General features: G+C 34.5%; 6 protein-coding genes across 7 annotated transcripts; 3 read left to right on the forward strand and 3 right to left on the reverse strand.

The window, feature by feature from the left end:
- Positions 1 to 1589: 1589 nt before the first annotated feature.
- LOC131600324 (MLP-like protein 34) lies at positions 1590 to 2576 on the reverse strand. Its single transcript, XM_058872505.1, has 2 exons — positions 2393 to 2576; positions 1590 to 2063 (listed from the first exon to the last, which is right to left on the reverse strand). The coding sequence occupies exons 1-2, from the start codon at positions 2574 to 2576 to the stop codon at positions 1789 to 1791; spliced, it is 459 nt and encodes a 152-aa protein (XP_058728488.1). The 3' UTR covers positions 1590 to 1788.
- A 30031-nt stretch (positions 2577 to 32607) lies between these two features.
- On the forward strand, positions 32608 to 33024 carry LOC131598332 (uncharacterized). The gene has a single exon (XM_058870945.1). It carries the CDS (start codon positions 32608 to 32610, stop codon positions 33022 to 33024), a length of 417 nt encoding a protein of 138 aa, XP_058726928.1.
- Positions 33025 to 33161: 137 nt separating this feature from the next.
- Positions 33162 to 33641, forward strand: LOC131598333 (secreted RxLR effector protein 78-like). The gene has a single exon (XM_058870948.1). The coding sequence runs from the start codon at positions 33162 to 33164 to the stop codon at positions 33639 to 33641; it is 480 nt and encodes a 159-aa protein (XP_058726931.1).
- Positions 33642 to 35687: 2046 nt separating this feature from the next.
- Positions 35688 to 36453, reverse strand: LOC131600325 (MLP-like protein 43). Of its 2 annotated transcripts, none has more exons than XM_058872507.1 (2): positions 36267 to 36453; positions 35688 to 36117 (listed from the first exon to the last, which is right to left on the reverse strand). In XM_058872507.1, the coding sequence occupies exons 1-2, from the start codon at positions 36400 to 36402 to the stop codon at positions 35831 to 35833; spliced, it is 423 nt and encodes a 140-aa protein (XP_058728490.1). In that variant the 5' UTR covers positions 36403 to 36453; the 3' UTR covers positions 35688 to 35830. The 2 variants fall into 2 exon arrangements, with proteins under 2 accessions (XP_058728490.1, XP_058728489.1); XM_058872506.1 differs by having other exon boundaries at positions 35692 to 36117; positions 36219 to 36453.
- A 2310-nt stretch (positions 36454 to 38763) lies between these two features.
- On the reverse strand, positions 38764 to 39658 carry LOC131600326 (MLP-like protein 28). The gene is made up of 2 exons (XM_058872508.1): positions 39427 to 39658; positions 38764 to 39340 (listed from the first exon to the last, which is right to left on the reverse strand). Exons 1-2 carry the CDS (start codon positions 39611 to 39613, stop codon positions 39063 to 39065), a joined length of 465 nt encoding a protein of 154 aa, XP_058728491.1. The 5' UTR covers positions 39614 to 39658; the 3' UTR covers positions 38764 to 39062.
- A 3896-nt stretch (positions 39659 to 43554) lies between these two features.
- LOC131595977 (uncharacterized) lies at positions 43555 to 44918 on the forward strand. The gene has a single exon (XM_058868517.1). The coding sequence runs from the start codon at positions 43672 to 43674 to the stop codon at positions 44785 to 44787; it is 1116 nt and encodes a 371-aa protein (XP_058724500.1). The 5' UTR covers positions 43555 to 43671; the 3' UTR covers positions 44788 to 44918.
- Positions 44919 to 72089: the final 27171 nt, after the last annotated feature.

The raw sequence follows: 72089 nt of genomic DNA on the forward strand, positions 1-72089 counted from the left end.
AAAGCAGTAATAGAAGGATATGTCGACTCTGATTATGCAGGTTGTATGGATTCTAGAAAGTCTATTTCTGGATATGTTTTCACTATGTTTGGCACAGCAATTAGTTGGAAAGCAACTCTTCAGAAGGTTGTTGCTCTATCAACCACTGAAGCAGAATATATTGCTCTCACTGAAGCTGTGAAAGAAGCATTGTGGCTTGAAGGTTTTGCAAAGGAGCTGAAACTTCAAGGTCGAAGTATCACTGTTAAATGTGATAGTCAGAGTGCAATACACCTGTCGAAGAATTCAGCCTATCATGAGCGAACTAAGCACATTGATGTGAGGCTGCATTTCATCAGAGGAGTAATCGAGCGTGGAGAAGTCCAAGTGCTGAAGGTTTCGACTGAAGACAATGCTGCTGATATGATCACCAAGACATTGCCGAGTTGCAAGTTTTTCCACTGTATGCAGTTGATAAAGCTGCATGAAGAAAGCTAGTGTGTTCCCTTGATGTTGTAGAGTTAGATCCAAGGTGGAGATTTGTGAGATATTGGATCGAACTCTAGTATGGCCGAAGGGTAGCTTCTTGGTTCGACAGGGTTAAGCATGATGTCGAAGGTTGTTCACATGCTTGTGTCGAAGATGCTAGGGTTGTTAGCATGTTAAATTAGGTTTTAGTGTTTAAACCCTAATTTGTTAAGTTAGCTTGTTTATTAAGTTGGCTTGTGTAATGGGCCTTGTGGAAAAAGCCCATTAGTTAGTATGTTAGGTTTTATTATAAATAACATACTAGTCTCTCATCATTGTAAGCTGCAAATCCTAATTTAGGGTGAGAGAGGTTATTTGTTATTCTTGTAAACTTGTAATCTTGTTTTAAGAGAAAGTGAAAGAATAGCAGTTATAACCAATTATTGTGTTCTTCTTCTTCCTTGTCCTTTATTCTTCCTTGTTTTATACTTTGTTTTTGGTATCGTTTTTCACAACAGAAACAATAATATTCTATAGTCAGAGATATACACAACTATTCGAACTCTATTATCAAACATTATATGCTATTTGTTTGGGTTTATCGTTTTTTATTCTCTTGAACAAATTGCTTTTTTTTTTATTTGTCTATAACTGAACTAATATCAACCATAACACATAGAATTACAAGTACATGAATTTTAACTGTAATGATGACATTTAACTTATCAGTATAAAATTATTAGTGTGGGATTGGTTTTTTTCGGGCTTTAAAATCCCGCTTCCACTTTCTTGGACGAAGTGGTGTATCATTCCAAGAAAGGCTTTGAAATGATATTCTATGTGGTTGTTTCTTGCTTGTTGTTTCGGCTGGGTTTCTTTTTCTTCCGAATTTTGCGTTATCTTATAACCACGGATTAAACACCCTTTGTGCTCTTTAATTTAATCCCTTTACTTATTTTAAAAAAAAAAAAGAATTCTCTCAATTGAAATAGGATATGCGAATTCAAATTGATAACACATAATTTATTTAGTCTCATCTAAAAATCTGCCTATAAAATAGTATATTGAGAAGTGTGTATAAGAGAATACATTAATCATTTATTGATATGAAATATTTTACAAGCATTTGCCAACCATTTCACACATCAAATAACAATATAACAAATCAACAAACCTATAATCCATCACAAACAAGAATTGGTTACATTTTTTGTCAAAAGAAACAAACATGTGTGACTGAAAAACATAAATCATCACAAGACTAATCACATTCATCACAAAAAATTTATTTTACATGCAACATCACCCTAGCCAAACACACTTTATCTTCATTTTAATTTGTTATTCCTTGACAAGATGAGCATCAATATCTTTTGTGATCTTTGCAAACAAGACCAAATATGAATCAGGAGATGCAGCTGTAATATCCTCCTTCAGTTTCTCATACTCGATACTCCATTTTACAACCCCACCATGTTCCTTATCAATCACTGGTAATGTTACCTTAAAACTCTTGTAACTGTCTGCCACATCCCCGTCATAGACGCTATATATGATTACCTTATTCTCATCATCTAAAGATTCAATTTTTTCCTTTGTAGTATGTTTTCTTCCTTCTGCAGGGTTTCACAAGTATTTAAAATCAAAGTTGATTGATTAGAAATAAATAAATAAATAGGATAGAGACAAATATATTTAGTTTGGTGTATATTATAAGTGTTAAAATTAAATGTCAAAATTAATTTCCAATCTAATTTTCAATTTTTTTTTAGTGTATATATTTTTTCCATTCTTGAATATAAGTTAAAAAGAATTAATGTGATGGCGGAAAAATATAAACAAGTTTTAAATATATATATTTTTTCATTTTTAATGATGTTAAAATAAAATAATATATATTTGAGCAATAAAAGAATATTCTGAAATATTCAAAAACTTAGATTACCTATTGTATATTCCCAGTGTTTAACAGAACCAATATTTTCCCAGTCACCTTCATGCACACTATTTTCATGTACTTCTGGGGAAATACTAGGAACATCTCCTAGTTGCTTTCTAAAAATATTATAGAACTTAGCAGCAGTTGCTTCAATTTCTGTTTCACTCACTACTTTCCCACTTAAGGACATGTTTATGCTTTCTAATGATGTTTCTTCTCATAACTTGGAAATACATTACCTTAAATAGAAGATTAATTTGAGTATAAAATTAATAGTTCAATCCACTAGCAAAAAGTTTCAGATTATGAGACTTGTTCAGATGTTAGACAAAATCAAATAAATAAATGATTGGGATTAATTTATAAATTAATTTATCTATAATAGGACATCATGACTAAACATATGTATATTTAAGTTGACATTTGTATATTGGTTTAGTAATATAAGAAAATGATACTGAATCAAATATTCGCATAGTATTCATGAACGAATAATGTTTATGGTGGTTCATCCATCCTAGTTGCTATAGCATATAGATAGAATATTCAAAAGATATTCGCATAATTGTACCAAAGGATTGAATAATAATGTTCTTAATAATGTTCTTGTTTTCTCTAAAGTATATCACTTATTTTTACCAGAATATTCTAAAAATATGCATCAATTTTAACACTTTTATATTGAATATTTTAACATTTCTCTTTCATTCATTTTTTTATAAGTTTTTTTTTTTAAATATTATTAAAAAATATAAGAGAGATATGCGCTAGATATTAAGTTGCTTCTTTTATCATAGATGGTACAGTTAATTTGTCTTTGATATGTGTCTCCTTGGTAAAAAGAAGTGGCTCTTTTTGACGTTAAAGCTGAGGACTCTCCGGACTAACTATGGATAGCCTCTGTAAGAAAATTAGATTTGGTCTTTTCACTTCTTTTTAGAAAGATCTTTGGGTTGGAAACACTCCTCTCACTACGCCAAAATTGGCTTTTAGCAGCACACCTACGAAAGCGCTTTTAGGCAAAAGCGCTTTCATAGGTTTCGCTAAAAGAAAAAGGAAAAAAAACGCAAAAAAAAACGCTTTGGTAGGGTGGGGTACGAGAGCGCTTTTGAAAAGCGCTTTGGTAGGGTAGGGTATGAGAGCGCTTTTGAAAAGCGCTTTAGTAGGGTGGGGTATGAGAGCGCTTTTGAAAAGCGCTTTAGTAGGGTGGCCAACTGTTTTAAAAAGCGCTTTTAACAAAAACACGTGTTTTGTTTCAGAAAACAAAAACACGCTCTCTTCTCTCTCTCTCTCGTAACCCTATTTCTCTTCATCAATCTCTGAAGAACCGCTCTCTCTGATCTCCGACTCTCTTCCCTTCAATCACATCCATATCTCTTACATTCCACCACCTCCGGCCTCTTTCGTCCTATAACTGCATGATTCCATCGTCTTTCACAAAACCCAAAACACATACTCAATCATCTCTTCTAGATCTACAAAAACCGTACTCCATGTGATGCGAAAAAAGGGGATGAGAAGAAATCAATCGTACAAGAGATTGTATATTGAATCCCAAATCCCATGGGAATGATTGTATATTGATTGGTTTTCTGCTCCATTATGATTTCTTTTGATTTAGGGTTTCAGATTTGGGGTTCTGATTTGGGATTTTTTATATTAGGTGCTTATTTGAGATTGATGGTACATAAAATTTCTTCAATAACTTGTAGAGATTTTGAGTTGATATGTGTTGTTGGTTGAATTGCAGGACAAGGTGTTCCTGATTGATTTGGTTGTGTTATGCATCCTCCTTTGACATTGAACAAACACCTTATGTGCGTCGAAGTGAGTGTTTTTTTTATATATTTTATAGTTTTTAATGTTTAGTTATTTGTTATTAGAATTATTTATGCTTTCATTGTTAATCATAATGTGATTGTTGGGCTATCTACTGTTATTCTTAACTTGTAGTGTTTTTGGAGGTTTTCTATTGTCATAACCTATGTTGTGTTTGAAAGCCATAGCATGATTAATTTCAAAACTCCCGAACATTGCATATTTAGCTGTTGAAGGAGATCTCTTAGTGAAGTTGTGTATGTCATTTACTTATTTTGTGTTGAACCCAATCTTGAGAAATTTAAAATTAATTAGTTGGACTGCTATTAGCCCTTATCAAACTTTTTACATGCAGCTTTCTTCTTGTGGCTCAACAGAAGGATGATCTATGCCTTTGGTTTTAAGGAACACGCCGATCCTCTTCTATGTGGAGATTATAAGGAGGTTAGTTAATTTTATACATGATTTGTCTTTTTATTAGGAATAAGATGCAACTTCTATGTTAAGCAATGATGAAAAAGCTGTGTAGAACCAACTTGCATAGTCAGGGTAAGCTTGTACCCATGTTGACATCTGGTGGAGCCTTTCCAAGTTAACTTTTAACAAGGAGTTCAAATACTAGTTATGATCCACAAAAGGTGCATAGGCTGCCAATATTGTTTACTTTGATTCATCATATTTTTAGTAAGTTTTCTTTTACCAATATATTTTCATATTTCTCAATATTTATTTATTTAAAACTTTACCTTAAATATTTAATCATATACTTAAACTTTGACGGAGACAAATACCCTAAATATTCTTAACGGTATTATTAAATCAAGTAGTAATACTTTATTGGTACGTTAAAATTGTATGGTATATTTTTTTTATAAATGATTATACTCTAGAGTGTTATATATTACTTACATTCTTATTAATTTTGATAGTTCTTAATTTTCTATATGAGACATGTCTTAATTTTCTGTATATAATCATACACTCATTCCTCCTCTGCACGCAACTATGAGATTTTTTTTAAGTTTTAGCAGAGTCAATTATTAAACATTACTACAAATATACAAATTAATTGAGGTAGTATTTGTAATTTTTAAAATATTTAACATTATAGTTTTGTTTAATCTAAATAGTCAAGTCCACCTACATGGCTAAGACTTATTACTGTTTTTGGTTTTTGTATTTAAGCTTATAATTGAAGTTTACATTTTTATTTAAGGGAATTTTTATTTGGTTGAAGTATGTTCCTTCTAAAATCTTTAGAACGGATAATGAACCTTTTAAGATTGAATTTTCTTAGATTTCATGATAATCTGCTTTCCTCGTGATGACTCTAATATGTTTTTGATTTTAAACAGCAATGCAGGGTTTTGCACAAAAGGATGCCTAAACAATGAAGAGTGAAAAGTTGTTTCAATCTCAAGGAAGTCCTAAACAATGCAGGGTTTTGCACCATTTTTAGTGTGTATAATATATGAGGTGTGGCTCCAACCATTTGTAACTATTTAATGCTAAAGTTGTACATCTACTGCTTAGTCTATCGATTTAGTTGCTTAGATCTGATTTACTTATTGTTATGATGTAATATGAATTGGTTTAGTTGTTTTGGTTTAGAAATATGTATATATGTATTTTGATTTACATTAATGGTATATAATATAATGATTTTTTTTGTATATAATCGATATCGATTATAATGGTATATATATAATGTGATGGTGTAAGAATCAGGTTTAGAAATGATAAATTATAGTTTCATGAAAAAATACTGCCAAAAAATGGTAAATTACAGGTTCTGAAATATTGCTGCCAAAAGTGCAGGTTTAGAAATAATAAAAAAATTATAAAAATAATAGACACCTACGAAAGCGCTTTTCCAGAAAAGCGCTTTCGTAGGGCTACTTTAAAAAGAAAAAAAGCATTCTAAAGTAGGCCTACCAAAGCGCTTTTTCAGCAAAAGCACTCTTATAGGGGGGTCTACCAGAGCGCTTTTTCCAGAAAAGCGCTCTTATAGGGGGGGTCTACCAGAGCGCTTTCAGAAGTGCTTTTGTTACCTACGCCAGCGCTGGTTTTCACAGCGCTTTTAAGCGCTTTTAAATCCCAAAAAAAGCGCTTTTAAAGCCCACGCGTGTTGTAGTGTCTAAGAGTTAGGTTTCCAATGCATTTCACTATATCCAATTAGGTTAACCAGTCAGTGGAGGTGGGAAGGTGGGAAGGTGAGGTATGGATCTAGAATCTTAAATGGACAAGAACTCTCCTCTTTGATCTTGAGCTAGACCTGATTGCTAATCTCCTCTCGATTATTTGAGATTTTATCCCTTCCTTAGAGCGTGATAGGATGTGGTGGCGTCATTTTAAATATGGCTCTTATATTGTACATTCTGTTTAATCGAGGCTTCTCGTCCGTGAGTTTGCCAGTGAGCATCAGGTCACTTATGTGGATTTGGTTCTCCCTATATCTAGAGTAGATGGACGCCCTCTAAATTCATTGTGTTTTCTAGATAGCTTCTTCTGGATAAGATACCCACTAGAGAAAACTTTCTTGAGAAGGGGTTTCATGGTCTCGCCGGGGGCGTGGGGAGGGGGCACTTGTCATTTATGTTTGGGATCCCTCGAATCATCCTCTAATCATTTTGTGACATGCGAGGTAGTAGCATATGTTTAGTATGTGATATTTAGTTGTTGGGTTAATGTGTAGTTTTACCTCAAGATCTATCGTCTCTCTTTTAGATGTTTTATCTGTTTGGCGGAGTTCCTAACACTACGTGGGGATGTTTTATGCTATGGCATGCAATGGTTTGGTCGATATGAAAATCTTCTAATGATATATTGTTTTCAGATAAGTCGGTGATAGTAAAGAACGTGGAAGACATGAGTATCCTCTTGGCTTATAAATGGTATATTAGTAGGGTTGTGGGTAACTATTGTGCTTTCTCGACTTGACTTAAAAACCTAATTTCTTATCTTAGACAATAGTAGCTCGAGTGTCATCGGCCTCCCGGTGGAGTGTTCTTGTTGATTTCTGTTGTGATTGGTGGTTGCGGATGTTGGTTTTCCTCCTATCTACTATGTTGGAGGCTAATGTTTCTGTGAGATATTGGATCGAACTCTAGTACGGTCGAAGGGTAGCTTCTTGGTTCGACAGGATTAAGCATGAAGTCGAAGGTTGTTCACATGCTTGTGTCGAAGATGCTAGGGTTGTTAGCATGTTAAATTAGGTTTTAGTGTTTAAACCCTAATTTGTTAAGTTAGCTTGTTTATTAAGTTGGCTTGTGTAATGGACCTTGTGGAAAAAGCCCATTAGTTAGTATGTTAGGTTTTATTATAAATAGCATACTAGTCTCTCATCATTGCAAAGCTGCAAATCCTAATTTAGGGTGAGAGAGGTTATTTGTTATTCTTGTAAACTTGTAATCTTGTTTTAAGAGAAAGTGAAAGAATAGCAGTTCTAGCCAATTCTTGTGTTCTTCTTCTTCCTTGTCCTTTATTCTTCCCTTGCATTATACTTTGTTCTTGGCATTGAATTCACAACAAATTGGTGCGGTGAGCATGGAGAAGATGCCTTCAACAAAGTATGAGATTGAAAAGTTCACCGGAGTGAGTGATTTCGGTCTGTGGCGCTTGAAGATGAAAGCCCTACTGGTTCAGCAGGGTTGTTTGGAAGCGTTGAAGGGAGAGGCAGCCATGAATGCAGAATTGACGGCAGCGGAGAAGACGAATATGATCGAGAAAGCACACAGCGCAATTTTGTTGAGCCTTGGTGATAAGGTTCTCCGGCAGGTATCAAAGGAGACGACGGCATCAGGGTTATGGGTGAAACTTGAAAGTTTGTATATGACCAAATCGCTGGTAAATCGACTCTACTTGAAGCAAGCTTTGTATTCATTCAAGATGATTGAAGAAAAAGTATTGGCTGAGCAGTTGGATATGTTCAACAAGATGATTCTTGATATTGAAAATATTGATGTGAAGATCGATGATGAAGATCAAGCGCTGTTACTATTGTGTTCTTTGCCTCGATCACATGCTCACTTCAAAGAAACTCTCTTGTATGGATGGGAGTCCCTGACGTTTGAAGAAGTTCAATCAGCCTTGTACTCTAAGGACTTGAATGAACGAAAGGAGCATAAACCTTCGACTGTTGGCGAAGGTTTGGCCGTTAAAGGAAAACTCTTACGAAAGGATGGTAAGTTCGACACGAAGAAAGGCAAAAGCCAGTCGAAGTCTTACAGTGGCGAAGCATCTGGCATTCGATGCTACCATTGTAAGAAGGAGGGTCACACAAGAAAGGTGTGCCCTGAACGCCTGAAATATCATGGAGGTAAGGATAATGACAACGCTGCCATTGTTCAAGATGATTTCGAATCATCTGATGTTCTTGTGGTTTCAAGCAGTGACTCTAAGAAGGAGTGGATTATGGATTCAGGTTGCACTTGGCACATGACTCCAAACAAAGACTTGTTTGAGGAATTATGTGATCAAGATGGTGGATCAGTGATAAGTGCCAAAATGTTGTTATTTTGAGTATATAATTATGGCACTTATCGATTCTATTCATTCTGATTTTGTAATAAAATCCCCACTTTTGTGTATATATTCACATTATTTAGTTTTTATATGTTTTATATACCGTTTAATAGTTTTTCCTTTGTTTTTATAGGTATTCATGCTTATTGGAACCTCGAGGAATAAAGTGTCGAAGGCACGGCTCCGATTGCGCGATTTTGGATCAAATAAGCAAGTTTTGTGCAGAGAGCGCCGCTGAGCGGCGTATAAGCGCGCTTTCCAGGGGCGAACCAAATTTTCCTGGCCGCTAAGCGGCAGCTCTGGCCGCTAAGCGGAGGCCTGTTTACTGTTCTTGATATTTTTGTAATACGTGTAGTCCGCTAAGCGAGATTTGGCCGCTAAGCGGCCGTAGCAGAAAATGTGTTTATATTTCTTCATTTGTAACATTTCTAGGGTATGGTTTTGGAGAGTTTTTGGTTCCAACTCCATCATTTTCATTCTTAGAGTAGGATTAGCTTAGAAAACAACACCGGGTCATGCACTTGGAAGATCAGAGGTGGATTTCTCATCAACTGGAGCTGACAACCCGCGAGATGTTTGGTTTATCTCTTCTCTTCTTTGTGTATTTCTTTGTGTTGGGTTTGTTTGTATAGTTACTCGAATCTTATGTATATTTACCGATTATAATGTTATGTTTAACTTGCTTTACAAATCTGTGTTGATGTTATCCTGGATTTTTGCTCTATGCTGGGGATTTGGGGTGCTTTAGAGATAAACTTCTTGAATCCTTATCTAGGATGATTATCTGTTAGTTTCTGAACTCTAGAGATAGATTTAGAGCTAGCATTCACTTTGGGTATCTGTACTTAATGCTTTCGTGTTTGAGCGGCGTGCGAGAGATCGCCGACGCGAGAATACGGATGTTCTCGCGACTTCGCGTTAGAGATAACCTTAGTTGTGAGATGATCTCGTTTGTGCTCCAGAGATGGACGCTTATGTGAGATATACGTGATGACATAGATGAGTATCGTAGGTTGAGTATAACGGGTTGGTAAGTGTATGTTTGTGAAGAGTGAATATATTTACATTCCTGATAAGTTATTTCTCTTCTAAGAATGTGTTTATTCTTTTCCTGTCTATATCTTTGTTTACTTTTTGCTCATTCAAACCCAAGCTCAAAACTGTAGAAACTGTTGAATGGCATCTCTCCATCTCTGAGGACGATAATTCCCGGATCAATATTTCCAAATCTTTCTTTTGTTGCTTGCCCTATACTGCATTCAACAAAATGGCGCCGTTGCCGGGGATGGTTTTGATTGCATCGCAATAGTTTCCGTGGTCTTGATCTTTGTATGTATCGTATATATTGTATAGTTTCACTTGTATATATATTTACTTGTACATGTTTACTTGTTTATGTTCACCATATAAGTTTACTTGTATATGTTATATATAGGTATACTTTTATTGGTAAATGTTGGTGAAACATGTTGATCTCGGATGAGCTCTTTAATAACAAATCTTCACTTTTCAATTTGTGAATCTAACATTCACCAATTTTCTCTTTTTGTATCATAATAGTTGTTTGTGTTCCATACTTGTGCATATGTGTTGGTTTGTGTACATAATTATATACTTGCGTTTTCTTTTATGTTCGTTTAATCATTGTATATATTTGTACCCGTAACGTTTGTTGAGTGTTTGGTTAGGACACTTGCTTGTGATTTGCACGGTAAGACGTTACCATGATATCGTGAGGAAGCTACTTTCCAAACACCGAAACAATAAAGGCGTCGAGCTAACGACGTAAAACAAGCGCTTGTTGGGAGGCACCCCAACGGTTGTAAATTTTTGTTTATATTCAAGTATAAGAGGTATTTAGGTGAAGTGGAGAGAGCTGGAACACCAGATTCTGTTATGATTTTTCTGATTTTTTCTGTGTCCGCTAAGCGGAGCAGAGCTCGCTAAGCGAGCATATCAGAATTTTGTTTTCTTGCTTTGTACTAGTGGGGTTCCTGTTCCACTTGGTTCACTCCTTTTTCCCACTTTCACCAAGGCTAATTAGTAGTATATAATAGTTTTGTTTTTCTAATTCTTTTGTTGGTTGTTTGTACTCAAATTTTGTTCGGTAATTCAAAGATTTTTGAGGTGATTTTCCGAAGATTGAGTGTTTCAACTTGCGGATGTATGGTAGGATATTGTTTTTGAAGTTGTATCATTCAAGGTACTCATTTATCGCTTTCTACAGCATAACATGTTTAGGAAACTTTTCATTTGTACAATTACTATACCATTCATTCTTTTGCATTACTTGCTTGTTGATTGAATCACTTTATTTCCCAAACCATAAATGTGAGGAAGCTTTCCATTGTTCATATATGCTGGAGGCCACAATCTTTGTTTTAACTGGATTTTATTATGCTTAATCTTTTGTTTATGTTGATTTTATGAAAGCATGAAAAGGATCAAGGCATTTTGTTTCATTTTGAGCACAACTACCAAAACCAAATAGTCAATTCACCTTGTGAGTGTGTGATCATTTGTTAACCCTTTTGAGCCTTTTTGTCAATGTCCATGTTATTTTTGCTAAATGCTTATCTTTGAGTGTTTAGTTCTCATTTTTGCATGGATGATTGATTCTTTGTTTTCTTGAACCCTCAACCATGATTTTTGTTATGAATTTGTACCTTGCCTTAGAAAGTAGGGAGTATTCATATGATGGTGTGTTTGAATTCAAGTTGGGGAGAGAAATGGTTGCTACTTATTTGGTTGTTTCTATGAGGTTGAAAAGAAAGAGAAAAAAAAAAGAAAAGAAAAAAAAAGTGAAAAGAAAAGAAAAAAAAAGAGAAAAAGTTTTGAAAAAGAAAAAGAAAAGAGAAGTGAATAATTGTGCTAATAAGTATTGTGATTGGTTTGAGAAACTTGTGGTTAAGGAAGAAGTTTGATCGAGATTTTGTTGTTTGAATCTTTGGTGGATTGATCACTCCCTTAGGTTTAGGCAAGTTTTTGTTTCGATTAGCCTTAGGACATATCCCTTGTTTGTTAACCAAGCCACATTACAACCTTGAAAAGTCCTTGTGATTCTTGCTTTTGTATCTTCAATGTGATTTTTAGATGAATGCATAATTTAATCTTTTGTTTGCAAGATTGTTGGATGAGTGTTAAAAGTCCTTCACCTTTGTGTGTTCTTCATCCATTGATGAATTTTTGCTAGGTGTGATTCATGAAGTGAGCATGTATTGTGTTAGAATGTTTTGTATGCTTTTTGTGCTTAGGATTAGTTTCGTTTACATGTTGTCGTTGTATGATAGTGGTAAGTATTTACTTTGTTTATACGTTTTTGTATTAAACCATACATTTGTTTTTGGTTTTCAAAACTTGTTGATTCACAATTCTTTGGTTTATTACTTTTGATTCTTTGATTTATTTGACATTGTTTGAGGACAAACAAAGTTTTAAGTTGGGGAGAGTTTGATAAGTGCCAAAATGTTGTTATTTTGAGTATATAATTATGGCACTTATCGATTCTATTCATTCTGATTTTGTAATAAAATCTCCACTTTTGTGTATATATTCACATTATTTAGTTTTTATATGTTTTATATACCGTTTAATAGTTTTTCCTTTGTTTTTATAGGTATTCATGCTTATTGGAACCTCGAGGAATAAAGTGTCGAAGGCACGGCTCCGATTGCGCGATTTTGGATCAAATAAGCAAGTTTTGTGCAGAGAGCGCCGCTGAGCGGCGTATAAGCGCGCTTTCCAGGGGCGAACCAAATTTTCCTGGCCGCTAAGCGGCAGCTCTGGCCGCTAAGCGGAGGCCTGTTTACTGTTCTTGATATTTTTGTAATACGTGTAGTCCGCTAAGCGAGATTTGGCCGCTAAGCGGCCGTAGCAGAAAATGTGTTTATATTTCTTCATTTGTAACATTTCTAGGGTATGGTTTTGGAGAGTTTTTGGTTCCAACTCCATCATTTTCATTCTTAGAGTAGGATTAGCTTAGAAAACAACACCGGGTCATGCACTTGGAAGATCAGAGGTGGATTTCTCATCAACTGGAGCTGACAACCCGCGAGATGTTTGGTTTATCTCTTCTCTTCTTTGTGTATTTCTTTGTGTTGGGTTTGTTTGTATAGTTACTCGAATCTTATGTATATTTACCGATTATAATGTTATGTTTAACTTGCTTTACAAATCTGTGTTGATGTTATCCTGGATTTTTGCTCTATGCTGGGGATTTGGGGTGCTTTAGAGATAAACTTCTTGAATCCTTATCTAGGATGATTATCTGTTAGTTTCTGAACTCTAGAGATAGATTTAGAGCTAGCATTCACTTTGGGTATCTGTACTTAATGCTTTCGTGTTTGAGCGGCGTGCGAGAGATCGCCGACGCGAGAATACGGATGTTCTCGCGACTTCGCGTTAGAGATAACCTTAGTTGTGAGATGATCTCGTTTGTGCTCCAGAGATGGACGCTTATGTGAGATATACGTGATGACATAGATGAGTATCGTAGGTTGAGTATAACGGGTTGGTAAGTGTATGTTTGTGAAGAGTGAATATATTTACATTCCTGATAAGTTATTTCTCTTCTAAGAATGTGTTTATTCTTTTCCTGTCTATATCTTTGTTTACTTTTTGCTCATTCAAACCCAAGCTCAAAACTGTAGAAACTGTTGAATGGCATCTCTCCATCTCTGAGGACGATAATTCCCGGATCAATATTTCCAAATCTTTCTTTTGTTGCTTGCCCTATACTGCATTCAACAATCAGTATTGCTGGGAAACAACAAGGTTTGCAAGATTGCAGGTGTTGGATCTGTGAGATTTAAGCTCCATGATGAGTCAATAAGGTTGTTGACTGAAGTCAGGTATGTTCCTGATTTGAAGAGAAATCTGCTTTCTGTTGGTGAATTCGACAAGAAAGGATATGTTTTCCAAGGAGAGAAAATTATCTTAAGAGTCATGAAGGGTTCGAAGGAAGTCTTGAGAGGCGTGAAGAAATAAGGCTTGTATACCCTTGAGGCTGAAGTTGTAAGTGGTTCGACAAATTTTGCATCCACGAAACCTTTGTCGAAAACAGAAATCTGGCACATGAGATTGGGCCATGTCAGTGAAAGGGGTCTGGTCGAATTAGGGAAACAAAATCTGCTTGGTGGAGACAAAGTCGAAAAGCTGAAGTTTTGTGAACCCTGTGTACTTGGAAAATCTTGCAGAGTTGTCATACCCCAAAATTTGCCCACAATATTCAAATATTCAAATTATTTTAAAATTGGATTTTTTTTATAAAATTTTGAGGTCATTCACATTGACGTCTTGAATTTTATAAATATTCAATTTAAAGTCTATTTTAAAATATAATAATTTACTCTTAAATTATTTATATTTTAATAAATAGAAAAATGCTTTCTCATGCTTCATACACTTCCAATTGACTTTTATTTCAAACAAATAATATAACATAGTTGGTAAGGAGGTAAGGCTTGCAAGTACAAAGTCTCGGGTTCAAATCCCACTTCTAACACTTTTTTTTCTTTTTTTTCTAACTATAGTTTTAATTTTATTTTTATTAAAAAAATCACAAAAAATCATTTTTTTTATCATTTTATTTTTAATTTTCGCACTATTTAAATATGCATTTTTTAAAATAGTCAAATTTTCACTTTTATGTATTTTCTAGTCAAAAATCATCAAAAATCATAAAATATTCAAAAAAATCCAAAAAAAAAGTTTTTAATCTTATTTGTCCTATTTTTAGCACTTTTTATAACTTAGAGAACAAGTCAATCTTATTAAATTAGTTTGATTTAATTTTTTATTAAAATTAAAACAAATTGATTTTTGGGCTTTGATTTGGTCCATAGTTTTACTATAATTATTTTTTCTAACCTAATTCATGATATATAAATAAAACTAACAATTACAAATTTCTCAATTTACTCTCTCACAACTAAACCCTTATTTTTTTTAACACCTTCAACCTTATTCTTCATTCCTAATTCCTACCTACAAAACAATTCACCAAGTTTCTTCAATATCTTTTGTTCTTCTTTTGCTTAGTTCTTGGCCAATGATTTCGTATGAGGCCTCATCTTCTTCTTTTTTAAAGAAAAAATCTTTTTCTAAATCTTTTTATCAAAACTAAAAATAAACCTTTTGTTTTCAAAACCTTTTGGCCAATGATTATCATATGAGGCCCTTGATGTATGTTTTTATACTAACTTTAGTTTTTGGCTAATGATGATACTTGAGGCCACCTTTTATCAAAATTCTTATGTTTTTGACATCCTCTTTATGTTTCGAAACATTTTCTTTCAACTCTTTTTTTTAAAAAAACCTTTTTCAAATACTTTATCTAGAATTACAATTTTTTTGGCCAATGATGATACATGAGGCTTGTTTTTTTTTTAATCATTGTTTTGGTCATTGTTGCTACATTTTAGTTTAAATTTATGTTTTTACAATCATAATTATTTTTTTTTACTTTTGAGAATTTTTGCCCTTTTAGCCATAATCTAACTTTCTGAACCTTTCTTTATTTTTTGGGAAAATTTAGATTATATGAGGTCAAACCTATTTTATAATATTTTTTATTTTATTATTGTAACTATTATCATTACTAACCCTTATTATTATTATTATTATTATTATTATTATTATTATTATTATTATCATTATTATTAACATTATTACTATCCTTGTTTGCAGGTACTTCCTTTGGCCATTAACCTTGTTTTGGCCAAACAATTTTGCTGGCCACTTTCTCACCATGTACTCTCAAGAGCGCACAACACCCAATCTGAGCTAAGTTTCTTTTTTTGTTTTTATTTTAATTGCATGAAATTTTTTATATATATTCCTTTCTTTTTTTATTATTAGTATAATTTTTTTTCTTTTATTTATTTTTATTTATTTAACCAAATTAGTTTTTATATATAATAATTTCATAGTTATTTATTTTAATCGAAAACTCGTTTTTTAATTTTATCAATAATTATTTTTAAAACAATAAAAAATTTTATTTTTGTATATATTTTTAATTAATTAATTAATTGAAAATTAATAATTAAAGTTTTTGTTAACCTTGATTCATTTATAAACCTTAAAATCTTCAGGCAGGTGTTCTCCACTAACGCATTGTTAGGCCTTATAAACCTTTTGGGTCACAATAAGTTTTCTTAAATAACCCTTTAGGGTTCGTAAACTTTTTAGGGTTTATAATCAATTAACGTTTAAATCAGTTAATGCACTAACATTTCTCTTCTTCATGTCAATTCTTTTCAGGGTTACCATCAGGGTTCGTCCGCCTACGCGCCACGCCAGATCAAAAGCTAAGTCCCTAATTTGATTATTATTTTAAATATTATTTTTGTCCTATAAAATAAATTATGATTTACTTTTAAATATCAATGAGTCAGCCATACACTCACTGCATCCTTTTTCTTTATGCCCATCTTTTAGGATTCATCACAATCTGGTCAGTGTCAATGCTTCATGCCTCAAGGCTAGCCTCTGCCCATCAACCTTCATCCATCAAAGATAAAAGTTTGTCAGACTGCCAAAGCTACGTTGGTAACCCTAAACTCTGTCTTTATTATTACTTATGTCAAACCCTATTAAGGGATCCGCTGGTTTCATTGTTCCCTTCCCCGTATTATTATGTAAATGTTCCCTGGTTGTATTGTTTGGCCTTGAAGGCACTTAAAACTGTTATATTATATTTACTGCGTGGTTAGTAATTTAGGGAGTGCAAACCATGAACTGAACATAGATCACCTAATTACAAGATAAATGTAATCGAAGTTAACCACGTGATTGCTGCACACACTCACCTTTAGGGTAACCTCTTCTGTTGCCTGTTGCCTTGCTGCCTCTAAGTGTACTAAATAGTCAAGTCCCTCGAATCCGAGGATACCTAAAGCAAAACAAATGTTGCCCTAAGTTCATTATCATCATCAAGTTTGTCCCTCGATGTTGCCTTATATGATGATTGTCCCAATTGCTAAGGTATCCTCGCATGATGCCTAAAAAGATTAATGACTATTATATCCTTCCCTTAGACTACCTGCCCTCTTTATGGCATGGGACAGTCTTATGGCGAACGATTACTCGATGACCCTTAAACATCCAATTGAAAGGCTTCCTGCCCTCTTATGGCATGGATAGATCCTTTCGCCTCGAAAAGCTAAAAGAACAAATTTTTAAACTTAGGGTAAGTTGCTAGTAATTGCTTGCTCCATTCAAATTCAAAATTCAAAATCAAACTATTTTCCCATTAATTTTCAAATACTTTTCAAAAAGACTACGCTTATTTACAAGCTAAAGTTCTTCTTCAAAGTTTACTTTTCACACCTCCTATTTCAAAATAATTTCAAACAAGGCTACGCTTATTTATAAGCTAAAGTCCTTAACGAAACCTTTTACTATTCGCACACCGCTTTTCAAACAAATCAAACAAACAAAGTGAGCTAAGCAATTAAGAGCCCATGGATAACCATGGATGCAAAGGGTGCCTTACACCTTCCCTTTGTATAACTTACCCCCCGAACTCAAAATCTTTCAAAAGGTCTTTCCTGTTCTTTTAGCCTTTCTTTAAATTGGATAAAATAAAAGTCGGTGGCGACTCTTGCTTACCGCGACATTATTAAAAAGTCAGTTCACCGTATTACAGAACTGGCGACTCTGCTGGGGATGCTTTCGAATAAAAGAGGGGTTACCTTAGAGTTTAGGATCACTTTATTGTTTGTTTGTTTGCTTTATTTTCCAAGATTGTTTTGGGTATTGAATGGAAGATAAATCCTATACCCGGATTCGAGTGCACCTTAAGATAGGAGCGGCATAGTCATGGAGACCTCCCTTGTGCATGCTTGGGATTGGTCAAAATGAAGTTCGCGCTTGAGTTAGGCCTCCATTGGTTATTGTGTACCTCTTTTGCATGAGAGAGGTTTACGCATGTATCTTTGGGTGCGTCGGAGCTCAGGGACCTTTAGTCACCTTCAACCCATCTTGGCCTTTAGGAACGTAGTGGGAGGACTACTCTTGATGCATGTTAAGGGCATAGTCGCTACCCGATACTACAACTCAGATAGGTTCTTTCTCAAAGTATCATTGCGTGGTATGCATGTACCATGTTCGAGGGTGCTTTAGAAGGGCTGACAATTCTGGGTCACCTGGTAGAACCCGTTGCTGATATCATCCTTATCCCTAGAAGTACCTTTGGGGGAAGGGTAGTCACCTGGTCATACTTCATGCAAGCCTTTAAACTTAAGGACTCTTGTGTGACTTGCTTGTTATCTAACCTTTTGGTTTCCTTGCAGGATTTGCTTGTAGGACATTTCGTCCTTATTACCATATGCTCTACCTTTCTATTTCCTTGCAAGATTTGCTTGTAGGACATCTCGTCCTCGTTACCTTATGCTCTAACCTTTTATTTCCTCGCAGGGTTTTCCTGTAGGACGTCTCGTCCTTATGACCTTATGCCTTACTTAATGCATTGCATCTGCATGACATCATAACATCATAACATCATCTGTAAACTAACCCTTTCAAGGATCTTAGGGATTCAAAGTGCACAATCTCTTATCAAGGACGGAATTCCTAACTAGGGGCAAGAAGATTTACTTTCCTTTGGCCACGTACCTTCCAATTCAAAGACACCGTACCCATCAAAGGGGCAAGAGGATTTATTTTCCTCTAGCCATGTATCCTGAATCAGAGGCGATGACCCACTCGATATGGTGAGCTTGATTCTCAAAGAAGGATGTTCAAAGACAAAAGTCGTAATTCTTCAAACAAATATGCGACCGAATCACTCTCCAATGCTGCTAACTAAATTCCTTAAAGATCCTTGAAAACATTTCATTTGCATTCATGACATTGCATATTTCTAACTTTGTTTTCAGGTTCCGCCTCGACAATCATTCGTCTCAAATATAATCGAGCTGGAGATTCATTCTGACAAGCCCTTTTACATTCCAAAACTTCGTCGAATAACTCATCGACTCTAACAAGCAAGCATTCTCTATCAGATATGGTCTAATGTACGACCCGTTCCGGTATTCTCTATCAGATATGGTCTAATGTTCGACTCGTTCTGACACCCTTCATCAGACATGGTCTAATGTATGGCTCGTTCTGATGTTCTCTTCAGATATGGTTTAATGAATAACTCGTTCTGATTTCCAACTTCCAGATATGGTCTAATGTACGACCCGTTCCGGTATTCTCTATCAGATATGGTCTAATGTACGATTCGTTCTGACACCCTCCATCAGATATGGTCTAGTGTATGGCTCGTTCTGATGTTCTCTTCAGATATGGTTTAATGAATAACTCGTTCTGATTTCCTACTTCTAGATATGGTCTAATGTACGACCCGTTCTGGCATTCCTCTTCAGATATGGTTTCATGAATAACTCGTTCTGATGTCCTACACCAGTTCCACAACAACAACGCAAGCCAGATGCACCTAAGCGTCAATTCACCAAGATCAATATATCGTTGGCTCAAGCATTACAACATCTGTTGAAAATCAGATTGATTATTCTGAGGGATGCTCCTAAGAATTCTAACACCTACTATAAACCCAATGCGAGGTGCGCGTGCCATTCCAACAGTCTTGGACATTACATAAACGATTGCTGGACATTAAAGAATAAGATACAAGATCTGATCAATGACGGAGAAATCAAATCCAACCCTCTTGAAACCCCTGTGGTGATCACCGCTCCTATGCCTAGTCATGACAAGATTGATTGACATCTCGACGAACGAACTTTTGGATCATTAGATCTACTTTCATTTGCATGTTTCTTCTCTGTTTGTTTAAACATTCGAATTATGATAGACATTATCTGTTTTAATAATCATCATCAGTGCATTGCATATATTTGTCTTGAATAAATTATTTCGTTATCGCTCATTTTAAATTACGTCTTTACTTTGCATATGTTTTATGATACTCAACTCTGGCTAAAGCTGTATACCTTTTGAGGGAGGATGACGAAAACGATACCGCAACCTCATACAGTATGCTTTTGAGCGGACTATGCTGACGATGTACAGGCATTGTTTCAATTCCTAAACAGTGGAGATATAAGGATGTTAATCCCTCGTCAACCCCTTTGAGCCTAAGAAGTAGAAGTTTATTTCTTGTACTAATTAAAACCCTTGATCATAACCTGGGGCATGGTAGTTCTCAGTTAATTTGGCTGTGCATTCTAGTTTAAGAGAATCATTCAGTACACCTTTCAACAAAGGCTTCAATCACAAACGGTCATCCGCACACATCAAAGAAGTGTTGGAGATGTCAATCAAAAGACAATGATGGTTCGTCAATCATCAAACAAGACAGTCAATATCTTCAAAAGAAAAAATGAAAAATATATATACAAAGAAAAGCCTGCTAAGTCAAAAATCAAAAGACGACTTAGGCAAAATCAAGGCATCCCGCTGACTGTAAGCTCCGAAATAAACAGTTCAGGCAAAAGTTAGGGATATCAAAAAGATGAAAAAAGAGAAGTCAATATACAACACAATGTTGTGACTACCAAAGGAAGAAGCGACTGCCATCTCAAAAGCTTTCCTTGCTTGTGAACCATCATCATTATCAAAGGTGCAAATCCAAAAGTCTCTTGGAACCTGAATGCATAAGTTGAATTAACTGAGCTTAGGATCGAAGATCATCACGAAGAGGGGTGGGTACAATCAAATTTTGAGCCTTTATCCTTCGTTTCTTAAACCGTGAACCAAGCCACGTTACAACCCTTAAAAGTCCTAACTGAAGCATGGTTAGTTCGAAAGCATACTGTCACAAAAAAGGTATCCTGACTCCTTAAGGTTTACCACAAATGCTGAGTTGACACTTCGTTTTTTACAAACATCACGTTTTTATAAACATCATGCTTTTACATATCCAGTTTTAATGTTTTTCAACAAACTCAAGACAGACATATGCATTGCATCTCATGAATTCATTATTAAGCATATTCTGCTATATAATTTCAAATGTTAGCATCAGAAAGAACTTGCACAGGGTACAACTAATGACTGAAAGTTATCCCGACAGACAATATTACTCCAAGAAGCAATGTCTCTTACGTATACAAGGGGCATGATACGTTTTTTCCAATCAATCTGGGGCAATCAAGTCAAGATTCCAAGAATATCTCAAAAGCCAAACAATCAAAGGCATACACCTCAAGTGGGTTTCAAGCTATGTTCTTGATCAAACTGAGGCAATCAAGTCAAGATTCTGAGAATCTCTCAGGATGCCAAAATAATCAGGGGCATCATCCTGAGTTTACGATTACTAAGGGCATGTCGCCCATAGCGCACATCTCATAAAGTCCTCGTGAGGCGAATCTTTCCAAAGCTCTTACTAGCGGGGGCAAACCTATGCAAGTCCAGTTTGACATCTTGATCAACATTCAGTGACATGTCCTAAATCCAGGAATAGCAGGTACTATAATGCTAGGGGCAACTTTCACCCATGTCTCCCCACAAAGCCGGGTTCACAAGATCATATCCCCACAGAGTAATCATTAAGAAGATATCTTCAAACGCTCCCGATAAAGACATGGCTGCCCAACAGAGTTTACATCTTCAACACTGTCGCTCTCCTCCAACATGATTTATCAATATCTTTATCACCAATCAGGGAACATCAAGTCACTGATCATCTCCAATCATAAATTCCCAGCTGAGCATCTTCAAGACAAGATCAGACAGTACAATTACAAGGACATAAAGATCTACTTTCTTAATCAAAGACAACATAAATCATATTCACATATCATATGTCATAAACATATTCATACACTGCATACATTACCTCATACATAACATGCAAAAGCTCTCATTTATTTTGAGGGATTCATTACATAACTCATGCATCATGACATTGCATAAAGATTAACCTTACCTTTTTCAGAATACAGGTACCGACAAATGAACGAAATCTCCAACTTTCCAAGATCTAATTCAGCTACTACGAATGGTACTGACACGATCAACGCTCGAAGATCTAATTCATTTACCACGAACGGTAATGACACGATCACTTTCAAAGTCTAATTCAGCTACTACGAACAGTACTGACACGACAAAAGATCTAATTCGGTTACTACGAACGGTACTGACACGGTCAACGCTCAGAGATCTAATTCTATCATCACGAACGGTGTAGACACGATCAATGACCAACTAAGTCTAATTCAGTTACTACGAACGGTGCTGACACGACAAGAGAATCTAATTCTACCATCACGAACGATGTAGACGCGATTATCTCCTCAAGATCTAATTCCATCATCACAAACGGTGTGGACACGATCAACTGCTTCTAAGATCTAATTCGGTTACTACGAACGGTACTGACACGATCAACTCTCAGAGATCTAATTCTATCATCACGAACGGTGTAGACACGATCACTGACTTTCCCAGTCTAATTCAGCTACTACGAACGGTACTGACACGACAAAATATCTAATTCGGTTACTACGAACAGTACCGACACGATCAACCTTTAAAGAGATCTAATTCCATCATCACGAACGATGTGGACACGATCAAATATTTCCTAAGTCTAATTCTGTTACTACGAACGGTGCTGACACGATCAAACTCTCAAAGATCTAATTCATCTACTACGAACGGTAATGACACGATCAAAACACAAACAACACTTCTCAAACACTTCAAACACCTGGATGGCATCTTCAAGCCCATCTCCGACAAAAGTCCCTACTTCAGCTAGGGCAAATTTCTTGGTATTCTAGTGTTCAATCATCTTCCACCTTCAGATACCGACTGGCACACAAACCACTCTATATCTTCAGGTTTAAGAAGATTGAACAGGGGCAGCTGTCATACCCCAAAATTTGCCCACAATATTCAAATATTCAAATTATTTTAAAATTGGATTTTTTTTATAAAATTTTGAGGTCATTCACATTGACGTCTTGAATTTTATAAATATTCAATTTAAAGTCTATTTTAAAATATAATAATTTACTCTTAAATTATTTATATTTTAATAAATAGAAAAATGCTTTCTCATGCTTCATACACTTCCAATTGACTTTTATTTCAAACAAATAATATAACATAGTTGGTAAGGAGGTAAGGCTTGCAAGTACAAAGTCTCGGGTTCAAATCCCACTTCTAACACTTTTTTTTCTTTTTTTTCTAACTATAGTTTTAATTTTATTTTTATTAAAAAAATCACAAAAAATCATTTTTTTTATCATTTTATTTTTAATTTTCGCACTATTTAAATATGCATTTTTTAAAATAGTCAAATTTTCACTTTTATGTATTTTCTAGTCAAAAATCATCAAAAATCATAAAATATTCAAAAAAATCCAAAAAAAAAGTTTTTAATCTTATTTGTCCTATTTTTAGCACTTTTTATAACTTAGAGAACAAGTCAATCTTATTAAATTAGTTTGATTTAATTTTTTATTAAAATTAAAACAAATTGATTTTTGGGCTTTGATTTGGTCCATAGTTTTACTATAATTATTTTTTCTAACCTAATTCATGATATATAAATAAAACTAACAATTACAAATTTCTCAATTTACTCTCTCACAACTAAACCCTTATTTTTTTTAACACCTTCAACCTTATTCTTCATTCCTAATTCCTACCTACAAAACAATTCACCAAGTTTCTTCAATATCTTTTGTTCTTCTTTTGCTTAGTTCTTGGCCAATGATTTCGTATGAGGCCTCATCTTCTTCTTTTTTAAAGAAAAAATCTTTTTCTAAATCTTTTTATCAAAACTAAAAATAAACCTTTTGTTTTCAAAACCTTTTGGCCAATGATTATCATATGAGGCCCTTGATGTATGTTTTTATACTAACTTTAGTTTTTGGCTAATGATGATACTTGAGGCCACCTTTTATCAAAATTCTTATGTTTTTGACATCCTCTTTATGTTTCGAAACATTTTCTTTCAACTCTTTTTTTTAAAAAAACCTTTTTCAAATACTTTATCTAGAATTACAATTTTTTTGGCCAATGATGATACATGAGGCTTGTTTTTTTTTTAATCATTGTTTTGGTCATTGTTGCTACATTTTAGTTTAAATTTATGTTTTTACAATCATAATTATTTTTTTTTTACTTTTGAGAATTTTTGCCCTTTTAGCCATAATCTAACTTTCTGAACCTTTCTTTATTTTTTGGGAAAATTTAGATTATATGAGGTCAAACCTATTTTATAATATTTTTTATTTTATTATTGTAACTATTATCATTACTAACCCTTATTATTATTATTATTATTATTATTATTATTATTATTATTATTATTATCATTATTATTAACATTATTACTATCCTTGTTTGCAGGTACTTCCTTTGGCCATTAACCTTGTTTTGGCCAAACAATTTTGCTGGCCACTTTCTCACCATGTACTCTCAAGAGCGCACAACACCCAATCTGAGCTAAGTTTCTTTTTTTGTTTTTATTTTAATTGCATGAAATTTTTTATATATATTCCTTTCTTTTTTTATTATTAGTATAATTTTTTTTCTTTTATTTATTTTTATTTATTTAACCAAATTAGTTTTTATATATAATAATTTCATAGTTATTTATTTTAATCGAAAACTCGTTTTTTAATTTTATCAATAATTATTTTTAAAACAATAAAAAATTTTATTTTTGTATATATTTTTAATTAATTAATTAATTGAAAATTAATAATTAAAGTTTTTGTTAACCTTGATTCATTTATAAACCTTAAAATCTTCAGGCAGGTGTTCTCCACTAACGCATTGTTAGGCCTTATAAACCTTTTGGGTCACAATAAGTTTTCTTAAATAACCCTTTAGGGTTCGTAAACTTTTTAGGGTTTATAATCAATTAACGTTTAAATCAGTTAATGCACTAACATTTCTCTTCTTCATGTCAATTCTTTTCAGGGTTACCATCAGGGTTCGTCCGCCTACGCGCCACGCCAGATCAAAAGCTAAGTCCCTAATTTGATTATTATTTTAAATATTATTTTTGTCCTATAAAATAAATTATGATTTACTTTTAAATATCAATGAGTCAGCCATACACTCACTGCATCCTTTTTCTTTATGCCCATCTTTTAGGATTCATCACAATCTGGTCAGTGTCAATGCTTCATGCCTCAAGGCTAGCCTCTGCCCATCAACCTTCATCCATCAAAGATAAAAGTTTGTCAGACTGCCAAAGCTACGTTGGTAACCCTAAACTCTGTCTTTATTATTACTTATGTCAAACCCTATTAAGGGATCCGCTGGTTTCATTGTTCCCTTCCCCGTATTATTATGTAAATGTTCCCTGGTTGTATTGTTTGGCCTTGAAGGCACTTAAAACTGTTATATTATATTTACTGCGTGGTTAGTAATTTAGGGAGTGCAAACCATGAACTGAACATAGATCACCTAATTACAAGATAAATGTAATCGAAGTTAACCACGTGATTGCTGCACACACTCACCTTTAGGGTAACCTCTTCTGTTGCCTGTTGCCTTGCTGCCTCTAAGTGTACTAAATAGTCAAGTCCCTCGAATCCGAGGATACCTAAAGCAAAACAAATGTTGCCCTAAGTTCATTATCATCATCAAGTTTGTCCCTCGATGTTGCCTTATATGATGATTGTCCCAATTGCTAAGGTATCCTCGCATGATGCCTAAAAAGATTAATGACTATTATATCCTTCCCTTAGACTACCTGCCCTCTTTATGGCATGGGACAGTCTTATGGCGAACGATTACTCGATGACCCTTAAACATCCAATTGAAAGGCTTCCTGCCCTCTTATGGCATGGATAGATCCTTTCGCCTCGAAAAGCTAAAAGAACAAATTTTTAAACTTAGGGTAAGTTGCTAGTAATTGCTTGCTCCATTCAAATTCAAAATTCAAAATCAAACTATTTTCCCATTAATTTTCAAATACTTTTCAAAAAGACTACGCTTATTTACAAGCTAAAGTTCTTCTTCAAAGTTTACTTTTCACACCTCCTATTTCAAAATAATTTCAAACAAGGCTACGCTTATTTATAAGCTAAAGTCCTTAACGAAACCTTTTACTATTCGCACACCGCTTTTCAAACAAATCAAACAAACAAAGTGAGCTAAGCAATTAAGAGCCCATGGATAACCATGGATGCAAAGGGTGCCTTACACCTTCCCTTTGTATAACTTACCCCCCGAACTCAAAATCTTTCAAAAGGTCTTTCCTGTTCTTTTAGCCTTTCTTTAAATTGGATAAAATAAAAGTCGGTGGCGACTCTTGCTTACCGCGACATTATTAAAAAGTCAGTTCACCGTATTACAAGAGTGAAGTTCAACAAAGGCAAACAAAGAACACATGGATCCCTTGATTACATCCATGTTGATCTTTGGGGGCCTGCAAGGTGTCCATCACATTCAGGAGCAAGGTATTTTCTATCCATAGTAGATGATTATTCCAGAAAATTATGGGTATTCATCCAGAAGAATAAGGATGAAACTTTTGAAAATTTCAAAAGTTGGAAGACTCTGGTTGAAAATCAGACTGGCAGAAAGGTCAAGAGGTTGAGAACCGACAATGGCCTGGAATTTTGCAATGAGGCATTCGACAGTTTTTGTGCCGCCTCTAGTATTGCAAGGCATAGAACTACTACAGGTACTCCACAGCAAAATGGTTTGGCTGAAAGGTTTAATCGAACTATTTTGGAGAGAGTCAGATGCATGTTGACTAGTGCGGGGTTAACGAAGGTGTTCTGGGCTGAGGCTGTTTCGACAGCAACATATCTGATAAACATATGTCCTTCGACAGCGTTAGATATGAAGACACCTGAAGAAGTTTGGTCGGGACATCCACCAGATCTCGACAAACTGAGAGTATTTGGCTGCGTAGCCTATGCTCATATTAGGCAAGACAAGGTCGAACCTAGAGCTCTGAAATGCATGTTCATGGGATACCCAGAAGGAGTCAAAGCTTATAGGCTATGGTGCCTAGAGCCAGGTCACAGGAGGTGTATCACCAGTCGAGATGTAGTTTTCAATGAAGCTGAAATGGCTTTTAAGAAAACAGATGATGTTGGTCGAAGTACAGAAACATCTGACGAAGAGCTGGAACAGGTAGAGATTCCTGTTGAGGTGGAGCATGTTGATGCTGAATTGCATATCCCTGATGAAGTCGAAGAAGAAGCAGAAGATGCTGAGGAAGTTGAGGAAACTGACGATGACTACCTATTGTCGAGAGATAGGTCGAGAAGAGTCATAAAGGCACCTCAGAGGCTTGGGTATGCAGATCTTATAGCTTATGCCTTAATCTCTACAAGTGAGGTTCTAGACGAAGAACCTAGAGACTACAAGGAAGTTATGAGGAGTCGAAATAAGACTGAATGGCTGAAGGCCATGGATGATGAGATGAAATCTCTTCCTGATAATCATAATTGGGAACTGATCAAGAAACCTGTTGGGGCAAGGTTAGTCAGCTGTAAATGGATTTTCAAAGTTAAGGAAGGAATTGAAGGAGTGACGTCGAAAAGATACAAGGCAAGGTTAGTTGCAAGGGGTTTCACTCAGAAAGAAGGTGTCGACTTCAATGATGTGTTTTCTCCTGTTGTGAAGCATAGGTCCATTCGAATGTTACTTGCCATGGTAGCACAATTCGATCTTGAACTGGAACAGATGGATGTGAAGACTGCGTTCTTGTATGGTGATCTAGATGAAACGATCCTGATGAGGCAACCTGAAGGGTATGTCGAAAAGGGGAAGGAAGATTATGTGTGCAAGTTAAAGAGATCTTTGTATGGGCTGAAACAATCTCCTCGACAGTGGAATAGGAGATTCGACAAGTTCATGGCACGCATAAGTTTCATTAGAAGTCAGTTCGACCACTGCGTTTACTTCAGATTTCGACCTGGTCATTCATTTGTTATTTTGTTGCTTTATGTGGATGATATTCTCATAGCAAGCAACAATGTTGAAGATGTGATGAGGGTGAAGGCTGAACTCAATAAGGAGTTTGATATGAAGGATCTGGGAGCTGCTTCCAGAATTCTTGGAATTGACATTCGAAGAGATAGAAAGAAGTCTAAGTTATGTTTATCTCAAGAGGCATACCTACGGAAGATTCTTGAAAAGTTTGGTATGTCGAATTCGAAGCCAGTTGTGACTCCAACAAACCCTCAATTCAAGCTGAGTATTGATCAGTGTCCCAGTACTGATGTCGAAAGAGCCTATATGAATAGCATCCCATATGCTAATATAGTTGGTTCTTTGATGTATGCTATGGTTTGTACTAGACCCGACATAGCATACGCAGTAAGTCTTGTAAGCAGGTACATGGCAAATCCTGGAAAGGCTCACTGGCAAGCATTGAAGTGGATTTTAAGGTACATAAATGGGTCTTTGAAAAGAGTCCTAATTTATGGTGGAGCCTTGGGTGAAGATGGTAAAGCAGCAATTGGAGGATATGTCGACTCTGATTATGCAGGTTGTATGGATTCCAGGAATTCTATTTTTGGATATGTTTTCACTATGTTTGGCACAATTAGTTGGAAAGCAACACTTCAGAAAGTTGTTGCTCTATCAACCACTGAAGCGGAGTATATTGCATTAACTGAAGCTGTGAAAGAAGCATTGTGGCTTGAAGGATTTGCGAAGGAGCTGAAACTTCAAGGTCAAGGTATCACTGTTAAATGTGATAGTCAAAGTGCAATACACCTGTCGAAGAATTCAGCCTATCATGAGCGAACTAAGCACATTGATATAAGGCTGCATTTCGTCAGAGGAGTAATCGAGCGTGGAGAAGTCCAAGTGTTGAAGGTTTCGACTGAAGACAATGCTGCTGATATGATCACTAAGACATTACCGAGTTGCAAGTTTTTCCACTGTATGCAGTTGCTAAAGCTGCATGAAGAAAGCTAGTTTGTTCCCTTGACGTTATAGAATTAGGTCCAAGGTGGAGATTTGTGAGATATTGGATCGAACTCTAGTACGGTCGAAGGGTAGCTTCTTGGTTCGACAGGATTAAGCATGAAGTCGAAGGTTGTTCACATGCTTGTGTCGAAGATGCTAGGGTTGTTAGCATGTTAAATTAGGTTTTAGTGTTTAAACCCTAATTTGTTAAGTTAGCTTGTTTATTAAGTTGGCTTGTGTAATGGACCTTGTGGAAAAAACCCATTAGTTAGTATGTTAGGTTTTATTATAAATAGCATACTAGTCTCTCATCATTGCAAAGCTGTAAATCCTAATTTAGGGTGAGAGAGGTTATTTGTTATTCTGGTAAACTTGTAATCTTGTTTTAAGATAAAGTGAAAGAATAACAGTTATAACCAATTCTTGTGTTCTTCTTCTTCCTTGTCCTTTATTCTTCCCTTGCATTATACTTTGTTCTTGGCATTGAATTCACAACAGTTTCTTTTTGATTTTTTATTTTGTTTTCTTGTAAATGAGTTGGGTATATCTTGTATTCCTTTTGGCTCGTTAATTTTGTTTTCTTTGTATTTTACCTTACAAAGAAAAAAATAAATAAAATAATTAACCACATTCTCTGTTTTTTTTAGTTGTTCTTTTAAGAGAATGGATTGTGTTTTGTTCAATTTATTTTATGAAAATCTCACCACCAATAGCTTGATTATTTTAAACAAGATTTGCAATATGAGAATGATTTGTGTTTTTCTCAATTTATTTTCTCGCATATATTTTGACAAGTCTTTGATAGCAAGAGTTATTTTCTAGGCATCTGAGTATGTCTCATTTGAGCTAAATTCAAAACTTTCACCATAATAGCTATAGTAGTTATTCATGCATGTTGATTAGATTTCGAAACATATGTAATATATTTTAATTAGATGGTTTAATACGACAATTTTGTAACGAGGGACCAATAAGGTCACAAAAAGAACCATGTCAAGAAATTCTTTCATATTCAAAATCAACATGAAAACTATAGCCTTTCCTTTTAACAAGAACGAATTTAGATAAATAATATGATAAATCAAGATCCACCAAAACTTGATTTTTTGTGTATTATCTCCTAGTGCATTTATACTCACAAGTAGGATTAGATATTAGGTCGGTTTGGGCTTGTTTGAGTCTAAAATATTAAATCGACCCAAACCGTAATTTGGATATAGAGATCTTATTCCGTCCATTTTTCTCTTTCAGATAAGATGACTTATTGGTTGCTCGGGCCACAGATTTTCGGGTGGGTCGGTGTTGATTAACATCAAAAAGAGACAATAAAAGACTTAAAAAAAAAAATCTTAGATTCATCGAAAAAAATCTATATATGTCTAATCTCACATTTGTATCATCAATCAACCAAATAAGGATACATCCCTTCATTGAGCTTAATGTATCCATGAGCTTGGGTTCTAAAACACTTTTCATCCTAAAATAGAGATGGTAAAAAAACAAATATTAAAATTGAAATTGCAAAGTAAGAATGGTTGTTGGTAGTTGTTCCTTTATGTTCATCTCCCAAATTCAACAAAGACATTTTTAAATAAGAATGATATCTTATAATTTAGTAAATATTGTAGGTAAAAAATGTTTCGGGGAGTAAAAGTTAAGTTTAAAAAATGTAGCGTAGAATGTTGCTATTTATAGGAGTTTATGGTTGAGATAATTTAATTGTGTAATAGTATAAGTTTTAAAAATTAAATTTGTAATAGTTATGTTGAACAAGTGATTCCAACACTAGTCTACGGTGAATTGTGATATTCATATTTCAAAAACTGTTTCACAAAAATGACTGATTTAAAATGAATTATATTAGGAGAAAATAAGAAGAGAATAGGAAACATAAAAGATAAAAGGTTAAATATGTTTTTCGTCCATATAAATATCTCAAATTTGTTTTTAGTTCCTATTAAAAAAATGACATGTTTTAGTCCCCACAAAATTATTATGCATGTAGTTTTAGTCCTTGTTGTTAAACTGATTTGTATTTTTGAATGATTATTTTATAGACATGTTTAGAACGTTATAAAAAGTTCCTTGAAAAAAACTCAAAATTTGATTTCTAAGTCGAGATTTGTATTACTTTTATCTTTATCTTTTTAAATTTAAAAAATTCATATTTAATTCTTTTCATATTAAAAAATTCTATAATTTGGTAAAGAAATATTTTATATATATTCTAAACACGTATGAAAAAATTTATTCAAAAATTTAAAAGTTTAAGGATAATTAAACAGTTTTCAAAATTTTAAAAAATAGCAGGGATTAAAACTATGTGCATAATACCAATCGTTAGTTGGTTCAGTGGTGATTGGCGTTGAACTTGGTAAGGAGAACCACGGTTCGATCCACCGCAACTGCGATCGGGAGGGGGCTGGAACCACTTGATACCAGAACTGACCCTCGAACAGGACTAAACTGGTGGTGCTAAACCAAAAAAAAACTAGGGATCAAAAACAAAATTTGATAATTTGATAGGGACAAAAAACATACTTAACCCAAAGATAAATAACAATGAAAAAGATAAAAGACAAGAATATAAAGAGATAAGGTAAGAAAGACCACTCTAAAGATTATATATGTTGGACCATAAACTACTTGGCCTACTACTGTCTCTAAGAATTTTCTCTTAAGATTTCCACTAAAATCAAATTGAGCTTTAACCTAGGATTAACCCAACAACCTTAAAAAACTTTATCTTTTGCAGAGGATCGGCCCAACAACCCTATACAAAAACTTGAGCTTTTACACAGGATGATCCCAACAAGTTTACACAAAAACTATGAGCTTTTATACAAGTTCAACCCAAAAACCTTAAATAAAGATTTATACAGGTTTATCTTGCAAACTTAGAATCTATTACAAATCACAAGAAAACTATGCTCTTGAATAAACAAATTCAGCAACAAAGAAAAATACCACAACTCTTAGATGAATTTTTTTTGTCTCTCAGTAATAAGACAATGACTAGCGGATTAAACTTATAAAAAGAATGGGAATAAGAGAGATAGAAGATTCATAACTCATAAAATTGGTGTTTTGAGAAATAAGTAATTAAATACCTTATTTACATGTGTATTTTCTAAAAGTACAATATGTAAGAAAACCCCTAATTATGTAGGGTTGTCTAAGGATTTTAGGGTTGTTATTGGTGTTAGAGAAAGCTCACACATGGTGGTGAAAAGCTCTGTCTCTCTCAATGTTAGGTCAATTGAATCTCCCATCTCAATTATATAGTTGAGGTATTTATAGATGCCTATTGGATTTGGATTCTTGAACCTAAGGGATGGTTATTATGCTCTTCTTAATAGCGATCAAACCCGTTATTCCACTATTCTTCCAAAGAACATGGCTTTTCCTTTGTCTGAGCATCCATGTTGTTAGTGTATAAGGACACATTAAATCACATGTTTCGTAAGTAAGTGATTAGTGGTTTAACCCTAGTCCAACAACGGACTGCTAGAAACCCCACTTTAGGTGGCGTGTTATACTCGACTATCCTCAGTGAGCTTTGCATTGCTCTCTCTGGACCTTTTTGTTTCAAGCTTGGTAAACTTGTATTTAGATAGGACTTGATACAATTATAACGACACATATAGGAAATTATTTGGCTAAAAAAGGAAACGGTACATGGACTTTGGTGCTTCCTAATCGATTTGAACAGCTACATAATCAATTAGATTAACCTAGAAAAAGAAAACCATAATATGTGACATCACTTAATATTTTAGCAAGTCTATCTAATTGATTAAGAGATATTACTCTTATTCTAATTAACTAGATGAAGGTTCTCATCAACTATATTGTGTATTTTGGCTCCCCCTAATTGATTATAAAGTTTTTTAATTGAGAAAATACTCAAACAGAAGGCTAAAGGGGATTGGTTAAGGCTTGGGGATGGTAACAACTCTTTCTTCCATAACTCTATTAAAGAAAAGAATAAATATAATAGCATGTTGACTCTTATCTCTCTCAATGGAGACATTCTTTGCAATAAGGAGGATATAGCTAAGGAGATTTTGGACTTCTACACAAATTTAGTGGGAACTGCTTCCATGGACCTGAAAGGTATTAATATACCCTGTGTTGTGAGTGGTAAAATCTTATCTAGAGAGAGTGGCCTTGACCTGGTCAAGCCAGTGTCTAAGAGGGAAATTTGGGAAGCCCTTGATGGCATAGGTAATACTAAAGCCCCTGGGTTGGATGGTTTTAATGACTTCTTTTTTAAGGAATCTTGGCAGATTGTGAAGATTGATGTTTTTGAAGCTATTCAAGAGTTTTTCAGGACTGGTAGAATGCACAAGGCTCTTAATTGCTCCCTGATTACTCTGATCCCGAAATCTGGAGAGGCTAAAACCATTAAGGATTGAAGACCTATTTCTTGCTGCAGTACTTTCTATAAAATCCCTCTAAGATCTTAACTAAGAGATTGGGAAAGATCATTAATTCAATTATCAATTAGAACCAGTCAGCTTTTATCCCTGGCAGATTAATCCACGATAATATCATGCTAGCTCATGAGTTGATTAGAGGGTATGGTAGGAAACTTATCTCCCCAAGGTGTATGATTCAAATGGATATACAAAAAGCTTACGATACTGTTGAGTGGCTAGCTCTGAATCAAATTATGTGCTCTCTCAGGTTTCCCCAGAATTTTGTGAATTGGACCATGACTTATATTACTTCTGTATCCTACAAGTTCTCTCTCAATGGTGAACCCAGTGATGTTCTTAAATCCAAGAGAGGGTTGCGGAAGGGGGGTCCTATATCCCCTCTGCTGTTTGTGCTGATCATGGAATATTTGTACAGGGTTCTTCAAACCCTCAAAGATGCCTCCGATTTCATATTTCACCCCAAGTGTGATAAGTTGAAGATTATTAATATCTGTTTTGCTGACGATATTTTGTTGTTTTCCAGGGCTGATGTTCCATCTATTAAGCTTATCGTGAATAAAATTAGAGATTTCACTCAAGCCACAGGCCTTTAAATGAGTCAATCTAAGAGTGAAATGTACTTTGGTGGAATGGATATCCCTAATCAGAATTTGTTGATGCAGGAGACGGGCTTTCAAATAGGCAACGTGCCCTTCAAGTATCTTGGTGTGCCGTTGGATAGTAAAAAGTTTACTATTGCTAATTGCCAACCTTTGATTGATAAGATGACTTGTAGACTTGCTCACTGGTGCAATAGATTGTTATCCTTTACTAGAAGACTTCAGTTAGTGAAGAGTATCTTGTTTGCTATTGCTAACTATTGGCTCCAAATCTTTCCCTTACCCAGGAAGATTATTGCCCATGTGGAGAGCCTTTGTAGGAGGTTTTTATGGACTGGTCAGGATACAGACAGTAGGAAAGCCCCTATCTTCTGGGAGCATGTTTGTGACCCTGTTGCTTCCGGGGGCAGAATGTTATTGACCTTGGAGTTTGGAATCGTGCTACCTTAGGCAAGATGCTTTGGGATGTTTGTCACAAGAAGGACCGGTTGTGGATTAATTGGGTTAATCATTTCTATATGAAAAAGGATAACATTAGTACTTATATGCCAAAGGAAACAGCGTCTTGTACCATCAAAGCCATGTTCAAGCACAAGGATGTTCTTCTTAATATTGCAGTGTGGCAGAGCTTTAGTATCACAGGAAGATACAAGACCAAGAGTATGTATTTGGAGCTTAGGGGTGATAAACCTACTGTGCTCTAGAAGAATCTGCTCAGAGGGAATCGTGCAAGACCTCTAACCATTTTAATGCTTTGGATGACTTGCCAAAGTCGCCTGCCCACCAAGGATAGATTAAATAAATTCGGTATTGGGACGGATGGAAAATGCCTCTTTTGCAGTGAGCCTGAATCTTGTGATCACTTGTTTTTCGTGTGCAGGGATACGAGCCGGATTTGGAGGCAAGCTTTAGTGTGGATGCATATAGTGCACACTCCTCAGGACTGGAAAGCTGAGTTGAATTGGATTATAGATGCCTCTAGGGGCAAAAGCTGTCGCGCTAAGCTGCTGAAACTTTGTATGGCTGAAACGATATATCATGTGTGGCTCTTGAGGAATAGGAAAGCCCAACCTCACAATAAGCAAGAGCTGGACTTCCTTGTGATCAAAGATGTGGTACATAAACGCGCTAAATTAGATACGAAGCTATGGAATTATTGTAATCTTCTTTAGCTTGTTTGCTTGTTTTTCTTTGTCATCTTGAAGTTTGGATCCTTGGATCAACTTGTACTCTCTTGAATTTTTTGGAATATATATTCTTTATTTGCTCCAAAAAAAATTTTTAGTACAAATATGAGAAATTTGAAATATGTGTGTGCATGCATGCGTGGGAGGGAGTGAGTGTGCACACATCATTTTTGTATCGCAAAACTTACTCTTACTTTATTTATATTTAACTAATCAAACTACAAGATAAAATAATAAGCATAAGATCTGGCAAGCTTTCATAACTTCATAACTTTAGTTCCTTCTTAATTTAACTTTGATTAGCTCTTTCAAATGTAACTTGAACATTTTGACTTGTGTTTTCTTCTTAACTAATGATGATTATGATTTTATCCTTATGTACACAACAAAAATAATATCAACCACACACACAAATGAGAAGCCTACTTTGAGATACGAGAAATAACACCTCCCACAAAGAGCAAGTTAATGGGATATAAACACGACCACCTAGAATATCAGAGAAGAGAAACTGGCCACATAGCTCATCCCTAGAAACGTAGGCACCAGAGTGCAGGTCCCGTTTCTCAATCAAGCAAAGTGAAGTGGAATTTCATAGCATGCGCATGAACTCACTTCTAAATCAAGCCAATAATCAAAGTCATCTGATTATTTACCCAGTTTTTTTCTTTCTGAAAATCAGTTTATTCCACATTTTCCAAATCACTCAAACTATTGAATGACTTATCGATCGAGCAACCTCATTGAGTTCAGCATTAGTCTTATTCGAGCAACCTTCATTAACATTTAATCAATATCTATTTATGTTTAATCATTAAAAAAAAATATTAACATAGAACATAAAGAATTCGACTCGAATTCTTTAATGTTGCTCGAGTTTATTTCTTGATTAAAAAAATTATTTTGCACGAAACATATCCCCCAATATATTCAAAATAAACAAATTAATTAAAAAAAAATTTAATAAGCAATAACAATATTGTAGCCAAACACACTTCATATTTGTTGCTCTTCTTCAACAAAATGAGCATCAATATCTTTGGTGACATCCGCAACAAGATCCAAGTATGAAACAGGAACTGCACCAGTAATATCCTCCTTTACTTTCTCATACTCAAAAGTCCATCTCACAAAGGCACCATATTCACCATCCATTACTTGTAATGTCCCCTTAAAACTCTTGTAATTCTCACTCACATTCCCATCAAAGAGACTAAATGTAATTACCCTATTGTCATCATCTATAGTCTCAATTTTTCCTTTAGCACTTTCTTCTTCTCCATCTGCAAGGATTCACAAGTGCTTAAAAATTAAAACCATATAAAATACTTTTGAGCAATAAATAAATAAAACAATTAACATAAAAAGTAAAAACCTTAATTACCTATTGTATATTCCCAGTGTATGACAGAACCAGCTTTATCCCACTCACCTTCAAGCAATGTAGCTCCATGTACATCTTCGGCAATGTTAGGAATATGTTGAAGTTGCTTCCTGAAAATATTATAGAACTTAGCAGCAGGTACTTCACTCTCGAATTCAGTGAACACTTTCCCACATAAGGCCATTTCTATGCTCTCTAATGTTTCTACGAATACTCTATTTGTTGTGATAGAAAGTTTTTTATATAAGGTGGAAATACATTCCGAAAAATAATTTATTGAAATTAATTTATAGAACTTCAATGTATTATTAGTTGGACATAAAATAACAGCTGTATGTATAAGTTGACATTTCTAGATTGGTGTCATGGAATAACTGTGAGCACGTTCCAACCTTATTTTGAAGACACGTCCCATGTCCCTCTCAGTCTATCCAAAATGAATCAAGAAAAATTATTTTTGCTCAATCATTATATAGCCTATTTGTTATGATTTCTTTTAATAATTTTTTTAAAATATTACAAGTATTTTTATATCCGTTTTATGTAAATTAAAAGACTGATTTTAACATCATATAACATAGATATATATTATTGAAGTTTAAAACATAGTCGAAATTTTAAATTTTTTTCAAAAAATTGTATTTAAAAGATGAATTTTATGAAAATTTATTTGAAATAAATTTAAAATTAAGTGATTTTTTAAAAATTTAATATCCAAAGATAAACGGTATAAAGTAACATTTTAAGAATAATTATTCAAATAAAATGAAAATTTATTTTTATTTTTGTAACACTATAAAAATTATTTCTAAAAAAATTTGAGAGATTCTTCTTAGCCTTAGGATTGACATATTTATAGAGGTTCACTGGATCTGGGTTAAAGAACCGGAAATTAATTTCCTTAGCTTCTATGACCAGAGAACATGACAAAGATGATTTTCTCTCCCTAAAATCCTGGGAGAGCGGTTTTGTGTATTGACGTTCTTCTTCTTCCAGGCAGTGTATGAACACACATCACCACCCACATTTATAGGATATGTAAGGTTACTTCGGGAAGCCCAATTTCCTTTCTCCTTCATAGATTGTCTCTTCTGAGGGCTTGATAAAATTATTTCAATGCACAATCCGTCAGACACGAAGACTTGGAAAGGACTAAGTGATTTAATTTGAGCACTACAATTCTCTTCATATTTGGATTATCCTGCAACCTGAGCGAGTCCCTCAAGGATAATATATATGTGGCGAGTCCCTCAAGCGAGCTTAAGGCGAGTCCCTCAAATATCACTGTCACTAGCACGTGCAGTCTTTAATGCCCTTAATGATGTAATTTCTTAGGAAAGGTAAAGTAGTTTTGGATCCTACACTCATCAAAGACGTTAATTTAGGGGTTAAAATTGAAGTAATATAAAATAGAGGTCGAATACGAATTTGGGATATAGGGAAGAGGTCGAAATTGGGAGAAGAAAGTAGAAGAATAAGTTCGAAGAATAGGTGGGTGTGTTTGTCAGATAAAAATTAAAAAATTTAAATAAAAACTATTTTTAATTTGTAAATTATTATTAAGTTAATGGATGACTGATATGCAATAAATAAAAATTTTATATTAAGAACGACTCAATATTAAGGCTTTATTAATTTTAGGTGAATTCTTATCTACCCAACTCAAAAAATTGAGTAAGGTACCTCCTTTGTAAAATATTTTGAAAACAACACACATTTATAGTATTTTAATAAATAATTAAATGTGTTAAATTACAAATCAAACGACATTACAACAAATCAACGAGCCTCTCTTTCATCACAAACAAAATATATTGACTCGTTTTACTTTTTATAAAGAAACTAGCATGTATTACCAAACAACAAAAGTCATCACAAGAGCAAACTCTTATTTATGTCTCCATTTACCATATCAAATTGGGTTAAATACGTTTTTAGTCCCTATAAATATGCGACCCTGCATTTTTAGTCCCTATAAAATTTTTCTTCAATGAATGGTCCTTATAAAATTATTATGCACCTAGTTTCAGTCCCTACTGTCAACCGATGTGCATTTTAGAATGATTATTTTGCAGACATATTCGTAATGTTTTAAAAAGTTCCTAGAAAAAAAGAAAATTCAAAATTTAATTTCTAAGTTGATATTTTCATTACTTTTATCATTATTTTTTGAAATTTGAAAAATTCATATTTAATTCTTCTCGTTTTAAAAAATTCTAAAACTTGGTAAATAAATATTTTACAGTATTATAAACATATATAAAAAAAATTATTAAAAAATTTAAAAATTAAAGGGTAATTAAACAGTTTTTAAAATTTTAGAAAACAGCAGGGACTGAAATTGCATGCATAAAAATTTTAGAAGGATCATTCATTGAAGAAAAATTTTATAGGGACTAAAAATGCAGGGTCGCATATTTATAGGGACTAAAAACATATTTAACCCTATCAAATTTAGCAAAACAAACACGAATGCATAAAATTTCTCAACATATATTTGGTGAATCATATTATGCAAGATCAATCTCCATAATATAGTCATCAAAAAACATAGAACAATAACCTTTATATTTATTCATGTTTTTCTCATAGAATATGGGAATTAATATGAAACAATTTGTCAACACCAGAGACAAAAATATAAATTTACATGAATTATCTTAAACATATTTATCACAACAAACCAATTGATTGAGCTCCAATACTTAACAAATTCCACATAAAGTTGAATCATTAAGATAAACTTGAGTCTAAAGTTATTAGCAATATAAAAAGTACATACATCACAACAAAGTTTATTTGATAAGCAATAGCACACTCTAGCCACACACTTTATCTTTGTTGCTATTCTTTGACAAGATGAGCATCAATATCTTTTGTGACCTTTCCAGCAAAGTCCAAGAATGAATCAGGAGATGCAGCTGTGATATCCTCCTTCAGTTTCTCATAATCAAAACTCCATTTAACAATTCCACCACCATGTTCCTTATCAATCACTTGTATTGTTACCTTTAAACTCTTGTAACTCTCACCCACTTCCCCACCAAAGACACTATATGTGATTGTCTTATTCTCATCATCTATAGTCTCAATTTTTTCTTTAGCACTTTGTTTTTTTCCTTCTGCATGGACTCACAAATATTCAAAATTAGAGTTGATATATATAAATAAGCAAAATAAAATGATGAAACATAACAGCCTTATTTACCTAATGTATATTCCCATTGTTGTACAGAACCAACATTCTCCCAATCACCTTCATGCACTTTACCTTCTTGCACTATTTCTGTAGAGATATTAGGTATTTGATGAAGTTTATTTCTAAAGATATTATAGAATTTATCAGCAGGTGCTTGAGTCTCTATTTCAGTCTCCACTTTCCCACTTAAAGCCATTTCTATGCTCTCTATATTATTGTTTCTACTCACAAGATATGGATATACATTCTCTTAAATAGAAATTAATTGTGATGATTTGACTAAAATTAATAATCATGTGGTCCACTCACAAGCAAGTTTCGTGTTATAGCACTGCTTGACGAAGTTAAACAAATAATTGATTGAAATATATAAAACTTCTCTATTAACGAACATCACAATTATAACAGCTGTATATATTAAGTTCAATTCTTTTAAGGAATATAAGTTGACATTTGATATTGCTTATAGATTAAGAAAAAGATGCTGGAACAAACATTCTCTTACATAATATTTCTTCCTGGCCGGCAACAGGCCAAAGGCAGGAAATTCTAATCATGACAAGGTTCAGTCCAAAGTACTGTGTACCAAAACATTGAGGACTCAAGGTATCCACACTTGATCTTCGCTCTCAGACAATGTTCACCGTCAAATATAACCGGGTGATTCCTTGCGCAAGGCACCGGATCACACGGGGACGGATTTAACCGTCTAATCTATATAAAGCACAACACGCGCCATTTTAAGTATTTTTTGAAACCTGCCCTTAAACTATTTTCTCACTCATTCACAGAATTTGGTGTTAAAGTGTTAACCTTACAGGTCCATCTCTGCTCTGTCTTATCGATAGCTCATTCCACCGCACCATAACTCTGTTCTGTTGGATCTCTACCCGTTTCTGGTTCTAGTTTGGAACAGTGGCGTTGATTGTGGGGATCGACATCTCATTCTCACGAATTTCCACGATTAGATTCTTTCGATACCAAATTCATGAATTGTAACTGCGATCTCGCTCGAAAGAAGACGATGGTGTTTAATCTAGCTACTGAATCACCACATATCTATCAACTCCAATATCATCTCCTTATCTTTTCGTCTCTTCGAGTGCTGGTTGATCATCTAGCTAGGAAGAAGATAATTAAAAAAATCTAGCGCAAAACTCTTCAAGACCCCTAGTGGCAACTAAGAGGCAAGAAGGAGACAACACATCTTAGGGTTTCAAGACTGCAAGAAAAGTGGATGGAGCTCCTAATGCGACGCTTTCACTATTCATAACTTCTACCATAGTAAAACATTGGCGGAGCCAGAAATTTTAGACAGCCTGGGCAAAAATTTTACACCATTGATTATTCATTTTTTTAATTTTCACACCCTATTTTTATTAATTTTGCCCATAATTTTCTCTAAAAATCAACTATTAAATTGGAGGGAGTACAAAGAAAATACGGGTTGAGCCTGGGCGCCTGCCCGGGCTAGCTGGGCCTTGGCTCCGCCCGTGTTAGGGATACTTATCGACGATTTGAAATCTTGCGACGTTATGTACCTTAGCATCTTCATAAGCAGGGTCGGTCCTGACTTTTTAGAGGCCCTGGGCAAATAGTAAAATGGACCCCAACAAAAAATTTGAACAGGGCCATTTTAATTGACTCTTCTACTCACCTATGTAAGGCCATAGAATTACTAGTTTCTGGCAGAGAAAGAAAGAACGAGGGGACCATGAACACATGTTTATTCGTAATTTTCTATGAAAGCATATATAATGTCTTCCTAGGGAGACCATTCCTCATAAAGTAATGCAGTGCTTTCTACAGTTATTTGAATATGAAATATTACAATGATTTTTGAAAAATAATTGTCATTTTGGTATTCCATGACCGGCCGCACATGCACGAGAAGTTTTTTGAGTTCAAAAAAGAAGTGGATAGGCTCTCTAGTCTGCAAAAGGAAGTGGCCACACATGGCATACCTTTTTCCTTGGTTGTTTAGGTATCTGAATTATGGACGTATTCATCCCCAAAGACAAATTTATTGAGGAGGGGAAGGTTGCTTCATAATCTTTGACTTCTCGACTAGTTGCGGCTAAAAAGGCACTAAAGAAGGAGAAAGATTATCATGCTAAGTAGCAGTAAATTCATATTGAGAAGTTGAAGGTAATGCAAGAGAGAGTTAACGAGGTGATGGCTGAAGATTTCAAAGTCGCCTTTGGTGCTTTTTAGGACGTTTTTTTATCAAGAGTAGCTTTTGAGTCTGAGTGTTGTCGTTCCTCGGTTGGAGCTGATACGGAGAAAATGTATGGGATGGGGCCACTATAAAGGATAGTGAAAATTCCAAAGAGGTTCATGATTTGTAATATTTATGTTGATCTGGCCTGTGTGTTGTTATTACCCATTCGAGTCTTGTAACGACTTCTCTTTTTGTGTTATTTATACTTCTTGTCCACTACAGGGTTACACTGAACGACCTGGTTTTCTTGAATTTGTTTCCTTTCTTTATGGGGTTGTCCTCCCTTGAGCTTATCGTTATGCAAACCAGATTTGTTTTGTGCTTCCTCCTTGTTTTGTTTGAGGTTGGTGTGAGCTTTAGGCAATTCGTCATTACTCGTCTTGCTTATTGGGAGTTGACATAATTTTCACCCGTCCTATTCGTTGGAAGCTAGCGTAGGTAGGGGTGTTCAAAACCAAACCAACCCAATAAAAAGCCGCAAACCAAACCAAAATCACAAAAAATTGCATTTGGTTCGGATTTGTTTAGGTCATCTTTTAACAAAACCGCACGGTCCGGTTCGGTTTGTATATTGTAGGCTGAACCAAACCGAATCAAACCGCATTACGTTACAACCTAACTTTTATTTAACTCACATTCAACCTAAACTTAAACCTATTATATCCTAGCCTTATGATTACGAATAATTTCATCATCCTTACATATGATTTCAATCCCGGTCTTCTCAAATCTCTAATAGCATTATCGCGCCTTCTTTGCCACATATATATTCCCTCTTCTTCTCTAATCTATACTCTCTTATATTCTTTCTTTTTCACCTTCGCATTTTTATGCAAATGTTCCCTATTTCAGTTTCGTTTTTATCGCGCACATCTTCTTCTCTAATATCTCAACTAGTTTGTTTTTTCTTTTTCATCTTCACTAATCTCTCGTCTCTTCTATTTTTTTTCATTATAATAATTTTATATTATTTTATGCTATTATTTTATGTTTATTATTCCAATTTTGTCTAATTTATTTGTTACAAATTAAACAGAAAATTGTTGTCAAAATATGACGAGTTTTGTTGTTATTTGATAGTGTATGAATGTCTAAATACAAAGTTATGTTGTCATATATGTGTATGTATGACTCAATAAAATATTTATAAAAAACCGAACAAACCGAACTGGTTTGGTTCGATTTTTTTTTAAAAGTCAACCAAACCAAACGAAATCGCGCGAATTTTTCTCCTACGGTTCAAATGATTTTTTCCTCAAAACCTGTACCGCAGACACTTCTAGGTGTAGGTTTTACTCGTCCATTTGATTGAGAACTGATATAAATCCCACTTATCCCATTCGCTAAGAAGTGGCTTAAGTTTTACTAATCCCCTTAATTAGGAACTAGTGTAATTCTCCAGCATCGCTGGAGATATTCACGTTACAATGATTAATATAATTAAGGGTATGTTTGGATATCACGAAATGAACGGAGCGGAATGGAATGGAGCGGAGTGGGATGGAGCGGAGTGGAACGGAGCGGAACGAATGTACCATTCCATTGTTTGGAAATTTTAGAACGGAATAAGACAAATTATTCATTCCGCCCAAATTGGAGGGGAAGGAATATGGTGATAAGTGATGGAATGGAATGGAATCCATACCACTCCTTTCCGCTCCGCTCCATCCGTTTTTAAATTATCCAAACAACGGAATATCATTTTATTCCATTCCATTCCGCTCCGCTCCATCCGATTCCATCAATCCAAACAAAGCCTAAAGGAAAAAAAGGTATGTAAATAAAGGAAAAAATACTCCAAAAATTTTTAAAAATAAATTAAAAAATAAGATAATGGTATAACAAGTACTTCCGAAAAAAAAAAAAAATCACTAAAATCACCTTCAATAAAGAATATATAGTTTTATAAAAAAAATTATAAAATGAGAAAAGCATCCAAGAGTTGAAGACCCAGTCTCTCTCCCTACACTTGTAACTTCAGCCGCTACTTCAACAAACTTTCAAACCCAAACCTCATCTCTCAAAATTTCACCATGCCAATTCACTCATCCAAACACTCCCTCACCTCTTACACCATCCTCCTCCTCTTCCTCCTTCTCCAAACCTCATCTCCGATAACCAAAACTCTCGCCGAAAACTCCCACGTCATCAATTTCCAATCCCCAAACCTCTACCCAGAATCCCTCTCATGGGACCCACTTAAACAACACTTCCTCGTCGGATCCCTCCGCCACCGCACCATCTCATCCATCTCCGACGCCGGCGTAGTCGAAACACTAATCTCCGACACCTCCCTCCCCGAAAACGTCACCGTCGTAGGTATAACCGTCGATTCACGCAACAACCGCGTCCTCGCTGTAATCCACGCCATCAAACCTCTTCCTCCTTTCAACGCACTCGCTTCCTACGACCTCAAATCCGGAAACCGCCTCTTCCTCTCATCACTCCCCGCCGATGAAGAAGCCCTCGCGAACGACGTCGCCGTCGATTACAACGGCAACGCTTACGTCACAAACTCCATCGGGAACTACATCTGGAAAGTAAACGCGAAAGGAGAAGCTTCAATCTTCTCGAAATCGGCAAGGTTCACCGAACATCCGGTGGACCGCGACACATCGTATAGTTTCATCGGGCTCAACGGTATTGCTTACGTCAGCAGCGGTGATTATCTCTTGGTGGTGCAATCCAATACGGGGAAGCTTTTTAAGGTTGATGCGGAAGACGGTACAGCGAGGCACGTGCTTCTGAACAAAGATCTCACGTGTCCTGATGGTGTCGTTTTGCGAAGTGACGGTGTCGTTTTGGTGGTTTCGCCGCAAGCAAATAAATTGTGGCTTTTGAAGAGTAATAATGGGTGGGGAGAGGGTGTGGTTTATGACGAAATTGACCTTGAGAGTGAAGGGTACCCTACTTCAGTTGTTTCGAGAGGAAGGGATAAGATGTATGTATTGTATGGGTATTTTATGGAGGGTCTTTTGGGGAATTCGGAGAGGGAGGGTTTTAGAATTGAGGAGATTAGGTCACCGAAGGAAAGTGAGGGGGAGAATGTTTGGCTTTATGTGATGATTGGATTTGGGATGGTTTATTTTGTGTATTGGAGGTTTCAGATGGGGCAGCTTGCGAAGCGTATGAATAAAAAGATCAATTGATTGTTTTAAGTTTTGTAGTTTCTATTTAATGGGTATAGCTCAATTCTGGTTTTTGATGTTGTTAGGTTCACAGACTCAAAGGAGTGAAAATTGTATCATTTTGATTTGCGTAATTTATTCATTTTTTTTAAGTTTTTGTTATAAGAGAAGAAACTGCACTTTTGCTAATTAAGGTTAAGAAACTCTAAACTTTGCTTAAGGAATCCTATGAAAGTATAACAATAGTATTTACCAGTAATATTCAACATATTTATTTGTTTTCAGAGTTACAAAATCTTTTAAATAGAATTTATTTGTTTTCAGAGTTACAAAATCTTTTAAATAGAATGATATTTGTTATTTTTTAATTCAATGTTTATGTTGAGGATCGAAAAGTTTAATTTCAACGTTATAGTTATCTCCCCATTGTTCTTAAATCTCCCCGAATGATTTCTTTGTAATAGGACTCTCGTAGGAGATAATGTCTGCAGCCCCATGTTTCCAGCCCAATTTCTCAGCCAGAGCAAAATATCATAGAGGCATATTCCTTTCATATCCAATATATAACTTAATTTGTTAACTAATTAAATTGAACTTAAATTGTACATAGTTCAACTCATTAGATTTATTAGATAGGAGTCAACTCCATTATTTTTAAGATGAATTATATTGTCTTTAAGAGTAGGTTAAAAGATTTGCTTTGAATCTTAACCATATATTTTCTTTTAATCTAACCGTTTTAATTGAAAATTTATATTTTTAAGTAAACAAAATATTTCTAAAAATAATTATACAAATAAAATCAACATCGAATAAATTTCAATCTTATAAATTTTATTTTATTTCTATATTTTTTATTTAAAAAATATTAATTTTAAACGTAAAAAATATTTTTAAAAAACTTTAAAAAATGACTTTTAAGTCCGTGAAGCAAGCGAGTCAAACTTAACGGGGTGAACTTAATGAGATTGAACTTATTTGTTCGTGAACTTTTAACGAGTCAAGTTTGAGTTAGAAAAAAAAGGTTGATAACAAATTTAAACCGATATTTGAGTTGAATCAATTTTTAACAAATTGAATCGAACTGAGGCAAGTTCGACTCGACTTATTTTCAGCCCTAGATATACGCCACAAGGGAACATTTTTACAATTAGTAAATGATGCAAACAAAAAAAGTGAATATTATTAATGAACCTGCATTAGGTTATATCAATGTAACACTCCAAAATATTATTAATCTCTTTAATTGAATTATTTATGTTTTGATTAATTATTTAGTATTTTATATGCTTTTAATTAATAAATTATGATTATGATTTTATATGTGTATGTAATATATCGTGGGTATATTCAGAGTCTTGTTGAGTGAGTAGAGTAGTTACAAATAATTAAAATAAATAGTTATTTTTAATTAATTAAAATAAATAGTAAATAATGAGATTGGTAGAGTTGTGGGTCAAAACGGAATAAAGAAAAAAATAGAGGAATAAGGAGAAAGAAGAGTGAATATTAGAGAAGGAAAATATAATTATTAGAGAGTTGGAATAATTAGATTTTTAGAGTTAAAAAGGAGTTTAGTGGGAGGCAAATTGGTAGTACATGAAAACATGATTTTGAGGAGAAAAAGCAAGAATAAGGCTAGTGCTTAAAGAGGGATAAATACAAATCACCAACCTTAATCAATTTTGAATTTTTGCTTCTAGGAATCAGAGATAAGGGGGAAAAAATGCTTCTATATTGTTTTGCATGAAAGGGTAGAAGAGTGACCCTTACTATTTTTAGGATTATGTTAGGAATTTGAGTATGTTTTGATTTGTTGTTGATGTGTGTTTAATATGAATTTTTAGCATGATATTGTTATAATGATGTTGGTTGTGTGTGATATATTGTGTGTTTATCTACCCTAACATTCTTTACACCATTTTATATCGAAGTTTATTTCTCATCCCTTTTATTTAATGTTGTCTATCATGGACATCTTGCAAATAATTAGGAGTTATGTTGTTGTGCATGAAAGATAGTTTGTTGGAGCTTACTTTCATTTATTTCTCGTTTATCACACTTTAGTGGTTTTATTGCTCTGATTTGTAACACAGGGCATACGAACATTTATGATTTATTTTACTTTTAGTTGTTTTTGCGAGAGTTAGATGTTATAACTCCTGATGTTTGAGTTGTTTTGATGTTGAGGGCATTTTGCCATAACTGAGTTTTTTTGTTTTTAAAGATTGATAATTTGCTTTATTGATTAATTTCATTGCGGCGAGCCTATGTAAAAGCAAGCATGTGGTGACAGGTGTTTGTGATATAATATGTTTTATTTAAAAAGTGTTATAGAACAAGTTTATGATGAGATGTGTGGACATTTTAAATCTAAATATTTGTTTATAGTCATAATATTACTCGTTGGAGTTTTAGGGTGTTAAAATAGTCGTATCAGAGCAGGTCGGTTCATCCGGTCAGGTTGTGTAATTTTGTTTGTTCCCTGGTATGCGATACGTGTGTGAAACACTGTTAGTGTTCGTTTTTTTTCTAACTGCTTGCAAATAGGAGCGGGATTGAAACAAGTGGGCGAGAAGTTTCACTTCTTTAAGATGTTTTAGGTTTTGAGTGTTGGTTCAACATACCGCTGATTGCAAGAGTGTAAGTGTTGTTGAGGCTGTGTTGTTTCTCGAACCCCGAAGAGAAGCGGATTTGAGATTCTTGTTTGTCGGTCAAGTTGAGATGTCTTTGATGGAGAAAGTTTAGGTATTTGTGATGTTTGCTTCTTTGAAAGTGGAGAACAATGTGGAGGCTAGAGAGATGTCGGTGGTGTGTGAATTTCATGATGTCTTTCCTGAAGATATTTGTGACTCGTCTCTAAAGCGTGAAATTAAGTTCGCCATAGACTTAGTACCTGGTACTAGCCCTGTGTCGATGACACCATATAAGATGCCTACTTCGAAATTAATGAGTTAAAGAAATAGTTAGAGAATCTGTTTGAGAAGAAGTTATTTTGACCGAGTGTTTTATCGTGGGAAACGTCGGTGATGTTAGTTAAGAAGAATTACTAAAAATATTGTGATTTTTTTAACAACCCAAAAGGAAATAATACCATAACAAATAAATGAATATTATGTAGTTTTGGTTTAACAGTATGAAATTACAATCAAATTCAGAATTTCGATTACAAATTGTGTAATCAAATCCATCTAAATATGTCGATTGTGACCATCGAGCGTTATGCTTTGCTTCCATATTCATATGCGCATGTTGATCCGCTCTCGCTAGAACCCATGCATATTCTACCATGGTGACAATGAGAGCAACGATGTAAGATGTAAGGGTTGTGATTTTGTGAACAACTTAAAAGAAAATAATATAATAATAAATAGATGAATACTATATATGAAGTGTTGATTTAAGAGAATTGGATTATAATCAAATTCAAATTTTAAAGATGAAATCAACTCATTTAGGAGAAAGAAATACTAGATAGAAGAAAGCTAAGCTCAAGACAAACGGTTACTCTCAATGTGAGTATAGATAGGAGTGACTTCATTGATTTTCAATATTTTTTTTCAATCATTTGCATTATTGAACTTATCCTCATACAATTGTAGAATCTCATAACACAAAAAGAAGAAGAAAGAAAATACAACTCTACAAGAGTGCTGTTATGAAATGGTTCATATCTCTTCTGTCTAAATAATCATGCTTGGATTGGATCGATGGGTTAGTCTCTGCAGCTACGTGCGGATGACGCTAGATTTTCTCACAAAAGAAGAAGAATGAAAACTAGATCCTACACATCTTGATTCACACTAACATGCTATGGACACTCGATATAGTCATCATCAGGGAATGAAACTTTGTTATCTTTGAAAGGGCTAACTTGATTGTGGCATTGAGAAGGTGCAGATGGTGGAACTGGCCCTTTTGGTAACTGGCTTTCAAATAAGCTTTTGAAGTCTCTAATGGACTCAACTCTTGAAACAACTAGCAATGCTATAACAAAAATAACCAAACATGAGTTTAAACCTAATCTATGATGATTCAACATGGTTATAGCTATCACTGCTTTCTGAGGTAGCTAGAAGCTTAGAATATATAATCCAATTATACATACATATTTAATCAACGATGACATTGTTGGATGTTGAATTTTGGTTCCATCATGGAAAATGAAAATATAATTTATTGCAGGTTTTCAACGCCGTATTGGTGAAAATCATAAAACATCAAAAAGCTGCTTTTTTTTATTAGTTGATAATCAGTTTTTTTGAACTAGAGAGTGTGAAAACTTGTTGATTTAAGTTGAATATAAGATCCAACAGCAGCCGTTTTAGAAAACATGACAAAATGGGACTTTTGAAATTCATGTCCTACAAAGTCAGAACTTGAAATACATGTTTGTATAGTGTAAAAGATGGAGATAATGGAGAATAACGCTTTGACTTAGTTATGAATGAGTTGACGGTAAAATATTTCATTTTTAACAAGTAACTCGATAGAATAATTTAGAACTTGAGTTAAATCTTTATTAGTCTAAACTCTTTGTAACATTCAAACTACTCACTTTTATCCCTTGTTTCGAATAAACTAAAAAAATGTAACAAGGAAAAACAAGAATTGCAAAATGAGAAAAGCTAATTACACTTTTTTGTCACTCTCTTTAACCTTTATTTATTTTTTATTTTATATATATATATATATATATATATATATATATATATATATATATATATATATATATATATATATATATATATATATATATATATGGGGTTGATGTAAAACACATTTGGACTACCTTACCTTCCAGAATTCTGGACTACCTATACCATTTTTTAGCCACATGTTTACCACGTCACAAATTCACGTGTGTAGGGACAACATTTCTTGTAGGGGAAGCAAATCCTGCGAGGTCACAATTGTATAGGTTAAATTGAGAAAATAATTGAGTTGATTAAGGGATTCAAGTTGCACCATAGGAATATGCGTGAGCTCAAGAATGAAAATGTCTTGCTTATCTCTCAGGTGAGAACTCTTATGCATACCTCTGACATGATGAACTACAACCTTTATGAAGTGACCATTGGAGACCCTCAATAATGGATTTAGATTTTCTGTAGCACATTTGCTGCTTCTCCCATTCAGCTCCTACCTCGGCCACTAATCTAAAATTTTGTCATTTTTCAAAAAAAATAAATAAATACGTTTTAAGTCTCTATAAATATGTGACTCAGCCATTTTAGTCATTCTAAATTTTTTCTTCACTAAATGATCCTCGTAAATTTTTCTGTCCCGAACATTGGTCCCTCCCGTTAGTTTCCACTAACGGAGGCTGACGTGACACGCCACGTGGAAGACAACTTGACAAAATTCTGAAATACGCTTGAAATTGCGGGAGTTTTAAACCTCCTCTAAACTAACCCGAAAAAATAAAAAAATTGATTCCCAAAACGTTTGCCATAAAAAAAGTAGTAATAGAACTTAATGTTGGTTTACTTTTTATTGTTGTATAAATTTTATGTTAAAATAAAATTATTTAGTATGAAACATTAAATATACAAAAAACACAATCCATACTACAAGAATAATTCTATTTTAAATGACTAAAATTAATCAAATTTAATTTACATACTCCCTCCATTCCTTATTATAAGCAAAATTTCAATTTTTAGATACATTGAATCATTAATGTATTAGGATTAGTAGTCTAAATACATTAATTATTAAATGTATCTAAAAAGTGAAATTTTGTTTATAATAAGGAATGGAGGGAGTAAATCAGTTCTACTATTTTCAAAAAGAGTAAAAACAAAACATATTTTTACAAGAATAATAACAAAAACTTTACCATAACAACAACTTTACAACAGCTAAAACATAATATATTTATACAAAATGTAAAATTTCATCCCTTTTTGTTTGTTGTATAGTACATTTTTGTTGAGTTGAGTTAACTTAACATGCATTTTTTGTTTGTGGTTTTTAAGGATGCTGATGTGGGAAGATGGATTTTTGTAGAGGAAGAGATTCATCATCAGGTTGTGTTGAAAATATTAATATGCAGAAGATCTTGTTAGAAAAGCTTTCAGCAAAATGTCTATTCAGTTGTATAATTATAGAGAAGGGTGGGTACTAGGTAGGTCTTTGTTTGTTTGTTTTTTGTTTCTTATTGAGTGTGATTTGGACCATTAAATGCAATAACTTGAGTGTAACATAGATGTTCATTACATCATTTGATCCCTTTTTGTTTATAACTTGGACATACAATGTTTTTTTCCTTCTTGTTAGGAGAAACCAAGAACATTTGATCTATTCACTACAAGAAGCAGTCTGAGGTCGTCTCTTCACAATCCAAGATGTAATGCAAAGCGCAGTTCACACATGGTTGCAGGTTTTATAATCTCTATCAATAATTTTCATTCCATTTTTAGACATTGCTTCTTAATTTAGGACAAAAGCCTCACGGTTACACATAACTTGGACTGAAAAAACCCATCATGGAAGAAAATGTTACAGGAGAAAACTAAAGCTTTAAGAGCTGGTTAGGGTGTTCCAACACGAAGCTGTTAGGAAAATGGTGCCATACAAGGATGTTCCTCAAAAAGGTGCCATACAAGGATGTTCCTCAAAACTGCAGTTGTTAGGCTACCAAATGGCTTGCATAACTTCTTCAAAAAAAAATTCAGAACTTATGTGTTGTCAAACTTGTTTGCAAGGTGTTTGAGAAAAGTCCATAACCAATTTTTTTCCTAAGTTAGTTTAGAAGAGGTGTAAAATCCCCACAACTTCAAACGTTTTCAGATTTTTGTCAAATGTCTTCCACGTCGCATGCCACGCCAGCCTCTGTTAGTGGAAACTAACGGGAGAGACCAATATTGAGGAAGAAAAATTTTGCGATGACCTTTTTTTGAAGAAAAATTTTAGAGGGATTAAAATTGCAGGGTCACATATTTATAGGGACTAAAAACGTATTTAACCAAAAAAACTCTCATTTATTTATTAGTTCTGAGCCACTAGAATTGGAGCAGGAGGGATGGCTGTTGGGAAAGCGCTACAGACGATCCATTCCTCAATAATGGTTATTATCATAACTTCTGTCGCCCTTCTTTAAGAGGCATGACGCTCTATGTAACGGTCTGGACATTCATTTGTATTCGTAACCGTCGCAGTCGACTATGGATAGTTAGCCACTAAGGTGATGATTGGAGATTCCCTTCAACTTGGTCAATACTCCAGGTAGGGAAGTTGATCTGACCTTCTCAACTGTTTACTACAAGCCGATTTTCTTGCCACAACCACTCATCACAGAGTCCAGACAACAACGTCGACCTAAGTAATATATATATATATATATATATATATATATACTAGTATGTGTACCCGTGCGAGGCACGGGATACAATTTTTGATGCTACACAAATTACATTATAATTATTTATGGTTTACAAATGAATAACATAAAAAACAATAAATTATTAGTAGTACATATGAAATAAATAATTTAACTATTTAATAAACAATAATTATATAATCTTTATTGTAAAAAAAAAATTGATTGTATTACTGAAAATGATTTAACCATTATAATTAGATGTACCAAAAAAAATTTAAATTTGAAAATTGTCTCTGAACTGATAAAAGTGAACCCTATAACTGATAAAAGTGAACCCTATAATTAAAACATATGTTTTACTCTTTACTTATTTAGAAATAATGATGATATGAGTAAAAGAGTAATTATAGGAATTAGTTACACAATTTTATTCAATGAACGGTTTGCTGAATTTTATGGTTCCTGAATATTTTTAGTAATTGGAAGGAAATATATATTTAGAAAATGATGTATAAATACGATGTGAAATTTTGCTCTTTTTTTTTAATAAATAAAATAAATTAAAGGGAGTGAGACGGTCTAATTACAGCATCATCAAGAATAATAGTTATTAATTATCTATCAAAGGTTGTGGAGGAAACCACCCACCAAATACAACAACAAACATATCTTATAGAAACTAATTAGAAACATACAATAGCAACAATAATGATATCCTGCAAAGAACTACAATTTTGGTTACCTCAACCATGGCATATATTGCCTAAACAAAACCAGCTACTCACTCCTAAACAAAACTTGCTATTCATGCAAGTTGCAAATTACTTAAAAGAAAATCCTACCACCCTTAACATCATTGGCATAAGCTAAAATGATTTTTCATTAATCTGCTATGTAACAAAATGTAAACTTTAAACAGTCCCATTTTGGCAAGAATTTGGATCCAGCAAACCCTGAAAATTGTTAGTACAACAATCAATAAATGATTGTTATGATATTTGATGCAAAACCTTCAATAGATAAGGAAAAATTACTTTAGCAAAACCTTCAATTGGTTTCACAACATCTAAATCTTCAATCGATTTCAAGAGTTGCTAATTCTTTAGTCGGTTTCACAAAACTCATACCTTGGGTATTGAAACTAAGGGTATTGAGATTCTCATTGCAAGATTAACATGTCTGCTCAAGTGTTCTATTATCGTCTCCGATTGCTTGGCCTGAAGAAGAAAACTAACATGCATACCGCCTTCAACTATAAACACCAATCACAAATCTGCATGCAAATTCAGTCAAGTGGAACAAACATACCAGTATTTTAGAAACTTAGGAGGAATTGAAAATCAAGATGATATAATACTGATTACTCAACACACATAACACAAGCATATGAAATGAATATAAGTAAATCCAGATAACAAAAAAGAATGATATGAATAAAAAACAATAAGCAATGCCTATCTTGACTCTTGATAGAGAGAAGCTAGATATGATTTTTAATAGAAATGTTATAAAAATTAGTATGAAAAATGCCTCACCTCTACAAACATTTCCTTAGCATATATTGTAAGTATGCACCAGTGCCAAAAGGGTTGATGTTAAAGTTTACTTGCACATATTTACTAATCAGGCCTACAAACAATGAAAACACGGTTGAAAATCACAATAATACCTCACAACGAATGAAGAAGCATATTGAAGTGAAACAAAGTTAAGAGGCTGGCCTGTTTATATTATATAGAGTAAGCTCATCATTAAATCAACATTTATTTTTGATTATTCTTAAATAAATTCTTTGAGAGGCAAAAACATATTAAATAATAGGAAATGAATGAAAATAAGGGTAATCTTTTGTTGATATAGCACCTCCAGTAGTACATCCAACAATAGCTCTATTTATGATATTGTGTTTTGCTCGTACCTGGAAAAAATCACCAGATGATAGGGAGAAAAATTAAACTCATGTTTGATGTAAATATATATTATCATTCGCAAATCCATTAGACATTCTCAACAACACACTCAGATACACATAAACTGACGTTGGGGCAGCTGAAAAAGAAAGAAGTCCAATAATAGTGGTAGTTCTCGGTACTTAACAAAAAGTATGTCCCAACAATTGTCACACAAACAGTAACATTTGTGAGAATCAGAAAACTCAGTAGCATAAAACCATATAAATGAACTAAAAAAAAACCAATTGTAGTGACAAAAGAGGGGTAAAAAAATTATTTGTTAGTTGAAAGAAATATTAGTACCTTAAGCTTTCGTCTTCCTTCGTTGCTTGCTATATTTGGACTGTTTTCCGGTTAGGTTTGGTCTCACAGTTGAGGAGCACACATCTTGTGTTTTCGACAAACTGAAAGGTGCTTCACAATGTCAGAAAGCAAGCAGATGAGGGTGGGTGTGCGACTGCGGTGTGGATGGTTCTATTGTGGGTGGCTCGAGAGAAAGGGAGACGCAATTTGGTTGTGCTTCGATTATCGGCGGTTGTGGTGGTGGTGGTGTGGTGTTGCGACGACAAAAATTGCAGAGTTAGGAGTTAGAGAAGAAAATTTGAAGTATATCATCCAAAGATGATGATGATCTTGACTTTTGTAAAATAATAATTTTTGAGTATGAGAAGAAAATTTGAAGTATGTTGAGATTAAAAGAGTTGTGGAAACAATGAGGTTAGGAATGGAAAATGTGGAAACAATGAAGTATGTTGAGATCGTGACTTTTGAGTTGTTTTGAGAAGAAGATGATAGTTTTAGATTAGGAATGGAAACAGAGTAATAATGTTTTCAAATAGGCATTGGGTTGTGTTGTTGTCAAAGAAAATCAATAGTTTATTTTGAAAAGTTGTATAGGAAAGTGTTATTTTCAAAGAAAATGAACAGTTTTTTTTTTAAAACACATTCAGCATTAATGAGCCGTACACCAAATATAATCACTTTTGAAAATATTTTTGTGGACTTGTTTTACCCCAATATTAGGAGATTGGCCAATAAAAAAAAGACTTAAACAATCTAAAAATAATATTATAAATATTAAAAAAAAATTGTTAATTATAGAAATCTTTCTATTAATAGTAAACATAAAAATAGCATGGTCTCTATATGAATGACAAATGGCAAACTTGTCAAAAAACTCCTTTTGCTTTATTATATTTTATGATGAGAGAGAGATATTCTTACTCCAAGAGTAAGTTATTATTAACACTTACTCCAAATCTAGAACATTGATTCTTCTCAATCTAATGGTTAAAAATAATAAGTAATAATTTTCTCTCTCCACATTAAATTACTTATTATTTTTAACCATTAGATTGAGAAGAATCAATGGTCTTGATTTGAAGTAAGTGTTAATAACTTACTCTCGAAAATATTTGCATATAACTGAAAACATAATGTTGTAACAATAAAGAATCATAAACTTTATCTATGGAAAAATTCAACTATAACAAAGTTTGTTCCAAAAACTAAAATCAAAGTATAAAACATAAAAAAATAAGGAAAGGTTCCCACTAATATAAGGAAATCTTAAAATCAAGAAAACAAAAACCCACACGAACAACATGCCAAGAAAAAGCCTTAGACGTTAAGCCTTTTGTTAGTGGGTTATATAACATTAAGAATGTCTTTGTATCTTCTATCAAAATTTGTTCTTTCTAGACTCTTTATTTCATAACAAGATATTTGGTATCAATATATTTTGATTCTGTGGCACTCATATTATTGTTTGAGTAGAATAGAACTACACTATTGTCACAATAAATCTTCAATAACCTTTGGATGCTCCTTAATGAAACTCTGTCATCATGTAATTTTATTAAGCATTTGCATATGTTTTTGATGATTTTTTTGTTAATTATGTTTAAATTCTATGAAGAAAAAAGAAGAAAATGAAGACGTGAAGAAACAAAGGAAAAAAAGAAGAAAATGTGGAGAAGTTGTGAAGAAAATAGCATTTTCAGCACAATTTACAACATGTCCAGTAATTTGATCATATGTAAAGATTTGTAACTCTAATTAAGGTATGAATTTGTGACAAGTGTTAGAATTGATATTTGACACACAAGAAGGGGGTGAATTGTGTGGTTTGAAAAAAACGAGGTTTTGAAAACTTTCTTGGCAAATTAACATTATATCAGAGTTTTAAAATCATCTTCAAATATTAAGCAGTGGAAAATAAATAACATAAAGTAAAAGATAAGTGAAGAAAGATGACACAAAGAATTATAGAGGTTCGGTCAAAACTAAAGGATTTACTCTTCTCCCCAAGACTTGGTCTTAAGAGTTTTCAATAATACTTGAGAGCTTTTAGTAGAAAAGACTCACAACACTACGCCAAATTTGAGTTTTGCCAGCACAGCTATGAAAGCGCTTTTAGGCAAAAGCGCTGCTATAGGTTTTGTAACGTCCCAGACTGCTTTCGGGATGATCGACTGACCCCACAAACCAACACGGGTCTTTTCAGCATGCTTTGACCTCACTCGCACGCTTTCCGGGAAACTTTCCAGAAGGTCACCCATCCCAATACTACTCCAAGTCAAGCACGCTTAACTGTGGAGTTCTTACGGAACAGGCTCCCGAAAAGAAGATGCATCTTGTTGGTATAGGTAGTACCTATCAATCCTTATAAGCTTTCCTCTAACCATGCAGTCTCATACCTGCACGGCTTTAGGATCCCTCTCATTCCGATGTGGCGACCACCATAGCCCCAATTGGCCCCAGGTGTTCCATGCGGTGCAACCACCCCTCGCCTTCTTTGGCCTCGGGTGTTACAGGTTTCACTAAAATCAAATCTAAAAAGTGTTAAGTGCCAAATTGTGTTTATATTTAGTTTAATTAATGGCACCTTTTGACCGTTTTTATCGGATATTCGTACAATTCCCTGAAGTTTTAGATAATTATTTATAGTTTATAATATTAAGCTTTCATTTTATGTTAATATGTGTTTTAGTTATGATTTTCTAGGTTTTAGCCAATTTTGGGGAAGTTTGGAGCTTGTTTTGAGCTTTGCAAGAGAGTGCCTGGCAGAAGTTAGCGCGCGTCGCGCGGAGATGTGGGCGCGTCGCGCCCTGGGCAAGATATTTTGGAGCTTCAAAGCAGAGAGTTGCGCGCGTCACGCGCATGGGCGGTTTAAATTTCTTAAGTGTATTGGCGCGAAGCGCGCTGGAGGGCGCGACGCGCCCTGGACAGAAAATGGTTTTACTATATAAAGAGTAATTCTGATTTTTGGAGGGTGGACATTTATTCTTAAGAGCGCAAAAACCCTAATCACTGTAGCAAACTAAGAATTGAAGATTGGAAGCTTTGATCGTCGATTAATCGCCTTTGATGCTTGTTGATCTTCATCCTTTACTTCTTGAGCAAGCTACCATTCTCATGGATAGCTAAATCTCTTTTGTATCAAGATAAGATGTAATCTTCCTAGCTTTTTGTATGTGTTCTTGTGAATATATTATGTATGAACAAGTGATGATCAATATAGATGGTTTAGTTTGTTTATTAAAGCTTTTTCTTTGGTATAAGTGTTTGAGACATCAATATTTGTATCTAGATCTAACTTTATCATCTATCAAACTATAAATTGCAGACATGGATTTAGCGTTTGATGTTTACTTAGTATCGGTTTTAAAACGTTATTTGTATTGTTTAAAGGATGGAGAAATCGTCGGTTAAACAATACGGTAAATCTAACTATATCATTGCGGACACGGATGATATAGGCGTCGATACGTAATTATGTTGATCGTTACCATGTTCATATACGTATATTTATAAGGAGACATACAAATTTAGATCGATGAAATCGAATCTTGATACATTTTCTTTAACTTAGAACTTTCATTAATTTACTCTTTGCTACTAAAAGAATTGAATGATCTTTTGCAAACCTAAAACTAAAGTAACATTAACTCAAGACAAAATAGGCTATAGAACGGCGGTGATATCGCAATAATCCCTGTGGATACGATAATAACGAAAAGTACACCACAATACTCTTTCAACAAAATGGCGCCGTTGCCGGGGATTGTTGTTTAGATATTGCAAGCATTGCAATAGTTTGTTTTGTATCGAGTCTTATAATTAATATCTTGTTTCTAAATTTATTTTCCTTGTGTTTGTTAATTTGCTTGGTTAGTTTTTCAGATTACAGTTTATGCGAGGACGTATACCTGCAGACCAACTCCTTTTTGATCCTGAGATTGAGAGGACTGCTCGTAGAGAGAATAGCAAAACTCGTAGGAGGAGACAACTAGCTAGGGAAAGAAGACAACAACAAGAAGCATCTTCTTCTTCAACTCCGGTTGAAAACTTGGTTGAGGAAGAAATGGCTGCGGATCCTAATGTTCCAGTTCGAGGGCCTTGTGTTAATAGCCCTCGACTCAATGCACAATTTACTCGTGATCAAGCCAATGGAAGAAACTCCGAGATGAAAACGGGGTTACTTCAATTACTTTATCAGAATCCTTTCACAGGAGCAGATCACGAGGATCCATTTACTCATCTAACAAAGTTCTACGAGATCGCCGGAACAATTGGTGCTCCGGAAGACCAAGAAGAACAGGTGTTCAGGAGACTTTTTCCTCATTCCTTAATTGGAAAAGCTAAGGAATGGTACCTTGATCAACCAAATAATGTCATGACAAATTGGAACGAGTTAGAAGAGAAGTTCTTGGATCGGTTCTTTCCTCACAATAGGTTCATGGAAGCGAAAACTTCTATTGCGGTGTTCTCTCAAGGTTCGAATGAATCTCTCAATGAAGCATGGGAGAGGTTCAAGTCCATGGTTAGAAAATGCAAAGGTCATGGGTTTGATGAATTGTCTCAAATCCATATCTTTAGGAATGGACTCCAACCTCAACCAAAAACTCTTTTAGATGCTACCGCGGGTGGTTCGTTGATGTCAAAAACAGCTGCTGAAGCAATTGCTATCATTGATAGGATGGCTTTGAATGATCATCAAGGGCAACACAACCGTAGTGCATCGCAAAGAAAACCGGGAGTTCTTGAATTGAATACTAGTGATGCAATACTTGCTCAAAACAAGTTGTTGACACAACAAGTAGAATTGCTCACTCAACAAATGTCAAAACTCCCTCAACAAATCAAAGAGATAAATGGGAGCCCTTCTAAAAATCAACATGTGATGTGTTGTGAATTGTGTAGGGGTGACCATCAAACAGGTTTCTGTCCTCCACCGGTTATGGTGGGAGACAACAACAACAACAACCTCAAGGATATGGTGGGAGACAACAACAACAACCTTACAACAATAACCAAGGTTACCAACAAAGAGGTAATCAAGGTTATCAACAAGGATGGAGGCCGGAAGCGGGCCCATCGAATCGTCAAAATCCTTATCAAGGCGGTTACAATCAACAACCTCAACAAACAAAGCTTTTAATCGAGGACACTCTTAGCCAATTCATGCAATTGCAAATTGCAAGCCAAAAGAGTACGGATGCCGCAATAAAGAACCTTGAAACTCAAGTCGGGCAATTGTCAAAACAACTTGCCGATCAAAACAAAGGTCCTTTTCCGGCTACTACACAAGAAAATCCTCGTGAGCATTGTAAGTCAATTCTAACTCGTAGCGGTAGAAATATTGATATGGGTGTAGGAGAGATAGTTGAGGAGGAAATTGTTGAGAGTGAAAAAGATAGGGTGATTGAAGTAGAAAAAAATGTTGAGGGTGATTTAGTTGAAAATGAGAAAGAGAAAGAATTAGTGGAAAAAGAAACTCTTGAGAAAGTTGTAGAAAAAGAGAGAAAAAAATTGAGTGTGAGTGAGAAGGGAAAGAAGAAGGTGGATGATTCTATACAAGTGAAGAAACTACCTTACCCTCCCGGTCCGTCAAAGAAAGAAGATGCAAAGCACTATGCTCGGTTCTTGGATATTTTTAGCAAGTTGCAAATTAATGTTCCTTTTTCCGAGGCATTAGAGCAAATGCCGATGTATGCAAAATTCATCAAAGATATCATCACTAAGAAAAGAAGATTCTTGGATCCGGAGGTAGTAACGGTGAGCTCTTGTTGTAATGCGTTAATTCAACGCACTACTCCGATAAAATCAAATGATCCTGGGGGGGGAAACCTTACCGGTGTCTATTGGAAATGTTCACATAGGCAAAGGTTTGGTAGATACCGGTTCTAGCATTAATTTGATCCCATTGTCTATGGTGAGAAGATTAGGAATCAACGATTTGAAGCCGACAAGAATGACGTTATCATTAGCGGATAAATCCACAGCTCATCCTCATGGAGTTGCGGAAGACTTGCTTGTCAAGGTTGACAAATTTTGGTATCCTGTTGATTTTATTGTCATAGACATGGAAGAAGATCCTGAGATTCCATTGATCTTAGGAAGGCCTTTTATGAAGACGGCCCGAATGATGATAGATATTGATGATGGCTTAATGAAATTAAGGTACCAAGATGAAGAATTATGTCTTGATCTCTTTGAAGCCATCAAGCATCCTAGTGATGAGGATGATTGTTTTAGAATCGATGCTACCGAAAGGGCTATTATGAAAGTGGAGAATCAAATGCACTTGTCGAATCCTCTTGAGAAGACTTTAATGGAAGCTCTCGAAGTTCTCACCAAAGATCAAGAGAAGGAAATTGAAGATTGCTTGAGAAATTTAGAGGCTTGTGAGGAGATGAATCCATTTGAAACTCAAATTGAAGAGTTGAAGGATGAACGTAAAGTTGAAGAGCAAAAGGTGGAGTTGAATGTGTTACCGTCTCACTTGAAATACGTGTTTCTCGGTGACAATTCTACTAAGCCGGTTATCATTAATAGTGGTTTGTCTAACAAGGAAGAGCATCGATTGAAGGAAGTGTTGACAAAGAATCAAGAAGCAATAGGATGGGTTTTATCCGACTTGAAGGGTATTAGTTCGGCCTATTGTATGCATAAGATTATGTTAGAAGATGATTTTCGTCCCGTGGCACAACCTCAAAGGCGATTGAATCCAACCATGAAAGAAGTTGTTAGAAAAGAGGTTGTGAAGTTATTAGAGGCGGGGATGATTTATCCCATCTCCGATAGCGAATGGGTGAGCCTGGTGCATGTGGTTCCTAAGAAGGGTGGATTGACAGTTGTGAGAAATGAGAAGAACGAGTTGATTCCTTCGAGAGCGGTGACCGGGTGGCGTATGTGTATTGATTATAGGAGGTTGAACCAAGCAACAAGAAAAGATCACTTTCCATTACCTTTTATGGATCAAATGTTAGAGAGGTTAGCCGGAAGAAATTTCTATTGTTTCTTGGATGGTTATTCGGGATACAATCAAATATCAGTGAATCCGGCGGACCACGAGAAAACTGCTTTTACATGTCCTTTTGGCGTTTTCGCATACCGAAGAATGCCATTTGGACTATGTAATGCTCCTGCAACATTTCAAAGGTGCATGCAAGCTATCTTCTCATATTTGATCGAGAAAAGCATTGAGGTGTTCATGGATGATTTTTCTGTGTACGGGTCGTCATTTGACTTGTGCTTAAAGAACCTTGATGTGGTAATGGAGAGATGCATTGAAACAAATTTGGTTCTTAAAGCACACCCATAATTGTCGCTCCTAATTGGTCGCTTGAGTTTGAACTCATGTGCGATGCGAGTGACTATGCGGTTGGTGTAACGCCCCAGACTGCTTTTGGGATGATCGACTGACCCCACAAACCAACACGGGTCTTTTCAGCATGCTTTGACCTCACTCGCATGCTTTCCGGGAAACTTCCCAGAAGGTCACCCATCCCAATACTACTCCAAGTCAAGCACGCTTAACTGTGGAGTTCTTATTGGACGGGCTCCCGAAAAGAAGATGCATCTTGTTGGTATAGGTAGTACCTATCAATCCTTATGAGCTTTCCTTCAACCATGCAGTCTCATACCTGCACGGCCTCAGGATTCCTCTCATTCCGATGTGGCGACCACCATTGCCCACTTCGGCCTTAGGTGTTCCATGCGGTGCAACCAACCCTCGCCTTCTTCGGCCTCGGGTGTTACATGCCCACCAGCTTCCGCATGGTTCGTCCTCGAACCACATCGTACTGGGAGAGGTCTGGCTCTGATACCATTTGTAACGCCCCAGACTGCTTTTGGGATGATCGACTGACCCCACAAACCAACACGGGTCTTTTCAGCATGCTTTGACCTCACTCGCATGCTTTCCGGGAAACTTCCCAGAAGGTCACCCATCCCAATACTACTCCAAGTCAAGCACGCTTAACTGTGGAGTTCTTATTGGACGGGCTCCCGAAAAGAAGATGCATCTTGTTGGTATAAGTAGTACCTATCAATCCTTATAAGCTTTCCTTCAACCATGCAGTCTCATACCTGCACGGCCTCAGGATTCCTCTCATTCCGATGTGGCGACCACCATTGCCCACTTCGGCCTTAGGTGTTCCATGCGGTGCAACCAACCCTCGCCTTCTTCGGCCTCGGGTGTTATCAAGGAAAAAGTGATAACTTTTGGATTGTCGAGAATGGTGTCATGAGATGTTGTGATCAAGTTTGTATTCCTGATGGTTTGAATTCGGACAAAGAGAATTTTTGGATGAGGAACATCGTAATGATTTGAGTATTAATCATGGTATTAATGATGTATCGAAATTTGAGGAAATGTGTAGTGGTAAAGTATGAAGAGTGATATACCGGAATTGTGTATTGGAGTTGGATTTGTCAGGAACCGTTTCGCTTGGTGCAACAGTTATCTATTTTTGAGTGGAAGTGAGATAAAATCTCTATGGATTTTGTTTCGGAATTGCCGAGGCATCGAGTAATTGTGAAGTGAGTTGGGTCAGTGTGGATAGTTGACGAAATGTACTCGTTTATTCCGATGAAGATGGATTATTCGATGAAGAGACTTACTAAGTTGCGCATCGAAGGATTGTGTGTTTGCATGGTATTTTCTTCGAATATTGGAATGACATCTTTTGAAGCTTTGTGTGGTTATAAGTGTAGAACGTTTTGTATTGGTATGAATCGAGAGAGAGAGTGGACGTGGTTAAGGTGTTGAGATGGTTGTGTCGACTGAATTTTCGAGGACGAAAATATTTTAAGTGGGGGAGAGTTGTAACAGCCCGAATTTAATTAACTGACTAATTAAATTAAATAAGGATTTATTTACTTAATTTGGACGAAGTTTGATAATTAATTGGATCGTCAGTGTTATTGAGAAACATATTCGGATTATTAAGTGAAGTTGAAATTTATTCGGTTAATTGAAGAATTAATAAAGTGAAATATGTAGATAAATAATATTAGAAATAATATTATTATCGGATTTTTATTTAATTGAGATAAAGTCGGATTTAATTGGATTAATTGGAAAATAATATTAAGGGTAATAATATTATTTGTTGGAGCATAATTATTTATTTGAACTATTCTATTTCATCAATTGGGCCTAATTAGTTAGGAAGTGGAATTATATGGGTTAAGCCCAATATGAATAATATAGTAAGGGTTTAGAGAGGGTTAGAGACACCATAACATTTGTTCATTTCAAGAGAAGAGAAGAGGAGGGGAAGAGGGGCAAAAGAGAAATAAAGAGAAAAGCTAGGTTTGAAGAAATTGAAGAGGTAAGGGGGAGAATCCCTATTATTATGGGCTAGTATGATGGGTTAATGGGTAGATTAACATCTTTAGGTTTATTGTTTTGTTGAATCTATAAAAATGTTAGTTTGATTTTCGTAGTGTACTGTGTTCATAAATTTGGAAATTGATTTTGGTTTGAAATATAAATTAACGGCAATGGTGAGGGGAGGCAAGTGCCGATCGACACACCCCATTGATTCTATATAGTTGCATTTTTAGCACTGAGCGCCGTTTTGTTTCGTTTCTGTTCTACGTATATACGTATATTGTGACATGCTATGATGGAAATGAAACAACTACTTGAGTCACTATTTTGTTCTTTACTGTAGCGTATTAGAGAGAAGAGGAAACTAGATATTTTGTTTCATTACACTGTATCGGATCCACTTGTTTTATTATTATGTTTGGTACACAATATCACTTTCTTATATCATTTAATTATTAATTAATTGTTCTTTTGAATGAGAAACAAAATAGTATAAAAACATTATATTCTGGTGCATCGTGATACATATATATATATATATATATATATATATATATATATATATATATATATATATATATATATATATAACATGTATAAAATTTTTCCTGTAGCGCATCATTGAGTAACAGGTGCACATACAATTTAAATTGTGTCATTTGACCGAATAGCGGAATTAAGCGATATAATTAGTTGTCCGGAATTTAATGAAAATTTGCGTGGTAGCTAAGTTTAATTAGTAGATTAACATGGTGGTGTTATTTTGTTGAAAATGTGATATTTACGAACCGACCAAAATAGTGTGGATTTAAATATCTTTTATATTAGATATTGGTTTTTGAATAGAAAATGAATTAGAAACTTGGAAATAATGTAGTGTAATTATTAATTGGTTAATTTAATTAATAGTTGAATTAATTTTAATGAGTCTAATTGATTGAAATATATACTTGGAATTGGATTAGTTATTCGGTTATCGGTAAATTACGGTATCTTGATAATTTAACTGTAATTGTATTTTTGCCCAAATACTAATGAAATAATACTTGGTTTGGAAGTATATTTTTATATTTTGTTGGCAATATGAATTAACATGAGATGGTATGATTTACTAGTGTTAATCGATTTGTGTGAATTGTAATTGATTAATTGACCTCTTGTATGTGAATGATGTGTGTATTGTGAATGTTGTGTACAATTGGTGGATAATTCATAGGGTTGAATTATTGTGATATGCGGAAAGTTAAGATGGTAGAGATGATCTTAATTGCATATGTTTTATTTACATTGTACATACATTCATATCATGGATGCCTTGAAACAAAGGTGGTTTGCTTTGAAACATAAGCGAGGCTTAGATTCTAGAGTGAATCGGAGGCGGTAAACTATATGTTTACATTTGGTGGGCTTTGGTCTTGTCCGGATCGGAAGCGTGGCTTGGATTCTAGATATTGAATCGGAAAGCGGTGAAACCTCGGGTTCACAATTCGGTACCACATGCATAGCGTCACATATCTTGCATTGAGTCACATTAAAATTATGCGATAATTGAGTATGTGAAGTTGATGTAATTGTGATATGTGTATGAGTTTGATAATTGAAACGAGTGAAGTTTGAATACCTATTTGATTAGATGTGTGAATATGTGAGAGTTATGATTGTGTACTTAATTGAGAATATAATAGTAGAATTGAAATATTATACTATTTAAGCTTGTTGTATACTCGATAACATGTGAAATATGTGTTGATTACTATTATCTATTCCGTTTTACATAGTTTGACTAATTACTTGAAGTGTAGATTTAACCATTATATTCAGTTATACTTTCTTCATAATGATTCGTATTCTCACCCTTCTGTTTTAATGTTGCCCTCGTTTGGCGACATGCAGGTTCTGGAGTTAGTAGCTCGCGTGTGATCTTAGTCGAAGTTTCTTCCGAGTTATTTGGAGATTAGGTAGTGAGTCGATGCTCTGGTCATGTAACACTGGGTAGACTAGTTATTTGAACTCGTGTTTCTATTCGGTTATGTATTACGTTTGATTTGAGAACCTGTCATGTTACTACTTGTTGTTTGATAGGCTCGTAAGCCAATATTCTGAATTATGTTTTAACTTATGTTGATATGACTATTGAGACTTGATCATGGTATGGGACATGGATCATTTTATGAAACACATGAGTATTTAGTAGTTTCCGCTGTGAATGCATATTCTGGATAAAATATGATTAATTGAGAAGTATTATTTGAAATGACCAGGTGTATCAAATATTGTAAGTAAATGCTGTCGGTTTTTAATGTTTTTTTTAGTTTTTGAAAACATCGATGTGACGCCCTTTTGTTATATGCATGCTTATTCTCTGATTATATGCTTATTTATTTTGGGGTATAAAAGCGGTGTTACATTAGTGGTATCAGAGCCTGGTCGACCAGTTGGTCAAGGTTATTAATGTCTTTTATCCTGTTGTATTTGATTCGTGTATCTGACACGATCGATACTGTTTTGTCTGGTTGTTTGGTTGTTTAGGATGATGGCTACAGGAAGGAATGTTGACATTAATGTTGAGGAAATAATGAGGTGGACTGGTGCGATTGGACAAGCGCCGCAAGAGAATGTCGATTATGGAGGAAAGGATTAGTTTCGTGCTTTTGGAGACTTTCAAAGGTGCAACCCGCCGATCTATGAAGGAGGGTATGGACCGGACAAAGCGCACGCATGGATGAGAGAAATTGAGAAGATCTTTCAAGTCGTGAGTTATACTGATGTATAGGAGGTACAGTTTGGTACTCACATGCTGAAAAAAGAAGCTGACGTTTGGTGGAGTAATACTGTACGGAGATTTGAAATAGAAGATATATTGGACTCTTTTCCGTGATGCATTTTTGGGAAACTATTTTCCAGAAGATGTGCGTGGAAAGAAAAAAGTGAGGTTTCTACAGTTGAAACGAGGAAGAGAACATGGGAAATCGTATGATGACATGAGGGAACAATCTGGTCTTGGCAAGAAGCCAAGTGGGGGAGGAGATTCTATTCCGATTAAGTGCTACAGGTGTGGCGAGACGGGTCACAAAATTGTTGATTGTGGAGTTGGTTCGAGTAGGACTTGCTAGAGTTGTGGTGGGCAAGGACACAATTGTGCCATGTGCGATAAGCCAAAGGAGGAGCAAGCGAAAGGAAAAGTGTCTGCGTTGTCTGGTGCTGAGACTAATACTAAGGATAAGTTAATCTGAGGTACGTGCTTTATTATTGATAATGGTGCAACGCATTATTTTATTCTTTGGATTGTGCTATAAGATTGGATCATGTGTAGTTATTGATACAACTGTTGTGGCTTTGTTTCTACTTCTTTTGGCATGTTTGAATTATCCGTTAAGCATCTTTGGTAGAGATTTTGAGAATTGATTTAGGTTGTTTTCCGTTAGACCAAGTGGATGAATTTTGGTATGAATTGTTTGGAGTTGAATCAAGTAAGTATAACTTTAAGGGAGATTGAGGATCTCGGTGTTGTATGTGACTTCGAGTGCAAGTTCTGAAGGAACACTATTATAGATTAGTAACGGTAGTTTATGTTTCATTATGATTGTCGACTGTCTATTGACAAATTGAGGACGTGATCACCCTTAATCTATTGTTGATAGGAGGCGATATCGTATTGAACGAGATAGACTTGCCTTACTAACTTAGTAGCGTGTAAAGCAACTAAGGAGAAGTTGAAGAGTATATTTGAGGATTATTTAAGGAGAGGTTCATTGTCTGAGTGTATGGTCGTAGAGTTACCCTGTTTGTCGAGTAAGAAGAAAGAAGGTTCTATGAGGTAATGTTTCTTGAGGATATTTGATTCTAAGAGCGACGATGATCATGTTGAACATTTAAGGATTGTGTTATCGGTGCTGAAAGAGAAGAAGGTTATGTAAAGCTTTCTGAATGTGAGTTTTAGTTGGAAGGAGTGAATTTCCTTGGATATGGGATTTCGAGTTGAGGTGTGTTGATGTAGATATCGATAGTGGTAGCTTATGCTTCAAGGTAACTTAAATTTCATAAGAGGAATTATTCGATGTATGTATTGAAGTTGTTTGCCGCTGTGTTTGTTTTGGAATGTAAGAGGCATTGCTTGTTTGGATCAAGGTTGATGTGTTGAGTGATCACAAGAGTTGAATATGAGGTAAACAAGACGAGTAGAATTTCGAAGGATTTTAATCTTCGGTTTGAATTACCATCCTGGAAAAGTGAAGGTTGTAGTCGATGCATTGAATGGGAAATAATTTTAAAGTTATGTCGAGGATTCAAGAATTGGAAATCATTGGAGCGATTTAAAGAGTTGAGTTTAGTTGGGAAACGACGTCTTCGTGTGTTAAGTTGGTATGTTGAAGCCTACTTGTGATATTTTTGACAAGATTAGAGAAGGTTAGAAATCGGATTTTCCAATTGGTTGACAAGAGGATATTGAGTAATCAAGGAAAAAGTGATAACTTTTGGATTGTCGAGAATGGTGTCATGAGATGTTGTGATCAAGTTTGTATTCCTGATGGTTTGAATTCGGACAAAGAGAATTTTTGGATGAGGAACATCGTAATGATTTGAGTATTAATCATGGTATTAATGATGTATCGAAATTTGAGGAAATGTGTAGTGGTAAAGTATGAAGAGTGATATACCGGAATTGTGTATTGGAGTTGGATTTGTCAGGAACCGTTTCGCTTGGTGCAACAGTTATCTATTTTTGAGTGGAAGTGAGATAAAATCTCTATGGATTTTGTTTCGGAATTGCCGAGGCATCGAGTAATTGTGAAGTGAGTTGGGTCAGTGTGGATAGTTGACGAAATGTACTCGTTTATTCCGATGAAGATGGATTATTCGATGAAGAGACTTACTAAGTTGCGCATCGAAGGATTGTGTGTTTGCATGGTATTTTCTTCGAATATTGGAATGACATCTTTTGAAGCTTTGTGTGGTTATAAGTGTAGAACGTTTTGTATTGGTATGAATCGAGAGAGAGAGTGGACGTGGTTAAGGTGTTGAGATGGTTGTGTCGACTGAATTTTCGAGGACGAAAATATTTTAAGTGGGGGAGAGTTGTAACAGCCCGAATTTAATTAACTGACTAATTAAATTAAATAAGGATTTATTTACTTAATTTGGACGAAGTTTGATAATTAATTGGATCGTCAGTGTTATTGAGAAACATATTCGGATTATTAAGTGAAGTTGAAATTTATTCGGTTAATTGAAGAATTAATAAAGTGAAATATGTAGATAAATAATATTAGAAATAATATTATTATCGGATTTTTATTTAATTGAGATAAAGTCGGATTTAATTGGATTAATTGGAAAATAATATTAAGGGTAATAATATTATTTGTTGGAGCATAATTATTTATTTGAACTATTCTATTTCATCAATTGGGCCTAATTAGTTAGGAAGTGGAATTATATGGGTTAAGCCCAATATGAATAATATAGTAAGGGTTTAGAGAGGGTTAGAGACACCATAACATTTGTTCATTTCAAGAGAAGAGAAGAGGAGGGGAAGAGGGGCAAAAGAGAAATAAAGAGAAAAGCTAGGTTTGAAGAAATTGAAGAGGTAAGGGGGAGAATCCCTATTATTATGGGCTAGTATGATGGGTTAATGGGTAGATTAACATCTTTAGGTTTATTGTTTTGTTGAATCTATAAAAATGTTAGTTTGATTTTCGTAGTGTACTGTGTTCATAAATTTGGAAATTGATTTTGGTTTGAAATATAAATTAACGGCAATGGTGAGGGGAGGCAAGTGCCGATCGACACACCCCATTGATTCTATATAGTTGCATTTTTAGCACTGAGCGCCGTTTTGTTTCGTTTCTGTTCTACGTATATACGTATATTGTGACATGCTATGATGGAAATGAAACAACTACTTGAGTCACTATTTTGTTCTTTACTGTAGCGTATTAGAGAGAAGAGGAAACTAGATATTTTGTTTCATTACACTGTATCGGATCCACTTGTTTTATTATTATGTTTGGTACACAATATCACTTTCTTATATCATTTAATTATTAATTAATTGTTCTTTTGAATGAGAAACAAAATAGTATAAAAACATTATATTCTGGTGCATCGTGATACATATATATATATATATATATATATATATATATATATATATATATATATATATATATATATATATATATATATATATATATATATATATATATATATATATATATAACATGTATAAAATTTTTCCTGTAGCGCATCATTGAGTAACAGGTGCACATACAATTTAAATTGTGTCATTTGACCGAATAGCGGAATTAAGCGATATAATTAGTTGTCCGGAATTTAATGAAAATTTGCGTGGTAGCTAAGTTTAATTAGTAGATTAACATGGTGGTGTTATTTTGTTGAAAATGTGATATTTACGAACCGACCAAAATAGTGTGGATTTAAATATCTTTTATATTAGATATTGGTTTTTGAATAGAAAATGAATTAGAAACTTGGAAATAATGTAGTGTAATTATTAATTGGTTAATTTAATTAATAGTTGAATTAATTTTAATGAGTCTAATTGATTGAAATATATACTTGGAATTGGATTAGTTATTCGGTTATCGGTAAATTACGGTATCTTGATAATTTAACTGTAATTGTATTTTTGCCCAAATACTAATGAAATAATACTTGGTTTGGAAGTATATTTTTATATTTTGTTGGCAATATGAATTAACATGAGATGGTATGATTTACTAGTGTTAATCGATTTGTGTGAATTGTAATTGATTAATTGACCTCTTGTATGTGAATGATGTGTGTATTGTGAATGTTGTGTACAATTGGTGGATAATTCATAGGGTTGAATTATTGTGATATGCGGAAAGTTAAGATGGTAGAGATGATCTTAATTGCATATGTTTTATTTACATTGTACATACATTCATATCATGGATGCCTTGAAACAAAGGTGGTTTGCTTTGAAACATAAGCGAGGCTTAGATTCTAGAGTGAATCGGAGGCGGTAAACTATATGTTTACATTTGGTGGGCTTTGGTCTTGTCCGGATCGGAAGCGTGGCTTGGATTCTAGATATTGAATCGGAAAGCGGTGAAACCTCGGGTTCACAATTCGGTACCACATGCATAGCGTCACATATCTTGCATTGAGTCACATTAAAATTATGCGATAATTGAGTATGTGAAGTTGATGTAATTGTGATATGTGTATGAGTTTGATAATTGAAACGAGTGAAGTTTGAATACCTATTTGATTAGATGTGTGAATATGTGAGAGTTATGATTGTGTACTTAATTGAGAATATAATAGTAGAATTGAAATATTATACTATTTAAGCTTGTTGTATACTCGATAACATGTGAAATATGTGTTGATTACTATTATCTATTCCGTTTTACATAGTTTGACTAATTACTTGAAGTGTAGATTTAACCATTATATTCAGTTATACTTTCTTCATAATGATTCGTATTCTCACCCTTCTGTTTTAATGTTGCCCTCGTTTGGCGACATGCAGGTTCTGGAGTTAGTAGCTCGCGTGTGATCTTAGTCGAAGTTTCTTCCGAGTTATTTGGAGATTAGGTAGTGAGTCGATGCTCTGGTCATGTAACACTGGGTAGACTAGTTATTTGAACTCGTGTTTCTATTCGGTTATGTATTACGTTTGATTTGAGAACCTGTCATGTTACTACTTGTTGTTTGATAGGCTCGTAAGCCAATATTCTGAATTATGTTTTAACTTATGTTGATATGACTATTGAGACTTGATCATGGTATGGGACATGGATCATTTTATGAAACACATGAGTATTTAGTAGTTTCCGCTGTGAATGCATATTCTGGATAAAATATGATTAATTGAGAAGTATTATTTGAAATGACCAGGTGTATCAAATATTGTAAGTAAATGCTGTCGGTTTTTAATGTTTTTTTTAGTTTTTGAAAACATCGATGTGACGCCCTTTTGTTATATGCATGCTTATTCTCTGATTATATGCTTATTTATTTTGGGGTATAAAAGGGGTGTTACAGTTGGTGCGGTCTTAGGCCAAAGGAAGAACAAACAATTCCATGCTATACATTATGCGAGCAAAGTTTTAAATGAGGCACAGATTAACTATGCCACTACCGAAAAAGAATTGCTCGCAATTGTATTTGCATTGGAAAAGTTTCGCTCTTACCTCATTGGTTCTAAAGTGGTGTGTTACACTGATCATGCCGCAATCAAATATCTTCTCACCAAGCCTGATTCAAAACAGAGGCTTATTCGGTGGATTCTTTTGCTTCAAGAATTTGATCTTGAAGTGAAAGATAAGAAAGGTACAGAAAATTTGATTGCGGACCATTTGTCTCGGTTAGTGAATACCGAGGTGACAAACAATGAAAAAGAAGTGAGGGAAGAATTCCCCGATGA

This window comes from Vicia villosa, linkage group LG4 (assembly GCF_029867415.1).
Source record: "Vicia villosa cultivar HV-30 ecotype Madison, WI linkage group LG4, Vvil1.0, whole genome shotgun sequence".
NCBI classification, from domain to species: domain Eukaryota; kingdom Viridiplantae; phylum Streptophyta; class Magnoliopsida; order Fabales; family Fabaceae; genus Vicia; species Vicia villosa.

Bases quoted from the DNA above. Each gene is read 5' to 3' on its own strand.
- LOC131600324 (XM_058872505.1), bottom strand. From the start codon at position 2,576: ATGTCCTTAAGTGGGAAAGTAGTGAGTGAAACAGAAATTGAAGCAACT. The intron at 2,064-2,392 runs GTAATCTAAGTT...GAAACCCTGCAG, and splicing joins ACACTGGGAATATACAATAG to AAGGAAGAAAACATACTACA.
- LOC131598332 (XM_058870945.1), top strand. From the start codon at position 32,608: ATGTTGACTCTTATCTCTCTCAATGGAGACATTCTTTGCAATAAGGAG.
- LOC131598333 (XM_058870948.1), top strand. From the start codon at position 33,162: ATGCTAGCTCATGAGTTGATTAGAGGGTATGGTAGGAAACTTATCTCC.
- LOC131600325 (XM_058872506.1), bottom strand. From the start codon at position 36,402: ATGGCCTTATGTGGGAAAGTGTTCACTGAATTCGAGAGTGAAGTACCT. The intron at 36,118-36,218 runs GTAATTAAGGTT...GAATCCTTGCAG, and splicing joins ACACTGGGAATATACAATAG to ATGGAGAAGAAGAAAGTGCT.
- LOC131600326 (XM_058872508.1), bottom strand. From the start codon at position 39,613: ATGGCTTTAAGTGGGAAAGTGGAGACTGAAATAGAGACTCAAGCACCT. The intron at 39,341-39,426 runs GTAAATAAGGCT...GAGTCCATGCAG, and splicing joins ACAATGGGAATATACATTAG to AAGGAAAAAAACAAAGTGCT.
- LOC131595977 (XM_058868517.1), top strand. From the start codon at position 43,672: ATGCCAATTCACTCATCCAAACACTCCCTCACCTCTTACACCATCCTC.